We start from the raw sequence: 70,484 nt of genomic DNA on the forward strand, positions 1-70,484 counted from the left end.
AAAATAATCCAACAATCATAAATCAAATAAACAGGCAACTCCGTCCTCCATCCATCCGACCCCCGAAACTCCTCGGACTCAGTCCGGAATCAACAACCATCAACAGTAAATAATTGAATGAGCAATATATATTAAAATCTGAAAATAGAGTTTGGAAAATACTTACAGCGCTATATGGCAATTTTAGAAAACAAGCGGCGTTGCAAACGGCGGAGGAAAAGCAACGTAACAGTGTAATTTACACTGTTGCCGTGGGTAATAAATTACCCACTTTCGAACGAGGACAAACCAAAGCTCGGGATTGATAGGGAAGGGTCTTGAGATATTTATGAAGCTAAAGGAAACGAGTTTTGGCCGTGGGTGGTGGTGGAAACGGCGGTCGAAGGCCAAAAAGGGGCTGAACGGAGATGAGCTCGTGGGAGCTACTCCGGAAACGGATCGGGGCCGAAATTAGGTGAGTTAGGTCGGCAAGAGGTAGGGGAAGAAGCTGTGAAGAGATGGTGGCCGGAGGTGGTGCGACGGCGCCAGAATCGGTGAAAAACCGTGTGGCTTCAAAGGGCTTTTCCGGCCAAACGGCCGGCCGGATGGGGGAGATATTTGGTGGGAAGGTGCGCCGGAGGGAGGGGGTTCGAACGAGACTGGCGGCGAGCCAAACGGTGGCCGGACGGTGGTGGTCTGGGCTGAAGAAGATTCCGGCGACAGGGGCAAAAACAGAGCAGGTGCAGCGACTTCCGGCGGCTCTCGAAAGCTAACGGCTGGTCCAATGGCTCTGAAAATTGGTGAGGATGATCTATGGTGGAAGGGGAAGAGAATGGTGGTGACGGTGCATCAAACGGTGGCCGGACGGCGGAGAACCGGCCGGTCAAAGGGGCAGCGACGGGATGGATAAATGAGAGAAAAACGCACGGGGGGGGAGGGGTCGACGCACGGGAAGAAAAGTAGGAGAAGAAAAAGAAAAAAGAAAAAAAAAAGAAAGAAGAAGAAAAAGGAAAGAGAAAAAGGAAAAAGAAAAAAGATGTGAAAAGAAATGAGGTCCAATCCTCACTCCGGGAAAACAAAACAAACTGCCGAAAAGAGATTAAAAACCACAAAACAACTAAAAGAAATAAAACACAACATCAAGTAAATTAAAAACCAATTTTAAAACGCATGTAAATTAAAATAATAAACTAATATATTAATTAAAATAAAAACAACTATTTCAGCGAAAATACACTCAAAAGCGGGTCGTCACATCCTCCCCTCCTTAAAAACAAATTTCGTCTTCGAAATTTGCAAGATCAACCATCAGCGCCAAGCAGAATACAATATACAACTCAGATTATACTTTAAGAAAATGATACCATCAACCAATTCCACATAAGTATGAATAAAGCTCTCCCCAAATATACTCCTATAAGCAATTCCATCACATTTGCACTAATCTCCCAGAGACGCATCACGTCTAGAACTCTTAAAGTGGCCACATAAACAGAAATCACTACATCCACAAGAATTTCAAAACCGCACCCAAGTAAATTCCAACAATTAGTATCTTTCCACAATAAACTGTGTTAACCTCAATCAGCTCCTGTGTTATAACCTCCAAACCTTCATTATACACTCTCTTGGTAACCTAATAATCACTTCCAAAATAAACCATCAATCAACATAATTTGTACAACCAAATGATTAACTTCTTACTAAAACTTCAAGTCATCACTAATTTTTCAAAATCAGCACAAGATTTAAACACCTAATTATCTCCAAAATATCACGCTTCCGTGCGCACTCTGATAACTCGCCAAAATGTAAAAAGACTATATCCTCATAAATTAACACCCTTGAGTACAAGCTAACTCTAACACCTGGAAGCAAGAAAATCCTTTACCACACTTTGATAGAAAATAAAATCTCCCAAAATCATGAATCATCACTCCTATCCCTCAATTATCTCTAGCTACCTTAATCAAATCAAAATCATCCCCTAAATTCTGAATATCGTCTAAATTTAGAGATGACTAAACACACTACGAACCACGATTGAATTCACCATAACCTTAATGAACTCTTCTTGAAAACTCACTTACCTACTTCCATTCCCATAATCCTAGTAGTAGCACGACTATTTCCTTCAATTGCATACAAAATTAAATCTCAAGATAGGCCATGCTGTACATATCTCCAATCCATCAAAACTATTGCACTACCCTCCTAACTCCTACTGCTTATTACCTCACGTACCTGTTTAGGCTAATCACCGTTGATCCCCAAGCTTCCACTTTCAAGATTTTATTATCCACTACACATTGCGACCCAACAATCTCTCAAGTTAAATAAAAAAATCTATAATTCTCCCAACTGGACACTCAAAACTCCGAAGGAAAGTATAGCCTCAAATTTAAATTCCTGTGTGACCTCAAGTCACAATTAATTCTTGAAGATAGTCTCAACAATAAATGCCAACCATCACTCCAATTGGTAACCCACTTCAACTGTACACTCCGATCAACTCACCAAGAACTCGAAGTTAAAATCTATTGAATTTAATACTATCACATCTAACCCACTTCAGTACTCACCAAAGCCACTTCTCTCAAGCCAAAAAACTAGGATTTGTACTCTCCGAAATCCATAAACCCTCACCACCACTATAAATGGATCTCATGTACCCTTAGCTAAGATCAATAATCATTCTAACGTATAAGTGATCCATCACTTCCATTTCCAACATCCGTACCTTATCCTCCAAAATAAACAAAATTTCATTTCTCAAAACCTGCATCATCTATTATCCTCAACTCGGTATGAATCAATCTTAAAACTTGTCACTATAACCTCGAGCTATAACAATTATTGCCAACCCACATTCCATTGAGTAACACGCTTCGACTGAACGCTCCAATCGATTCACCACTATCACGTGTCAATCTCATACGTCCTTAGCCGAAACCAATATTCATTCCAACGTACAAGTAATCCATTACTACTATTTCCATCATCTGGACTTATATCCGCAAATCAACATGAATAATTCCTATATCTGCTTAACTTATACCCTTAACATCAGCAAATAGTTATCGCTCAAAGCTTTGTACTGAAAATGACCTTAAACCTGCTAATAATCCGTTCCCAAAAGTCTCAAGAACATAAGGTCTCAACTTCAATCGAATTCAATGCCAACAATTAAACTATTGCTTCCAAAACCTCAATGGATCTATATCTTCCGAACCGACAAAAATCATTTCCTAAAATCGATTACTACAACCTCGAGTTAACAATAGTCATTTTCTGAACTAAGTCAATATCTACAATCCTCAAAGAAGTATATGAGCTAAATCATTACCTTCCATTCTCAAAGAAATGTACCCCAGAAAAATTTCATATTATTAACTAAACTCTGATCAACCCCATTTTAATGGTTGCAAACTAATCACTCTCCAGAGTGGATCAAGCTAGCACCCCAAGTCTGTAAAATTAAGAACTCAACTCTTATTATAAATTGGTCCTTCAACTTTGCAATTCTAAAACCTTTAATCAAATAAGAATCATCTTCCGGAACTTCTAAGATCAAGGAACTTACATCCCATAATAGAACAATCGACTCCCAAATCTTTCAAATTCTAAAACATTAATAGATAATAAATCATTTTCTGAAATTCTCAAGATTGGTGGTTTTAATCCAAATCATTCACCTTAAAAGCTTGTAAAATCTAAAGCCCCAATTGCCACCAAATTGCTCATCCGAATCAGCGAAATTCAAAACTTGAAATTTAATTATTTCCCCCAAAGCTTGTCGAACCTAAAACCTTAATTACCAAAATCTTATTTCCTAAAATCTATAAGGCCTCAAACCTTAGATAAAATTATCTTAAACCAATCCTTAAAGTTCGTTGAACCTACACTCTCCTATTCTATAGCTTCATTAAATAAATTCTACAAAACCTAAGACCTCAACCATCTTAAGCGACTTAAAGCTAACTCCCCTCCTTAGTTGCAACTTACATTCCTACTCCCAAGAAATTGCCTGATCCATGTCGTTCCCTTCTAGCCACAATATTATGAAAGTAACCCACCTTTATAAAACTCAACCCTACTTCACTAATTTTTTTTTTTTTTTTTTTTTTTTTTTTTTATCAACGACATTCTCAATAGTACCGTCCTCCTGCCATAGCACAATCCTCAATCCCACTTTAACTCCGGACAAAACAAAACAAAACAACTTAAAACAAAATAAATAAAACAAATAAACAACATCCTTGCAATTCAAATAAAATCAAATCAAACCAAACCAAATCAAATGGAATTAAATAAAATAAATTCAAATCAGATAAAATCGAATCAAATAAAGAAAAACAATTCAACTTAAATAAATTAAAATAATTTTAACACCAGCTTTTAAAACTTTCTGGTACTCCACCTATGGGACGCATGGTTTTACCCAGAGCCGAACCGCTCTGATACCACCTGTGACGCCCCCAAATCTCCACGCCCGAACACGGGGAAATCGAGACGTCCGGATGGTGACAACCCGGGTCACCATCCCATCGACGGGTGCCAAGTGTGTGCAAAGGCAACAAATGTGCAAAAGGAAACGCAGCGGATAACGAAAGTCATATAACTAAGTACCAGAATTTTTTTCTTAATGTAATACAAGCTGTTTAAAACATACGTAAATAAAATATTACAAAAACCCAAATACAGTTTTAAACAAATATAAAACATATCATCAGCAACCCGGCGGAGCCGCATCCTCGGGCTCAGCCTCCTCCTCCTCATCCTCATCACCTGCACCAAAAGCTACGGAACCACAAATGGTTCCGCAGGTAAGTAAACCCAAACACTACCAGATAAAAACACATAGGACTCAAACAATATGCATGAAACATGCCCAATGCACAAAGCCCATAAAACATAATTTTTTTCCACACACGCCAAAAATCCCATTTGGCCCAAAAACATATCCTTTCCGAAAAACACGCCAAAAGTCACATTTGGCCGCCAAAAGTCCATTTGGCCCAATATCTCGCCAGAAGTCTATCTGGCCCACGCCAAAAGTCCCATTTGGCCTCACAAACCATTATCCAATTTTAACCGTATACACCATGACCTCCCCTAGGGGTCATCCGCACACTCTGGCTCCAGTGTCACACCGTAGAGTACCACCACGCATGTGACACCTGACGAGCGATGCCCAGTTCCGCGCCCCGCGCGTTCGTAGCCAAGCATCCTCTAACCCTCGCCAGCGAAGGGCTACGGAGTCGGTGAGTAGGGCGATGCCCGGTTCCGCGCCCGGCGCGTTCGTAGCCAAGCATCCCCTAGCCCCGCTCCCGTCATCGCTCTCGACAACTCAGGGGACATCACTCAGTTTATTCCGCTCCCGAGTGACCAGAGGAGCTCCACCGAGATAATAACCCATCCCGGCTTGGGCTCGTGATACACACGCACCCGCAATACACTTACGCCAATACACAGGCTTTTCACATAAATCCACAAACACACGTGCATGCACCATGTAATGCCATAACAATGCATAATAAAATAATCCAACAATCATAAATCAAATAAACAGGCAACTCCGTCCTCCATCCATCCGACCCCCGAAACTCCTCGGACTCAGTCCGGAATCAACAACCATCAACAGTAAATAATTGAATGAGCAATATATATTAAAATCTGAAAATAGAGTTTGGAAAATACTTACAGCGCTATATGGAAATTTTAGAAAACAAGCGGCGTTGCAAACGGCGGAGGAAAAGCAACGTAACAGTGTAATTTACACTGTTGCCGTGGGTAATAAATTACCCACTTTCTAATGAGGACAAACCAAAGCTCGGGATTGATAGGGAAGGGTCTTGAGATATTTATGAAGCTAAAGGAAACGAGTTTTGGCCGTGGGTGGTGGTGGAAACGGCGGTCGAAGGCCAAAAAGGGGCTGAACGGAGATGAGCTCGTGGGAGCTACTCCGGCAACGGATCGGGGCCGAAATTAGGTGGGTTAGGTCGGCAAGAGGTAGGGGAAGAAGCTGTGAAGAGATGGTGGCCGAAGGTGGTGCGACGACGCTGGAATCGGTGAAAAACCGTGTGGCTTCAAAGGGCTTTTCCGGCCAAACGGCCGGCCGGATGGGGGAGATATTTGGTGGGAAGGTGCGCCGGAGGGAGGGGGTTCGAACGAGACCGGCGGGGAGCCAAACGGTGGCCGGACGGCGGTGGTCTGGGCTGAAGAAGATTCCGGCGACAGGGGCAAAAACAGAGCAGGTGCAGCGACTTCCGGCGGCTCTTGAAAGCTAACGGCTGGTCCAATGGCTCTGAAAATTGGTGAGGATGATCTATGGTGGAAGGTGAAGAGAATGGTGGTGACGGTGTATCAAACGGTGGCCGGACGGCGGAGAACCGGCCGGTCAAAGGGGCAGCGACGGGATGGATAAATGAGAGAAAAACGCACGGGGGGGGGAGGGGTCGACGCACGGGAAGAAAAGCAGGAGAAGAAAAAGAAAAAAGAAAAAAAAAGAAAGAAGAAGAAAAAGGAAAGAGAAAAAGGAAAAAGGAAAAAGATGTGAAAAGAAATGAGGTCCAATCCTCACTCCGGGAAAACAAAACAAACCGCCGAAAAGAGATTAAAAACCACAAAACAACTAAAAGAAATAAAACACAACATCAAGTAAATTAAAAACCAATTTTAAAACGCATGTAAATTAAAATAATAAACTAATATATTAATTAAAATAAAAACAACCATTTCAGCGAAAATACACTCAAAAGCGGGTCGTCACATCCTCCCCTCCTTAAAAACAAATTTCGTCCTCGAAATTTGCAAGATCAACCATCAGTGCCAAGCAGAATACAATATACAACTCAGATTATACTTTGAGAAAATGATACCATCAACCAATTCCACATAAGTATGAATAAAGCTCTCCCCAAATATACTCCTATAAGCAATTCCATCACATTTGCACTAATCTCCCAGAGACGCATCACGTCTATTGTTGGAGAGCCCGGAAGGAAGCTTTACCGGTGGACAAATTGATTCAAAAAATTGGGATACCAATTGTGTCCAGATGTAATTGTTGCTCGTATCCTCAGATTGAGAATATTGACCATGTGTTGTGTGATGGAGAAGTGGTGCGCAAAGTTTGGGATTATTTTGCTATTATCTTTGGCATTAGACTTCCGTAATGGCGTCCTTGGTAGGGTGTGGTGAATGTTTGGTGGCTTCGTGCAACTCAATCGTCTCAAGCTAGGTTGTGTAGAGGTATACTTCCCATCCTAATCACTTGGGCTCTTTGGAGGTCAAGGTGTGCGGCACGAATGGAGGATGTGGCTTCAAATTGGGAGAATGTGGTACGGGTAGTGAAATCTTTCCTATTGAATATCTCCTTGCAGGTTCGGCAATTCTCAAGGTTGTCTAGTAAAGATGAAAGGAGAATGAAGGAGCTTAACTGTCATGTTATTCCTATTATTGCTAAACCTCCCAAAGTCAAAGCTTGGTCATGACCAAGGGATAGATGGTTAAAGTTGAATATTGACGACGGATCGAATGGCAACCTAGGCCATTCTGGTGGGGGTGGCATTATCCAGGATGCTTGTGGTCATGCTTTGGCGGGATTTGTGCATTTGTATTGAGTCTCAACTAATTCGGTTGCAGATGAACTTGCTCTATTGGAGGAGTTAAGAATGGCACAGTAGTGTGATCTTCAGAACTTGGTAGTTGAGTTAGATTCAAAAGTAGTTTTGGGATGGCTCAAATTGAGTACTTGCAACCTTTAGTATATGTGGGACTTTTGGGAAGAAATTTAATATATTTTCCGGATTCTAAACTTCAGCATTTACCATATATATAGAGAAGCTAATATGGTAGCTGATTTTCGAGCAAATGAAGGTGCAAAAACTAGGACCATGGATTTTGATGGGAATGATGTTGGAATTGGAAGATTACGGGATCTTTTGCGAACAAACTATTTGGAATTGCCTTATTTACGTAGATAAGTCCAAGCATCTTGCTTACTTGTATATGGTTATTCATCCGCCTTAGTGAGGGTTTTTTTAATAAAGGTTATATTTTTTTAAAAAAAAATTCCATATCTGAACTTTTATCGTGATAAATAACACCATTTACTAGGAAACACTATTGTGGCTTAATGTTTTACCCATGAACTTGTTTCCTGGCAAAATGTTTTACCCACGAACATTATTAGTGGCAAAAAGGGTTGTTTACGTGACAATTGTCGTGGGAAATACCGTTCTTGCATTGTGTAAACAACCTATTTTTCCACCACATCAACTCTTCTTAAAAAGTCTTTTCTCACAAAACCTGCTTATAGAAACATCTATGTTCCCTACATTTTTCCTACGAAGAGTTACAATCAAAATACTCATATCCTTGTTCTCTGGAATTTAAAACCAACTAACCATCCACTTTATAAAACCGTTCACTTCGTACTCAAATTTCAGAATTACAACTATTCAACAAAAGGACATTCACTTGAGCAAAAACGAGCACTTGAAGATTAATCGACAAAAAATTCCCTTCATCAATATATATAACAGAATTTAAACCCAGTTTTACACTTCTTTCCATTGGGTTATAAGCAGTCAATCAAGGACATTAAAATACATCAATGTTTGCAAATAGGGGGAGTACTAGTCGTAATTCCCACTGAAGGGAAGCCTACATGGTCAGTAATGTTCATAACAAATCCTGTGCCTAACTACAAGTATACATATTTTGCATTCTAGACACGTTACTTAATTCTGTACACATCAACGCTAGCTGCTCTTGCTTGCTCCAATTCATCAACATTCATATCTGGTTGCAAAGTCTCTTAATCCTCAAATATTACAAGATCATAATTACCTGAAATAACCATGTAGTTAACTGTATTAGCCAATAGAAAACATTTCTTACCTAGCTACTAGGACATTACTATAGCAAATCAATCAAAGGCTGATACAAACAATGAATCTAGGACATTACACATACTCATCCATCTAGCACTTGAGTTCAACACAAACCCATTACACAACAATATAACCATAAAACTTCCTATCACATTCAATATGCATGAAAATCTGTCCAACGAACATTTACAAATACTCCACTCAATTTATAAGCCTCTTGATAATACATATATGTTTCCAAATTACCATCCAACACAAACACACATACTCCATAACAAGTTCCTAATCAGTATATCACTTCTTCATAGTTAATCATAACTAACATATTCAATACAACAAATCTGTCCAATTCTTCCAAGAGTATCCTTCTACAATTTTCAGCTACTTAATAGCATTTATACATCTCCAAATATCCAAGAAATTTGATAAAGAAAATACGTTACATCAATCACCATTACAGTTTAACTGTAAGACATTCAAACTAAATGACAAACATGCACAACTTATCGCATCTCACTTTTGCTACTTGCAGTAATTGCATAACAAGAAACTACATACACAACATAGCATCCCTTTTGTTTCGGCTTCCTCAATATGGGATACTTAGAACTATTTAAACATTATTTTGAATCACATTTGTTTTCCCCAATGCATTACCAAGCAATAATCAACTTCCCAGCTATATACCAGTCTCTTAAAAGATAAATCATGCTCAATTTAACTACATTACCCTTTTCTGCTTATGTCTAAAGTAAACTTGCAATACCTCTGTATCACGCACTTCGTCTGAGTCCATGATGTCCCTCTCTTTTCTTGAATTTAGAGGAAATGGGTCCTTAAGAATTTCGATTTTTTCAATAATATATGCTTATTATAATATGTTCAATTTGTTCACACTACTTATAAGACTGAATCTTTATAATAAGAGTGACAATTGAGTCGTTACGAAATGGACAGCTGACTACTACTATGAACTCACATTTAGGGAGAAAATCTGCTCCAACTCCATAAGCGTGGCGCTACAGATATTTTTGTGGCCCAAATTGGGAACCTTTGGACATTTGGATATCCCCTTTCCAAGCTACTCCACTACCAAGTGCACTACTTCTGGAGACAAATTCTCCCCACCACCCCATGATGTATTATCACTTGGGACTCTAGTCTAGGAGGTAGCTAGCTAGCATAAGCAAACTAAAAGAATCCGAGGCTTCAAACTAGAGAATACTAGGAGTGTAACCAGTCCGGTCCAATCTGGTTTTAGATAAAATTTAGGATCGAATCAATATGCATCGTTTTTGTATTTTTCAAAATTGGTTATGTACCGGTTATCCTCCTAAACTAGTACCTCGGTTTTACCCGTTTCCAGTCCGGTCTGGTTCGGTTCAGTTTGGTTTGGTCCAATTTTCTAGTTTTAATGTACTATATTATATATTATATAATATAGTATATTATAGTATATAATATTATGGTGATAATATATTGTAATATATTATAATTGTATTATAGACTATAGTGATATATTATTAGTATAACTATTAATATGTACTATATAATATTAGTATAAATATTAATATAATAAACAAAATGATATAAGATTTTAAAATTTAATATTATATTAATTAGTAATTTATTATATAATACAAAATTATTTTATAGATAATTATATATTATATATAAAAATTCTATACAATAGAAAAAATTAAAAATATATATATATAAATTGGTCCAATTCGATTTTAGAAAAAAAAATCAGAATCAGATTGATTTTGACCAGTTTTAAAAAAAATAAAACCGGTACTGGGTTGAATCAAACTCGGGACCAGATCGATTTCACCAGTTTGGTCCGGTCTCGTCTAATTTACTATTTTATCAATTTTTTTGGCACCCCTATAGAGTACTAGGGTTGAGAAATATATGCTCTGATTATTAGGAAGTTTTTTTGTAATATTTTGCAGTCTCCCTTTTTTGATGTCATATATCAAGCCTAGAGTCTCGCTTTTATGTGCATTATAATCTCAACCGTTATACTCTCTCTTTATAAATATTTCGTATATTAAACAAATTTAGAAGTATATAGCTTATTATTTCGTATATTAGACTTATTTCCAGTTTCAACTCATTGGATGACAATATTAAACAAATTGAATTAAATTCACTATAACAAATACTAATATATAGTTATTTTAATTACTATAACTAATATACTAATACTGTTAAAACTAGATCAAATTGGACCGGAACTAATAAAACCGAAAGTACTAGTTTAGAAAGATAACCAGTACGTAATCGATTTTTAAAAATATAAAACCGGTACAGATCAATTTAGTCCTAAATTTTATCTAAAACTAAATCAAATCAGATTAGTTATACCCATATAATATATATATATAAACACTATTGTGTTTGATGGAATCTCTTTTATTTTATCTTATTCCTTCACCCAAAGTACCCTTCTGCTTGTTGCCCTCCGCCCATTTGTTCTTAGTTTGATTATTCAATTCTTACTAATTAAAACGAAATAACAAAAATGTGTCTTCAATCATGAATTTCTGTCCTTGTAGGACTCCAGACTAATTATTCGAAGGTTTAAAGCTTTCATTTTCGTCAGAAATCAAATTCATCCTTTTTTTCTAGATTACTTTTGACTCGCGAAAGTTCTTTATATAGAGACCTACATAATTTCTTTCTTTTTTTTAGTGTTAGAAAATAAATAATTGAGCACATAATTAAGATGAGATTGAGAATTGGCCATATTTTTCCTTTTTTGAATTTTAGAGTGTGCGCAATTAAGATAGAGACACATATATAGGGACTGTTTAGATTGAGAAATATTCTAAATCTATTTCATTTTATCTCATTATTATAATTTTTTTTAAATTTTTACACAAATTATAATAAATTATTCAATTTTTTTAAATTTTAATTCAACTTTTTAAAATCTCAAAATAATAATAATATTAAAAAAATAATATTATAATAATATTTTATTCAATTTTTAACTTTTATTTAAAATCATCTCATCTCATTTCATTATCCAAACAACAAAATACTCTGTCAATTATATATATGTGTGATTCTTCTGGACCACATTACATTTTGCATGAGAGGCATATATATAATACATAGTATATTTGTTTATATATCTCCAAATTTTATGGTGAAATTTGGACATGTTCAACTTTGAGAAATCAAATCTTAATTTGATCATTATTTAAATGAATTAATGTCGTAACCACATTTCCAAATCTATAGGCCCAACATCTGTTTTTTCATTAACCAATACAAAAATAAAGACCATAAAAGTAAATTTGAAAGAGTCTTGATCCAATAGGCTCCTCAAAGCCTAACGTACACAATCAGTCCCTTTCAATCAATTAAACACACCCGAGGAATCCGACTCAACATCCACGCTCATGACAGTGAGTTGCACACAGATCTAATAATTGACAGCAGTACAAGCGAATATCCAATTGGTTTAAGGCTTAAGCAACTTTGGATATAATGTTGGATATATAGTTGCACCCATTATTAGAAAGTAATTTTTTTTATATGTTCCAAATTTATTATTTCTTTTAAAAAAATATAAGTATACAACCAATTATAAAATAACTGAAGCGCATGCAAGTCTCAAGTCTCTAGCACTGTGCACTTACACGTCCCAACTATGCATGTACCGTGGCACGACTAGGGAAGGAGGCGTCCAGCCACTGGCGACCACCATATGGACCGTCGGCATATTTTGTCTTCATTAAGTTGGTCTCCAACCATCTTCCATGGGGCGATGCGCGACACATGTACTGGGTTGGACATGTTCCATGTTGGGCATGAATGTTTTCAAAATTATATTTCATATCAGATTAATTAAGTGTTTTATTAGTAATGTAATAAATCATGTAAATGTGGATCATGATCTCTATTGATTTAGAGAACATCTTGAATAAGCTACCTAGCTAGTACCTAGGTGATAACATGATGATCACTATTATTAATGGGTGTTACAAAATTCTCATTATTTTTCAGATTAATTAAAATGCACAAACTTACACACACACATATATATAGCTCTAGACCACAAATAATATTATAGTGGAGAAAGCATATATATATATATATACAAGGAAAAACTATTTTTTTTAAACCCCTCTAAAATTAAGGGAGAATTAGGAATGTGAATAAGTCTAATATTTGTTTCAACTCATTGGATGACAATTATAAGCTATATATATACTCTATTGTGTTTGATGGAATCTCTTTTGTTTTCTAATTCCTTCACCCAAAGTACCCTTCAGCTTGTTGCCCTCCGCCCATTTGTTCTTAGTTTGATTATTCAATTCTTACTATTAAAAAAAAAAAGAAAAAACAAAAACGTGTGTCTTCAATCATCAATTTCTGTCCTAGTAGGACTCCAGACTAATTATTCATGAAATGTTAACGAAGGTTAAAAGCTTTCCTTTTCCTCATAAATCAAATTCATCCTTTTTTCTATATTACTTTTGACTCGCCAAAGTTCTTTATATCTCTACTTACATAATTTCTTTCTTTTCCTTTTAGTGTTAGAAAATAAATAATTGAGCACATAATAAAGATCAGAACGAGACGTGGCCATAACTTTCCTTTTCTGAATTTTGGAGTGCACACAATTCGGAGAGAGGCACATGTATATGGATAGTTTGGAATAAAAAACACTTTCAATCCATCTTATCAACTTATTATTATATTTTTTTTAAATTTTCATATAAAATATAATAAAATATAATTTTTTTTAATTTTAAGATAATAATAATATTAAAAAATTAATATTTTAATAATATTTTATTTAAACTTTAACATTTATCTAAAATTATCTCACGTTATTTTATTATTTAAGTAAAAAGTAGTCTACGTCAATTATTCAAATTAAGGCCGCAACTTAATTTGTTCGTTATTTAAATGATCAATTAATGCCGTAACCAAATTTCCCAATCTATAGGCCCAACATCTCTTTTTTCGTTAACCAATACAAAAATAAAGATAATCAAAGTAAATTTCGAAGAGTCTAATCAAATAGTCTCAAAACGTACACAATCAGTCCCTTTCGAACAATTAAACACCCCCATGAAGTCCGCTCAACCGTTCATGACAATGAGTTGCATACAGAACAAATGAATGACAGTACGTAGTACTAGCGAATATCCAATTGGTTTAAAGTTTAGGTAACGTTAAATATAAACTTGGATATATGATTACATCCATTATTAAAAAGTAATTTTGTTTTTTCTATATGTTTCAAATTTATTATTCTTTTTTTAAAAATACGAGTATACAACCGATTAAAAAAATAATTGACACGCATCCAAGTCTCAAGTCTCTAGCATTGTGCACTTGCACGTCCTAACTATGCACCACAGTGCCATGCATAGAGATCTCACGGGTGCACACTGTGAACCCAGAAAAGCCACGACCCAACTGTGGCACAACTGAGGAAGGAGGTGCTCGATCATTGGCAACCACCATGTGGATCATTGGCGTCGTCTGTCTCCTCTACAGTGGTCCCCAACTACCTCCTATAGAGGCATTGCCCATGCAATATGTGCATGTGGCTGAGGTTATTTGGTCATGACCTAGTTTGTGGCATGATAGGGGCACCACTGTCGGCATCTTTTGTCTCATTTGGAATGGTATTCCAACTATCCTCCATAGAGGCACTAGCCATAAACGACGGATGTACTGGGTTGGACATGTTCCATGTGGACCGTTGGCTTCGTCTATCCCTAATGGAGTGTCCACGTGTGCGAAGACTAAACGACAGGCAATGAATGTGCACCGCCTTGCGCCCAACAAACATCCATATTGCCTTGCACAAGGGACCACCCACTCAACCACCACCAGCCATTGCGTGGGTCACCAACTATTTTTGCTGCTAGGAAAGTGGTCCTCGGCTAGTGAGGCACCTATGCCTCAAAACTATTCATAGCAACTAGGGATACAAGCCACTAGGGGGCTGCTTGGCTAACATTGTGCATCCAACGAGGCCTCCCCTATGACCACCATGATCTGGAGGGCAATGCCAGCCATCACTAGAACCATCGGCTAGAAGTCGTCTTGGCCACCATGAGTATTTCATCCACCTAGTGGCGAGCACCTCTCACTTGGCCAGCAACGCCATCACAGAAATGCAAGCAAGCAGCCAACGCCATGCACCAGCATAAACACCATCTTTGCCAACCCCTCACAAACACAACCTCCTCAGTCTCGGTGGTTCTCTGGCCACACAACTCCACAATGACAGTGTCCAAACATGAAGACCCTTAGCATCACTGTCAAAACTATCCACCCATGAAGTCACAGGACCAAGAGAGACGTAGCGATGGTCACACGTTGGATGTCACATGCAACGGTCAACCAAGGTGGTTAAAGCTACATAGCATACGTTGGACAAATTGTTTAGAAGAAGAAGAATAAGAGAGAATGAAACAACAACCGGCAATGGACAATTTTAGTCAAGCAAAGACTGGCTACACCAACTAAAACACCTCGATTTGTCTCCCCCAAAACTTATGTGGATTTCATTTTTACAACAATAATCGATTCTTATGGAGTGAAACAAAGGCTACACAACCCCACTCGGGTACCACTTAGATGTCTTAATATGTCTCAATCAAAATAAATTTCTTGGCATTAACATGCATGCGGGCACCCCGGACCTTCGTCATTGTCGAAACATGGCTGCCTACAGGCCTCGCTAGCACACCTTAGACCTTCACCACACTCCAACAAGACCTTCCAAGTTTGCAAATCTTACACTTGTGATTGATGATAACCTACGCTAATTGACTTGGATTTTATAACATGGCCAAGTATTGCCTAGATGACTAACACAAGATGAGGTAAATTGAGTTGTATTTCAAAATTAACAATTGTAAATCAAATACACAATATAAAATATAAATAAAATACGAAACAACAATAAATATAAAGAGTAAGGGTAAGAGAGAAGCAAACTCAGTATTTTAACAAGGATCGGCCCCATTGCCTAAGTCCTAGCATCACGCTACTCCTTGAGAATTCTCAAATTCACTATTAAACCTCTTTCAAGTGAAGATATAAACCTATTACACCTTTAAACAACACCGCCACAAATGATTCGTGTAGAACATCCTCTACATTTGCGATCACCTTACACGTGGTGATTCAACTATTCTTTGTGTAGAACATTTTCTATACGCACAAAGGTTATACACATCATTTTACTGATACAAGAGTGGATAGTGGGTAGGTTATCAGAAAACACTCCTCAATGAGTGAAATAAGAACAATACAGCACAATTTATATCTCTTTCAAAATGAACAAGGGTTAATGCTCAATGCTTAGAGAGTAGAGAATGAAAGTTTTGAATGAACGTTGTATGCTCTTGATGTTATGAATTTGAAACTCTCAAATAATCTATTTATAGGTATATGAGACTTTATATTCAAATTTAAAAAGATTCACATGTCAAATATAACATCATTCACTTTTTCAAAAAGTTCAAAGAAAAATTTCTTTTTTTTTTTTTCAATTGTCAAAGATAACACCATTCACTTTTCAAAAAATTCAAATAAAAATTTCTTATTTTTCATTTGTCAAAGACAACATCATTCACTTTTCAAAAATTTCAGACCTAATATTTTTACTTTTCGCATATGACAAAATGAGTACTATTTACTTTTTAAAATTTTCAAACAAAATCATCTACTTTTTGTATAAGTCAAAAAAAGTATCAATCACTTTTGAAAATATTTAAATAAAGCATGCACATGTGATAGATGATAATCAATCATTTTTAATATTTTCAAAATTCAAACATTTAATCATGTCATGCACATGTGAAAGATGACAATCAATCATCTTTCAAGATTTTCAAATTGAATTTTCAAAATATTCATGCACATTTAAAAAATGTATTTTAGTGCTTTATGATAAAATATTAATTTTGAGCCTTAATTCTAATTTTGAATTTTTCAAGAAATGTACAACATTACTCTATGATTTTTAATATAAATTTATTCCCTTTTTGCTCATGCTTGGTTCCTTGATGTGCTCAACTCTATTGTGTATACAACTGAAGTTCGAGACTTATTTATTCTTTGAATTAATTTGTTATTATCAAAATTAATGTATAAATATATAATTACATAGAGCTTGAAATATTGGATTTAACACCAAACATCTCCTACTTACCCTCTTCGTGAGAGCCAACAGGCGGGTCCAACCTTTCAACTGTTAGCCTCCCTCACAATGAGGCTCGGGTTCCTCCTCTTGACTGCCCAACTACTTACCCTCCTCGTGAGAGTCAACAAGTGGGTCCAATCTTTGACTACCTGACCTCCTTTACCAGAGAAGGTGCGAGTCCAGTCTTTCAACTACCTGACTACTTTTACCTTCCTGTTGGGTGTAATAGGCGGGTTTAGCCTCTCAATTGTCCGACCTCCCTTACTGCAAACCGCGAGTCCAGTCTTTCTGTTGCATGACTATATCACCTCCCTTATAACGAGTCAACATGCTGGAAAGTTTAGAAACCACCCGACCTCTCAAGACCTTGATAGACGGGCAAGTCACTCGACTACCCTACCTTTCTCACGCACATAAAAGTTGAGCTTCATGCTTGCCCTTAACTCAATCGAGCTTGCCTTCCGCTTATCTTGCCAAGACAGGCTTTGCACTCACACCAAACTTAGTTAAGTCCATCTCCAGCCAAAGTCGAGCTTCACGGTTGCACCTAATGCAGTCGAGCTTGGCTCTCTCTTATCTTATCTAGACAAGATCCACACTCTCACCAAACAAGGTTGAGCCCATCTCTTGCCAAAGTTGAGCTTTGCCATCGAACCTATTGTAGTCGAGCTTGCCTCACGCTTATCTCGCCAAGACGAGTTCTTGCTCTCACCTAATGAGGTCAGGCCCATCTCCCACCTAGTCTTGTGCTCGAAAATCTTCATCACTTATTGCGAGCAGAACTAAAAACTAGGGATCCACTTTTGGAAATTATTTCTCTACGTACTTTGGTAGGCTATCTCGGTCATATATTTTATCTTAAAGATTCTCAAGACCTTTTTTTGGAGCAAATTTTCCTTAAAAATTACAGGCAATTGGGAGGGATAAAATATTGACTTTCTAAGTCCAGCCCAAGGTTAGGGGTCTCATCAGGAGGGAAGAAAAAGAGAAGAAAGGAAGGGACGAAAGGTTGAGGAATGATAGTGTGTTAGGATGAAAAGAGAGGATGTGATACAAAGTAGGTGAGATGTGACATAAAAGAAGGATGGACAAAGGATAAAAGAAGGGGACCAAATGACTTTAAGGGGAGTTTTTCCAAACTTCAACTTCTCTTTTAGCTTCTTCAACCTCGCGATGAGAGCTTCGGAGAGAAGATCAGCAACATGTAGTTTTAGCTTGATATAATTTTGCTATTTAAGAAAAATTCAAATCATAATAGGACTAGGTAAGCACAGATTAGGAGTTTCTTAAGATACCAAGGCTATGTTTGGATGCTGAGTGGATATCAAATTATCTGTAAATATTAGTGAAAAAGTAGTTAATAAATTTTGAATAGTAGTGAATAATAGTGAAGTAGACCAAATACAACCTAAGGCCCATTTGGTTACACAAATCATCTCATCTCATCGCATCTTATCTAATTATTATAATTTTCACAAACTATCACACAAAACACAATAAATAATTCAAAATTTTTAAATACCAAAACAAAACTAATATTAAAAAATTATATTCTAATAATATTTTATTCAATTTTTTTTTTTTTTATAAAAAATTGACTTCATTCATTTATTAGAAAAAAGTTACATCCATGACCAGATACATATATGAAAATTTTCAGATTACAAGCCAAATACTGCGTTTGGAGTACTACCAGTACACAAATTCCTTTGTGACTAGTATAGTCTTAATTACTGTTGTAGCTCTTTTCAGACAAACAGTCTAGGAAATAACACTCTACCTAAAACAGAAACTCATACCTCTCCCTCCATAGGAGGAGAGGAATTAACCACTACGGATTAAACGTTTAAGAGACAATCTTTTTTTTTTTTTAACTAAACAAATGAAACAACAATGAAAGCATAAAGATAGATATAAAAATGATGAATTATTGTTTAGCGGTAGGCTTTGAAATCTGCCATAAAAGTAAGATTTGAACGAATTGATCCGATGATCCGCCACTATCTTCCCAATAATCAGTCTAGGAAGCATCTTGTACTGCTTGTACCTCACAAGAGGTGTCGGAAAACTATAGATTCGTCTTTTCAACCTTGAAAGAAACAAAATAAATTAAGAAAATGTGGGAAAGGAGGGAAGGAGAGGGAGAAGAGGAGGGAAGGAGGGATGAAGAGAGGAGGGAAGGGGAGGGAGAAAGGAAGAGAAAGGAGGGATGGAGAAAGAGGGAAGGAGAGAGGGAAGGAGAAAGGAGAAGGAGGAGGAGGAGCTTCTCCAGTGATTTGGAGGATTTTTAAGAGAGAGTAGTATTTATTTAATTTTTATCTCAACTCATCTGTGTAACCAAAATAGGTCTAATTTTCATATTATCCTAGTAAAATGCTATCAATATATATGACTTGACACTCAATGCACTTCTAGGGAATTAGCCAAATGTTAGGAATCACACATTGTTCAAAATCAATTTTGCGATTTCATGTGATCTAACAATTGTTTGACCAAATGTTCAATCAATCTTTAGACAAAAATCTTAAACTATGCGGCAAAGTTGTTCATACACAACAAGTGTCAAAACATTTGACGCACATAAAAATTTGTATCGTGTATTGACTCTGCATCATTCAAATAACTCGATTCGTTCACATGCAGTGCAGGTTAGAGATTCAAGAGAGAAAAGTTACAAGACGATCTTATTGAATAAATAAAATCAAGTTTCTAATAGGCCGAAACCACCATTTAAATACCTAATTCTATTGTTTTACTTCCTTAATTTCAATAACTTCTTCAGTTATGGTTTGCTGGAACCACTTTTGATCAGCTTTCTCCTTTTCTTTTCCCCATAGAGTGGCGTACAGACCAAGAACTATCAATGTAGCTCCAATAATACTGAAATGCAAGTAGAAAATACCACAATAAATCCATTTGGTAGACCATAAGCTAGCAATTATTAATCTATCAACTTACATACCTTCCCATATATAAAGCATTTCCTAAAATGAGTAGTCCCATAATGGCTACAATTATTGTGGCCAATGGTCTAAACGCTGTCATGAAGACTGGACCCTTTTTTCTTATTACCAACGTTTGAACATATACTGTAATTCCAAATATCACAATCCCCTGCCAAAAAAAAAAAAAACAAGTCAAAAAATTTAGATTCTCAAGAATCCTATATATAAAGATGAAGATATGGGGTGACATTTAGAAGCATACACTGTAGATGGGAGCAAGAAGGGTGATGTTCCATGACAACTTCCATGAGGAAGCTTTATGATCTAGAATTGCCGTCATGATTGTGGAAAGAATGGTACCCGATAAGCAAGTTAATGATGTGAGAGTTAGTGGTGCCGGATACATTTTGATTGTAATTGTCTGCAATAATCATGCCATCATGTCAATTATCACTTTGTTCCCTTCTACATATATAGGAGCTAACAATCTAAATATTTAGACAAAGAGATGCCTGAACTACTTCATTTGTGATCAAACTGAACATGAGTTTATGGAAAGCAAAAATAGTGAATGCCAAGGATCAGGCCAATCCTCTTCATTTGATCACCTGTCTAATGAGGCTGAGACGATTTGACCCAAATCTTTGAATTTTGCCTTGACTTTGAGTCAAACGTTATGATATAACTAAAAGGGATATATATAATTGCAGCTCATAAACTAATCAATGTTGGTCAGTCTTGGATCAACACTGCCAACACTGCCAAAACAATCCAACTTTTAAGAAATTAAACTACCCATTCCCTGGAAGTACTTATAATCTGACATCCACCTTGCTTCTAGTTAAATGACATACACAATTTGCTTAATTTTTACTTCAATTTTAAATTATGATAAGCACACACGATTCAATTAGAAAAGCATGACATGTGTTCGTGTAATTGGTACAGACGAGAGAGATTGAAGATATCTTTATACAAAAAATAGATCCATTTTTTAGATTTTAGAGCATCCACATTGGTTTAGCCAAATGGTATATTTCACCTGTAAGATGTAGAATGCTGACAATGAAATGTATGAAACCATAAGCATCAAGGAGCCCTTAATTAAATCCTTGTCTAAAAGTACTGATTTCGATCCGGTGGTATGTTGATGCGAGTGCTGAGAATGAAAAGAAATCACAGGGTGACCCTTGTATAAGGTCATCAGTGTTGCTCCTCCAAAGGCAATGATGGTTCCCAACATCTTGACCTGAGAACTACGCTTGTAAATGTCTAATTTCTCCATCCTGAATATGCCAAGCAAGATTTATTTACTTAAGAAGCATGGAATGAGAATATGAGGAGGGAATCCTAATCTAGGATTAAGTCATATTCATTATCCTTTTAATTAACTATCTTCTTCTCAGCATGCCTTAATGTTGCATTAAATGATCGGTGGACAAGCAAAACATAACAAATAATTTTTCAATAAGTTATTGTCACATTATGGGATGATGAGATAATAAGTAGCATTACTCAAATTGAATATAGAGAATTAAAGACCAAACTCAAAAATAATCTTAGTAAAACAAAATAAAAACCCTCCATGAATAGGTAGAGAGCACGACTGAGGTTCGGCGGGGCGGGGTCAGCTCTACTTGTGCAAGAAGATGGTTTTCTTTGATCTATTCTTTTTTGTTATATGTTGTTATTTACTATTTATATTTTTCTTGGTATTTATTATTGTTATTTCTTTATTATATGTTTTATTATTTTTTTTGTTTGTTAATTTTTGGATTTTATTTTATTTTTAGTTGTGTGCTGTAATTTTTCGTTATTAGTAATTTATTACCATCATTAATTAGTTTTTCTAATACTCATTATTTATTCTTATTTTTATTAGTTATATCTTTTACTTATGATTTATGTTTGATGTTTTTATTTATTAACGTTTTGTACTTTTTTTTTTGTTATTTATTATTTGTTACTAGCTATTTTCATTGAGGATATTTTGGACAATTCATGTCGAAAGTTAGGTTTAAAAATAAGATAGTTTGGAGTGGAAATTATTGATTTTGGTAATTGGAGTTGTAATTTGAAAAAATATAAGAGAAATACTTTATTCGATTACACAAAAGTAAATTCTTTAAGTGATGTGGTTAGATTGTAAAATTATTTTTATCATAAAATAAATTTTATAACGAGTCACATAAATTTAAGTCATTTCGCTATTACTTTTGTGTATGTTGCACTTCTTGAACCCAATTAAAAAGTTGGTAGATTGAATTAAATTGGAAAATCATTTAAGTTAATGATAAAGTGCAAACGAGGTGTATTATTTAAGGTAATTACAGTCGGATTTCAAAGGGAAATAAAATGCTCAAAATACAAAGAAGTCAAAATAGAAAGAGAATTTTTAGCATAAACTGACATAACTTTACGTGATAATGAACTACTTCTATATAATTTGTTTTCATCGTACCTGCACAAAACGGCCAAGATGAAGGTGATGGATGGAATTAAGTTCCCCAACGCAGATGCAAAAGCTGGTGAAGTGTATTCCAGTCCTGCGTAAAACAGCGTCCTCCCAAGAACAGCTCTAAATTATTTGAAAGTAAGAGAAAAACCAAGGAATTAGAAGAAACCTTAAATTGTTATGCCTAGTTGAAAAAACTAGAAAACAGGCTCCTGCAGATATGGAGCAGGGCAGACTATTCATCTCGCATACAACTTACCCCAGGAGACCCAAGAAGAAGACATTTCTTAAGATTGCTACGCTTAGTTTGCTCTTATTGTTCCTGCAAAAGAGTACTACTGTACAATGGTTAGTTAAACTTGATGAAACGAAAAAGATCTTCTCCTTTTTTTGTTCCCTTCTCCTTTGGTCAGCACGAAAGAAGTTGACAGAACAAATTGGAAGAACGCGGAAACAAGAGAAGACGAAAAAGAAAAATGGTATAACCTTTCGAAGAGATACGCCAAAAGAGCAGTAGCAAGAGTTCCAAAAGCATGTCCATAGGCAACAAGCACATAACGACTCATGCCTTTGTCGAGAGAGATCTTGGAGACTATGTTGTATCCTGCAAAGCAAAAATTAGAGAATATGCAATACATATATTGTCTAAACTCTTCACACGCCTTTCCCTTAGTATTGCTTCTAATTCTAATTCCATCTCTCACGCTACTCTCTTCATGATCCTGCTCTTGATCTTGCATTTTGACCCTTAATTTCCCACCAAAATATGACTGATGATCAGAAATCTCCAAAGCTATATATGCACACTTAAATAATTAATTTGGAGACTATCGTTTAGAAGTTACACTCCCACCAAAATTAAATGATTTACAATGTAATGTGCTAGCAGCTGGACTCCACTCATGAAAATTAAGGATCAGAGATCTCCTAATTAGCTATATATGCACACTTAAAACCAGCCCGCTAGTGCCTTCTGACGCTTCATCTTTGTCTTGGCCGATTACTGGATGAAAGCATCAGTTCCACTTGCCGTAAAGAGTAATTAAGCTTAAGTGCTGTACTTTTTTGATAAAGTAATTATTATAATATGTTTTCAAAATTTTATTTCATGTCTTATTAATTAAGTACTGTTTTAATAATATTAGTACGAGTACGCTTATAAGCTAGCTAGGATATTGATCATGACCTGATGATCATCATGGGGTGTTACATAATTCTCATTATTTCTCAGATTAATTGAAAAAGATCAACGAACTTATACATTATATAGGTCTGGACCACTTACAAAAAAATATTGCAGTTCTTATAGTGGAGGAAGCATACAAGCTCGAAAAACTATTGTTTTAACCCCTCAAGTTAAAACTAGTGGAGAAGGAATATGAATAAATGTAGCTAATTGTTTCAACTCATTGAATGACAATTATAAGCTATATGTCATGGCGTACACTAAGACACGGAACCAAAATATGTAGTGGCTATAGACTTGTGATTCTGCTCATATATATCTATGTATTCTATATTCCATCAATATTTTCCTTATTAACAATATAATACCTATTTTATGACTTGTTAAATCACCTAAGTAATGCCTTTGTGTTTGATGGAATCCCTTTTGTTTTATATATCTTACGAGCAATAGCCTACTATGTACGGCCAGATTTATACCACTGTTCACTTTGTCTCATTGGCGTGACACCAAATTGTCACACGACTTCTTAAAAAAATAAGATATATATATATATATATATTCAAAATAAAACGGAGCCCGAAAATATAAAAATAAAAATACTAAAATCCGAGATTCACTCTACCTTTTTACATCTGTTTTTAATAAACCATGTGGTACCATATTGTAGTGCAACGTTAAAGAGTATAAAATGAGTGGTATAAATTAGAGGATATAATAGCATTACTCATATCTTATTCCTTCCCCCAAACCCTTCTCGAAGGTTGCCTGGCCTCCACCCAATTGTTCTTAATTTCATTATTCAATCAGGTCCTTGCGTTGAATCAGCTCCTTGCGTTGAGTCCTCTAGCTAACTTCATCATCTTTCTAGCTGCAATTGAATTAATCATCCTAGTTGATAAAAGATAAAAATAAAATAAAAATGAGATGGAGAAGAGAGAAGGAAGAGAGAGGTTTTAGAGGCTACATCTTTATTATTTTCAAGTTCTTCTTTGAATATACGACATATGTTCCTATTAATAGACGAATGGGATTAGAGAAATAATGAAAATATAATAAATCAATTATACTACTTGACACTAATTGATTTATACAATAAATAAAAAATGATAACCAATAAGTCTTATTACAATACATGATAGAATATTATGAATATATTCTAAGTATGGAAATATTCTAACATCTCCTCAAACTTAGGATGCTGAAAAAGAAGATATCTTAAATTTGGAGATAAGATTATGTTGTCGACTAGGTGGATCAGACTTGGGGATTCGACTAACAACCCGGCAAAAGTGTCTCTTTGGCATGTGCTGCAAGTGGATGGTGGGTAAAAACAAACTAATGTATGAGATTGATGATGAATGTGAGAGTAATGATTTGTTAAGTGCATAGGAAGCCTCTGAATGACATGTAATGAATGGAAAATAACACGAAAGAACATATTAAATATGAAACTTATCACGAACGACAATCTGTTAAGTGTGTATGAAGCATTGGAGGATATGTGGTGAGTGAAAATGACACAAAAGAACTGGTGGAATGGTGGCTTGGTTTCTAGTTGAAAATGACATTCCAGAGACTTAGTTTGACCGTGGCTCGAGCAAATTTCAAATCGATTGTTTGCTCAACATTCACTCGACAATCTGCTTGAGTAAATAGTTAAAAAACCTAGTTCCTGCACCATTTTTTATATATAAACGCATTTTTGTATAGAGATTGGTGTGAGAGTTGTTACCAATATACAGAAAAATAGAAAATTTCTTTTGTGAGATTCTTGAGAGCTTATTGGATTTATTGAGATTTTGAGATTGAAAATTTTCGTGATTGTTTTATTATCTTCCATCTTTGTGATAGTGAATTCTGTGAGATTAATCCCGCTAGTGGACATAGTTTATTATTCAAGCCGAACCACTTAAATTCTTGATATTCTTTATGTGGTTGTTGGGTTTTTATTATTTACTTCCGCTAATTTATTTCAAAGTTGTTTTTACATATACAGTTAATCCTAACAAGAACACGTTTATGTGAGCAGGAAGGATTAATATTGTTCATCAGCCGTTCTTTCCACAAGATTAAAAAGATAAAATTGCTGCAATCGACTAATCAATATTCCACGGATTACTATGAAGCACAACCTCCAAAATGAACGCCCAATATAAAACTTCGAGTTAATTAAAACCACCACAAAAAAAAAAAAAAAAAAAAAAAAAATCCAAAATGCTTGTTTTCACAGTAAGTCCCACATTGCTCAAGCAAGACTCTTGTATGACCTTAGATTTCTATATATAAATGAGGCTTAGGGTGCCCATGGCATATGCAAGCTTGTGATGAACAAGTCTCACTCTCTTGTGATTCTTGTGAACAAGTTTAACAAATTTAAAAATTAGTAACATAATTTTTATGTTATTAGTTTTTAAATTATTATTATATATATAAATTTTAATTTAAGATTTAATTATATAATAATTTGGGTCTAAAAATAATATTTTTAGACACAAATTTTTTTTTTAAACCCATTGAAATATGAGATTTTTAAAGTGGGCGGGGGCGGGGCGGATGGGGTGTTTGTCCAGCCCCTGGCACCGGAGCAGGGGGCCCCACCCCCGCCTCACGGGGGCGGGGTGCGGGATGAAATTTCATCCCCCGCATCATGCGGGGGCGGGGTGCGGGGAAGGGGTGCACCCGCCCCGCATGATGCGGATAGCACCCCTAGTTTTCAGTCATCAATTTCTTTTCCTTCACGAATCAACTTAAATTGGTGATGTTAACGGAAGAGAAAATACATTTATAATAAATTAAAACAAATACATAATAATAAATTACAAGTTATTTTATTTTCAAATAATCAATGTTACTCCAATGTAAAATTTGATTTATAAAATTTAAAATTTATTTTTTAAATCAAATTATAAATGATGTGAATTTATCAATTACTCGACCTACTAAATTTTAAAAATAAAATAATATTATATATAATTATGAAATATCTAAGTGTCATGTAATTATTTTAAAAATTAATAAATTTATTATTAAATAATTAATTTTTTTATATAAATTTTATATTTATTCATTATTTTTAAAAGAATTTAACAACCCCCGCGGCGCCGGCGGCGAATATCAAAGAAACATACGTGACATGTCCGTCGTAAGATAGCGAAGAAATCAAAGAAAGTTAAAAAATGTCGGTTGTAGTTCGGCACCGCAGTAGAACCCTCAGCCGCCATTTCTACTCCTTCTCCTCTTCGTCTTCTTCCTCATCCACCAAAGTTCCCCTTTTGTACAAACCCCAAGACGATGCAAACGACGCCGTCACCCTCCAGCTCCTCTCCTGGGGCAGAGGCGCCTCGGGCCAACTCGGCGGCGGCATCGAAGAAAACCGACTCTACCCAACACCAGTCGCCAATCTCCTCGTCCCTCGATCCTCCTTCACGCTCTCCCCAACCCCTGGTCGCCGCTTTCTCGATAACAAAAAAGGACTTGTTCTGGAGGTCGGTGTTTCTTGTGGGCTCTTCCATTCTTCGTTGCTCGTCGATGGCAAGCTCTGGATTTGGGGTAAAGGCGATGGCGGCCGCCTTGGATTTGGCCACGAGAATCCGGTTTTTGTTCCCACTTTGAACCCTCATATGGATTCTTTTAAGTCTGTTGAGCTTGGAGGATTACATTCTGTCGCGCTCACCTCCCTCGGAGAGGTCTTCACTTGGTCTGTTCTAATTCTATTTTTTTTTCTTTTAATAAGTTGTTCTAGATTTACTTTATACTCTCGAAATAGAAGACCTCATTTGCTCATATTTATTTCTGATTTTACTAATCCCATATGCATTTTGGCTGTTGGAACTAACAATACTTCGTTGATAAATCAATAAAATATGGTGATCATTCACATGCCATGGTAGAATTTACAAATGTGGCCAATGTTGCTAGCTGCTGTAGGAATTGAATGGTCAGATAGTAATTACAGATTGAAAGTCAATTGTTTGGAATTGTAAATTATATCTATGCTTATGTGGTTAGCCCGTTTGATATTTCAAAATGAGCTTCAAACATGCCCAGAGTTTGTGGGGTCTACCTCACATATTGATTCAAATACAGAGCTGCTGCATCATAAAAATGTCCAAAATCCTATTAAAATTGTGATTGCCTAGGAGATGCGAAAGATGGTCGGCTAACATGAGGTTGTCGTCTAAAACATAAATCTTGATTTGTTGATTGCTTTGGTTTCAAGGTCAATTTCTAGTTATATCAAATGGGTATGACAAGAAAGAAAGTTGATGATCAGAATATGCACGCCTGTTTATCTGAGTCACCCAGAGGATGATACTATATAATATTTTGCCATGTGAAATTGCTCTTGAGGAGATGCATTCAGGGTGAAATTGATGAATTGCCAGTATGAATGACAGAGCGCATTCTGTGCCCGAATAGAGTGGGGTTTTACGTTGCAACTAGTGCTAATGTACCTTATAAATTAGGAAGATTGCATCAACTTATGATTAATATTTTGTAGTCTCTTGTTTTGGGAAAGAAAAGGAATGATTTCAATTTCATGCCTCTTGTGTACTTGGGCCTGGCCTTTTTACTTGATCAAATAGAATCTTATTTTGCCTATAAGAAAAAATAATGGCTGTGTTCAAGCCCAATATGAATGACAGAGTACATTCTGCGTCTGAATAGAGTGGGGTACTACGTTGCAACTAGTGATAATGTACTTTTTAAATTAAGTAAGATTGCATCGACTTGTGATTAATATTTTTTTAGGGGCTCTTAGTTTTGGGGAAGGAAAGGAATGATTTCAATTTCTTGCCTGCGTTCAAGCCCAAGGACATTTGGATGCTTTATTTTATTGTTGTCAGTGTGTATGTTTGTTGTAGGTCCGAGTCCAACAGCAGTGCAACCGATTGGCATGAGAATATTGTTCTTGTACTCACTACTATAAATATTATACTCTTTGGTCTAATTGACATTGCTAACTTGACTCAAACATGCTTTTAGTCTGCGTCACTTCTTGATTTTTCATTAAAAATGAAGTTCTCAGGGGTTATGGCGGTTTTGGTGCTCTTGGACATTCTGTTTACCATAGAGAACTATTCCCTCGATTGGTGGAAGGCTCTTGGAGTGGGAAAATATGTCATATTGCAACTAGTGGAACACATACTGCTGCTATCACAGAAACAGGTTTCATGAGAATTCTTTTCGTTGTCCAATATTAATTTTGATGGATGAGTAAGAATGAATTACAAATTTATGTTAATTCATTCTGATGCTTTCTAGAATTTCGTGGAACTTGTGTTTGCATTAGTTTAATTGTTTAAATGAAATTGCTTAAGTTTGATTTACTGCAAGCTTTAGTATGATGATAAGCAACCAATTACCCAATTTGGTTTCAGTTTAACGTACAAAAGCTCTTGTATGAATGACCATGCCTTCAAGAAAATCATTTTATGTCTCCTAAGCTCATGCGTATTAATATATATTTTTTTAATTTCACTTCAACTTATTTCATTTATTGTTTACTTGAAATGCACTTTCAATTAATTGAACACAACCATTTGTACGTTTGGTGTTGAAAGGTCTGAGTTTTATCTCCGTACTAAAAGTTTTATGGACACCCATAGCCTCATCTCCGGTGCTTCTCGCCAGAGTTGATTTCTCTAAGCTCCTAGGTGTTCTCATTTTGATGGTATTAGTTTTAGTTAGTTTTGTTTCATCTATGGAATTTGTTAGGTACTTCGAAGTGGAATAAAAACCCTTTGTTTTCACGTTCCATAGTATTCGTATTACTGAACGCAGTAAAAGGGTGGTCACATCCATTGTACTAAACCGAACTCTGGCTTCATGGGTGGTCCAGATGGTGGAGGAAGGGATAGCCTCTCGTCTTTGGGATACTTTCTTTAGGCAAAAGAGGGTGGGAAATGGAGTCCTTGCTATCCAGAGGCATGTTAATGCTAGGGGGTGTTTTTTGCACTTGGCAGAACTTGGGTTTGAAAAGAAGAGGGGATCGGTGATTATTCCTGAACGTTTGAAGGGTAGTGGCTGGGAGGACTTTGCTTACCATCTGAGCAAAGTTGCTGATCACCATTTGAGAAGAGAGCCACCACACACAGCGGCACTGGGAGAAAATTATTCATCCTCCAACAGGGCTTCATATGCAGCGGCACTAAACTTGCCAGGAGTGCTCCTGATATGGTGGCTGACGGGAAGCATGCTATGGGAGAAAGGTTGTGTAGCAGACCTATTTCTGACATGGGAGGTAGGGGAGCTCCTGTCGTAGGTCTTATGTTAGGAGACGTGGAAGGGGTGCTATGGGAGGTTAGAGGTCATTTGTAAGGATTAACAGAGGAGATTTCGACTCTTATGAGGAAGGTTGATTGGGGCTTGAGTGTGATATTGAATGTGGAAAGGCTGGGCCAAGGTAATAGGCTTAAGGCCATGTCTCCTGAAGAGGCCCAAGGATTAGGCCAGTGTAGGAAGGGGGCCAGACCCCCGCTCATCGGGTTGGGCCCATGACCCTGGAGCCCACTAAGCCCGCGACTCAAGGATGGCTATAGCACCAAAAATAGCCCGTGTCTCCTCCTTAGGCTCGAGTGCCCTAATCCTGCCGGCAGGATAGACATCGTCGCCGAACTCCGTCGACCCTACCAACATTGACAGTGCGCGGCTTAAGGGCATGACAACGAGTGTATTGGTATCGACAGCGCTTGTTGGAGAGCAAAATGACTCTGCCTCCATCTCCCAGGCCATCGGAGGCTCGAACCCACCACAACAAGGGCTGAGCTGCTGCCCTTGGGTTCCAACCTGGACCCTCTCTCGACGTGGGAAGGCTTCTCCATGCAACTAGGGGTCGATGCATACGCTGTATCTCTAGCCATCGAAGGCTCAAACCCACCATAGAAAGGGCCGAGCTGCCCAGTCAAGCCCATGGTTTCCAATCTGGACCCTTTCTCAGCATGGGAAGGGTTCTCCACGTTCCACGGGTCTTCTCTCGATGGAAGCCCCTCTTGAGTTTCCTTCTAGGGTCCTCTGCTCAATTGAGGAAGAGGATGAAACGGGTTCTAAAGAGGAGGAATAAGTGGTAGTCTCAGTTGAGTCCCCAACTGGATTTGGAGATATTGTGCCTTTCGTTGAATTGGGGGATTTTGGGGATGATCCTAGTCCTATTTGCTCTCTGCCCCAGTATCTTTTTGGTCTAATCCACAGTCAGATTGGGTATTGCAAAAAGTAGAAGAGGTTTGACACTGCGTAGGGATCTCCTGTGTTGATTTTGAGGACCGATTGTTAGCACTTTCACAGCCATTGCAGCAGGACAATCTCCCTCACATTGATCCGTCATCAAAAAAGAAAGGGAGCTCAAGAGGCTTTCATGTTCCGAAAATTATGAATCAAAGGAAGGAAGTGCTAGCCAAGGGAGGATTATGGATAGGGTGAACCTCGGTAATCCATGAAACCCAAGATTCTTTCATGGAATGTTTAGGGTTTTAATGACTTGAACAAACGCCTTAGAGTGAAGAACTTAATCTGGAATTGGAAGGTAGATATTACTTGTTTGCAGGAGACTAAATTGAAGTATGTGGACAGGAAAATTATAAGAAGTTTATGGAATTGTGCATATGCTGGATGGGCTAGCCTTGCTTCAAAGGGCGCATCAAGGGGCATTATTGTGATGTGGGACAAAATAGTTGTTGACTTCGCGGAGAAGTTTATCGGTGAGTTTGTGGTTGCATGTTCTTTCATTACTTTGGAGGATGGCTTTGGGTGAAGTTTTGCAGGTGTTTATAGACCTAACTATGACAACAGTAGGAAGCTTCTTTGGGATGAGATTGCTGGTTTGTGTAGTTGGTGGGATGGCCCATGGTGCATTGGAGGTGATTTCAACATCACTCGGTTCTCGAGTGAAAGGTCGGGGGTCTCTAATTCCGGGTCAGCCATGGCTGATTTTTCAGCCTTATTTTTCGAGTTGGATTTGATCGATCTCCCATTAGAGGGGGGTGATTACACTTGGTCCAACGGGAGGGCATGGTCTCGGTTGGACATATTTATTGTCTCTCCTTTCTGGGAGGCTCACTTCCCCACTCTATGCCATAAATGCCTTCTTAGGCTTTGCTCAGATCATTTTCCACTTTTCCTAGATTGTGGGGGTCTTCATGAGGGGCAGAGATATTTCAAATTCGAGAACATGTGGCTAAAGGTGGAGGGATTCTTGGATAAAATCAGATCATGGTGGTCCTCCTACCAGATCTCGGGCACTCCCTGCTTTTTTTTAGCCAGGAAACTCAAAGCCCTGAAAAATGACACGAGGACATGGAACTTGGAAGTCTTTGCGAATTTAAATAACCAAAGGTATACTCTTTTTCAGGAACTGCAGTGTTTTGAGGACAAAGAGGTGACATGGGTCCTCACGGCTGATGAAAAGGAAAGGAAAATGTTTGTGGTAGCTGAATTGGAGAAAATCACGCTCTTGGAGGAGATATCTTGAAGACAAAAATCTCGTGCCCTTTGGTTGAAGGAAGGGGATAAGAGCACTAAATTATTTCATCGTGTTGCTAATTCTCATCAAAAAACCAACGCCATCGAGGTTCTCCATTTCGAAAGGAGGGCCATATTAGACAGAGTAGCTATAAAGGAGCACATAGTCCACTATTATTACCAGCTCCTCAAAGAGCTACACCCTTGGCGGCCCAAGGTAGATGGGTTGATTTTTTATTCTATTGATGCACCGAGTGTAGCGTGGTTGGAAAGGCCGTTCGAAGAGGAAAGGGTGCTGAAGGTGACAAAAGGGATGGATAAAGACAAGGCCCAAGGCCCAGATGGCTTCACAATGGCTTTCTTTTAGGCTGGTTGGGACATTATCAAGGAGGATATTATGAAGGTATTTCTCGAATTTTACACTTTTTTGAAATTTGAGAGAAGCCTCAATGCTTCTTTTATTGTCCTTATTCCAAAAAAGGCAAGGTCGGTGGTGGTGCAAGATTTTCGCCCTATTGGCTTGGTGGGGTCTATAACATCATTTCCAAAGTGCTAGCCCAGCGGATGACCGTAGTAATGGGGAAGATCATATCAAAGTCCCAAAACGCCTTTGTAAAAGGGAGGCAAATCCTTGACTTAGTCCTCATTGCTAACGAATGTTTGGAAAGTCGTGTTAAAGTTGGCATTCCAGGTATTTTATGTAAGTTGGATATGGAGACAACCTTTGATCATGTAAATTGGGACTTCTTGGTGCACATACTTGGAAGGTACGGTTTCAGGGAAAGGTGGTGCCAATGGATGAAACATTGTATCACTACTGTTAGATTTTCTGTCTTGGTGAATGGCACGCCTGAAGGATTTTTTACTAGCTCTTGAGATTTGAGGCAAGGGGATCCTTTATCACCTCTTCTCTTCATCTTAGTCATGGAGATCTTAACTAAAATGTTGAAGGGAATGGTGGATGGAGGTTTCATCACGAGCTTCTCAGTAGGTGGCTCCACTCATGATAACCTCTTAATTTCTCACCTTCTCTTTGCTGATGACACACTGGTTTTCTGGGAGTGATACCCTGATTAGATTCTCTCCCTACGAGCTCTCTTGCTCTGTTTTGAATCTGTCTCTAGTCTCAAAGTCAATCTTGTAAAATCTGAAATGGTACAAGTCGGTGCGGTGGATAATCTAAGTGAATTGGCTTTTTTCTTGGGCTGCAAGGTGTCATCCTTGCCTATGAAGTATCTTGGTCTTCTTCTGTGGGCCCCTCATAAATTCAAGGCAATGTGGGATGGGATTGTTGAGAAAATCAAGCGCAAACTAGCAGGTTGGAAGCGACTCTACCTGTCCAAAGGTGGCAGAGTCACTCTTATTAAGAGCACTCTCTCTAATCTACTCACATATTTTCTCTCCTTATTCTCCTTGCTTGCAAGTGTGGCACATAGATTGGAGAAGACCTTCCGTGATTTCCTATGGGGTAGTTTGGAGGACGTGAAAAAATTCCATTTGATCAAGTGGGAAAAGGTATCTACACCTTTGTCTTACGGTGGATTGGGGCTTCGCAACTTGAGAACTTTCAACAAGGCTCTCCTAGGTAAATGGTTATGATGGTATCACAAGGAAAGAGACGCCCTTTGGAGGGAAATGATTGACGTTAAATATGGGAGTTTACGGGGTGGTTGGTGTTCCAATAAGTAAGAGGGACATATGGAGTGGGTGTGTGGAAGTTTATACCCCATGGCTGGACATTTGCTAACTGTAGTTTGTGGTGGGTAGGGGCACTCAAGTCAGTTTCTAGCACGACATTTGGTGTGGCAAGGTTGCTTTGAAGAACACCTTTCCTTCTCTCTTTAGGATTGCATTTGACAAGGATGCCACAGCTGCTGACAATTTGGACATCTCCTCCAACTTCACCAATTGGTCAGTGAGATTCATTCGAGCGGTGCAAGATTGGGAATTGGGGGATATTGCGGATTTTTATAGCATGTTGCATGGGCTGAATCTACATGCTGATGGAGTGGATCATTTGCCTTGGTCATCCTCAAGGAATAAGAGCTTCTCAGTTCGTTCCTTTTATAAGGTACTATTGACACATCCCCCCATTGCATTCCCTTGGAAGTGCATATGGAAGACCAAAGTCCCCTTAAAAGTGGCTTTCTTTGTTTAGTTAGCATCACACGGGAATATTATGACTATTGATAAGCTAAGAAGGCACGGTCTCTACCTAACAGATTGGTGCTTCATGTGCAAACACGACAGTGAGTCTGCGGATCATCTACTCCTTCATTGCGAAGTAGTAAAGGTTTAAACGGATGACATCTTCACAAGGCTTGGTATGGCTTGGGTAATGCCTAGAAGGGTGATAGAGCTTTTGGCATGTTGGAGAGGCATCTGGAATAAGGGGCAGATCGTGGCTATTTGGAAGATGGTGCCTCTTTGTCTAATGTGGTGTGCTTGGAATGAAAGGAATAGTCACTGTTTTGAGGAGAAGGAATGTTCAACGGAAGGGTTTAGGGATTTTTTTTTTTTTTATCATACTTTACTTCTTTGGGCTTCCTCTATTGTACTGAATGGCATTTCTTACAATGATCTCTATGCTGCTTTTTGCAGCTTTTAGCTTGTATCTAGGCACTTTTGTATAACCCCTGTGTACTTGGGCCTAGCCTATTTCTCATGATTAATATATCTTCTTACTTATCAAAAAGAAAAAAAAAATTAATTGAACAAATAAATTGGCACAATAGTATGATTAAACTGAGATTAAACTGGTGGTGATTGGTATAAGGAGCATTAAAGCCCTTTGTGCTGTCTTTTACTATTGGAATGATTCATACACAATATAAAAAAAGAACCAAGGTAGATGCCCACTATTCATGATTTTCTCAACAAAATGAATGTTTAGGGTATGGATGCATACTGGAAGAAGAAAAAGGGAGAACAGAACTAATTTAATTGGGTGACCGGTAAAATGGACAATAAGGTGCACATAAAATTTTAAAGATGATGATTGCGACGCTACATGGAAGAAAGTAACAAACTAGAAGATGCCAAGGAAAGAAGAAAAGATCAAGAAGCTAGGTGTTACAAGTTCATGAGTAATGACTAGAAAGTAGAAAGAAATATGAAGAATAATTCTCTTTCTCGGTGCTGGAAATTTCTCTGAACTGGCATGCTATTGATCAAGCATACTCTTTTCTGGCATCTATGTATAGTTTTAAATTAGATAAGGTTTTAATGGGGTTCTTCTGTTATATATGTAATTTTGCATATATCTATTTACTATTCATTGAATTTAGGGGAACTTTATACTTGGGGTAGAGATGAAGGGGATGGTAGATTGGGCCTTGGTCCGGGCAGGGGCCCAAATGAAGGAGGTGGACTCAGTATTCCTACCAAAGTAAAAGAATTACCTATGCCAGTGACTGCTGTTTCGTGTGGGGGTTTTTTCACAATGGCACTGACAGAGCAGGGGCAACTTTGGAATTGGGGAGGTAAGATTTTAATCATTCTTGAGCACATTTTCACTTTCTCTATTACTGTTCCATCATTTTTGTTGTAGAAGTGGCGAACTAGTAGATTGCAGAGTGACATCATATTCATGCCAGCCTTGGATTTTCTGGGCTCATTTATTTACGATTTGGTTATTTGTTTTCCTTTAAATCTTTTTGTATATGTAAAAAATGAAAGTAATTAAATGGAAGACTGAAAGAAGTTATCTGTTTCCTCTTTTGTAGAAATCGCTAGACAGGAAGTGCAAAAATTATACCAATGTTAATTAGTTGTGGCGAATAAAAAAAATATTGAAGTGGTGATGTTTTTCTGAAAGTTAATATGGCAAATGCAATTGGCAGAGAATGTTAATTTTAAGTTCTTCATAAGTGAGAGTATAATTTGAAGTTTCTGATTTAATAGTTGATGCAAACCCGGGGTAGATATGCATTTAAATTTCAGAAGCAAATAAATGTGTATTAATGCGTTTAAATTTCAGAAGCAAATAAATGTGTATTAAGGCATGGAAACTTATATAAAGAGCAGAATTGCAATTGCTTCATGTCCTTCAGACTTCTGATCTGCACTTAACAAAGCCTGAAAAATTCCAACTAATTGGTTTTATCATCTTATATCATTCTGTCACTATTTATTTCTATTAACACTCAAGTGCCACTTAGTTAAACCTTTATTTCTCTGAGTAAGATTTTTTGATAATTTGCTTCTTTTGGTGGTTCCGTCAGCAAACTCCAACTATGAGCTTGGAAGAGGTGATAAGGTTGGTGGTTGGAAGCCAAAGCCAATTCCTAATCTAGAAGGTGTTCGGATCATTCAGATAGCCAGTGGTGGATATCACTCTCTTGCATTAACTGGTAAAGATAGTTGTCCAATCCCACAGTTGTAATGGAAAATGTCTTTTATAGGTTGCACGATATTGTCACTGATTTATTGTTGATTTATGATTTCAGATGATGGTAAAGTACTTTCTTGGGGCCATGGTGGACATGGTCAGTTGGGTCATTCTTCTATCCAAAATCAGAAAGTACCTGAACCGATTAAGGCTTTATCTGATGAGCATGTTGTCTATATCGCTTGTGGAGGTTCATCCTCGGCAGCTGTAACCCGTAAGTTAGCCTTGACTGTTTTGGTAAGATAGTCTCTTTCTTTTGATCATTGCAGAATTCATTAGAAGACGCCAAAGGTGGTGTGGCTGACTATGGGGGGAATATATAAAAGTGGCACCTCCCAAACACAAAGAAGTCTTATTAAGCTTAATCCATAGACACACATAGTGATCAAGAGTGTAGGTTGATGTCTAGTGCTGAGAAAGGTTGAAAATGAAAAAAAATTAAACATGAAAGAATATCAAATGGGGAATGGTTATCTAAAAAATAATAAAATAAGAAATAAGAAACCTAAAGGAAAGAAAGAGAGCAGACCATGAGTTGAAATGGGAAGTGCAAAGCAGGTTAGGGTGCTTAACAGACTACCTTTATCTTTTGAATTAATGATATTACTCTTGACCTCGTAATGACTATCAATGGAAATGCATGATAAGAGAGGTAAGTGGAAATGCACATTGAAATTACCCAAATGTCCCTATAGAGTAACACAAAGATCTACCAATTCACTCAACAAATGGGTTAGTCGTCAGCCATGAAATTATTTAAGAATAAAGTAATAACATAAAGTAAATAAATTGCATAACACCAAGATTGGTAATGAAAGGAAACCATTTAAAAAACTCTTTAAAGTTAAAATCCTACAAGGTAGTCAAATCTAAAAAAGTCAATTTTATTATTTGAAAATCAATTACAAGCAAGTTTCAATTACAAAACCTTTATCAATTGACATTCTTACTTGACTAGACAAAGGACCCGTTTGCCTCTACCATAGTAGCACAGAACGTTTGACGATCTTCAAATATTGACTTCTTTACTGGAACTCTAGTGGCTGAATCACGGTCACGTTATCTCAATCTTGGATCAATGATCACACTTTTTTAGAGAAATAATATGAAAATTTTCACCAAAATATGCATTGGAAAGTGCTCTTAAAAGTATCTAGAATTGAATCTCTACATATTCTAACCAATAGAATTTCTTAAATAAACAATCTGAAAGTAGTTTGAATTGCAGTAGGATTCTGCTGACGGAGTGACTTTGTTGCAACGGACTCTTCTGACGGGATGCTGACACTTGGCACTTAATCTTCTCAGCAGTAGCAGTGGGGAAATGCTATTGCTGTGTTAGCATCCTTGGAACTTTATTTTCACACTCTTGACTTATCTAAAACACTTCCTAATAACTTCTAGATAAACTCAAAATAGTTATAGATAAAAGTGTTTTACATTCATCCAAATTACAAAACCAAAAATACGATGAAGTCTATCATCTTACTCACTTAGTCCTATCCAAACTTATGAACTTAGTTACCTAGTCCTAGCTAAACTCTTGCATCTACACACATCTTTAACTTTTTTCCGATGGAATTAAGTGGGGTGCAATTGTTTGTTTGAACAGATGAAGGGAAGCTTTACATGTGGGGAAATGCTAAGGATTCTCAATTAGGAGTTCCTGGGCTGCCAGAAGTACAACCATGTCCTGTTGAAGTTAAGTTCCTAATGGAGGATGATGGGTTGGGACCCCACAATGTCCTATCAGTCGGAGTAGGCGCATCACATGCCATGTGTTTGGTTATGAGGTCAGGTTATTAAAATTGATCTCATGATTTGAAGGTTCTCTGAACATGTATCAACAGATATAGGGATCAACCTTCTGCAACAGAGCTCGAGCAAGCGTGGAAATAGACATGTAGATCTCTAACGTTAGGATACTTTAGAATCACTGCAACAACATTTTTGAGGTGGATGATTTCGTGATGCAGGAAGTTTTGGCCCCTACCTATTGTATGATGTACATCACTGGATCTGGAACTCATCTACGCCGAAGTATGCTTCTAAATGTCATATATAGAGACATGCATAGTTCCATTTCATTGCTCTTTATTCATTGCTCCAAGGTTAGAAGTATAATATTATGAGGTAGCTTCTTTTTAAATAAGAAATGTTTTTTGTTATTTAACAAATTGACTTGGATTTATATGATGCATCAGATTATAAAACATTTTTTTTACTATAAAGTAGATATGATGTACTACACTAAACCATGTCAATATGTAAGTTTATTTATTTTTGTATGTTTAGGCACTTCTCTTTCATACTTTCGTCGTCTTTTATAACCAAAATTTCTGTTTCAAGTCTTGGGCTTGCCATTCCATATGAATTGTAGTTACTAGTTATACTCCAGAACATTCCGTACTGCCATCGCTCATCTCTAAGAGTACTAGCAATAGTTTATTTATCTTCATTTTTATTCTCAAATTTGAATAAACTTGTCTTAAAATCACCTACATTAGCTTATCTATCTTTATAATTTTAAATAATTATGAACAGTGATTATTCATCTTTAAAGATGTCATTTTCCTTCTTCAAATATTATTTTATTATTTTTTCTCTTTCCTCTCAACTCTCTTTTCTATCTTTTTCTCTCTTTTTTTTTTTCTCTTCTCTCTCTTTATTATTTTATTATTATTTGATCAAAAAATACATAATTCAATGTAGGAATTTTTTTTCATATTTAAAATCAATCTTCAAAATATGTAATTTTATATATGAAGATAAAGAATCTATTGTCAATGCTCTAACAAGATATGGAATGGAAAATTAGCTCAATAATTGGAGATTGTCGTATTCTCCTAAAATGGTCTTCCGTCCAGAAGTGTCAACATGAAGACACATGACCTCCTTCGTAAGGTCTTTGCAATGTATGTGAAGGAATGTAAGCCCAGTGGTCCTTTAATTCATAACTCTCTGTTGGTCTCATACAGGCTTCGACCCACCATAACTCTTTTGTATTCATGTTCCTTCGCTTTCTATAATGGTTCTGTTTGCTAAAAAGAAAAAATAAATCTACTAGCTAATTCATGGTTCCCAGAGAATGAGTAACAAAAAGGATATCAGGGATACCTTGAAATTTACAATCAAAATTGCAGGCCATTAAGGCAGGGTGTGTGAGAGGGGTGTGCGGGTCCCACCTCTCCAGTTGGTAGGTGAACCCATACACGTACCCAAACAAGAAAGACCCGTCTCCCTCTCACAAACCTCTGCAATTCCAAAAACAAAGAAGGAAATCTTTGTCCCAATATTAGTTGGGGGTTGAAAGGCTTCAATTCCCTCCTCCGGCCGGTAGACCAAACTTTTCATGCATAAAATTGGAAGCTTCCTCCATTTGTTGCAGTGCTCTTGGGACTGCGTGCATGTTATATATTCTCTGTTTCTCTGTGTATGTGGGTGCAGTACTCTTTGGACTGCATGCATTTAATATGTTCTCTTTTTCTCTGGTGTTTGTGGGGAACCCGGAAGATTAGCCTTTTCTTTCCAACTTGCTCCTCGTCCATGTTCTCCGCGACGAAATAAAGATATCTTCACCGCCAACTTTTTCCACGAATTTGGTGGGAATGTGATGTAAAGTAGGGAGAATATGAGAAACAAATTTTATTTATGCATGCTGTTATTTCGTTCCTTTCTTTCTTAATCATCAAAGTAAGTTCTCATCATTATACAGGTCCCACTGGAGAACCCACGTGCATGCAACTGAGTACTTGAGAATTCATTTCCTTTCCCGTCAGAGTCCTAAATCTCGGAAGCCGATCGAAGTCTTCACCAAGTAAAAAACTTCGAAGGGAAAAAACTATATATAGCACATCTATCATAATTAATGGATGTAATCTTATGACAACAGCAATATAATTTTATGGAACAAACTATATTGCTGTGTATGAGGAATGTAGCTTATTTTTCTGCATCATTTAACGTTAATTAGCATAAGGTGCCATTTCTTCTGATCAAAAGAAGGTTGATCAGAAGTAATGTGCGGTGGAGGGCTACAGCTTTAGCAAACTGTAAAATGATGCCTGTGGAGATCTTCTTTCGATGGAAAACCGACCAATGATTGTCATCATAACTTTGCAGCTTTAGAGCCCAATCACACACATACTTTGCCGCTTTAGAGAAGTGAGGCTAGCTCAACAGTGAGTTTGTATCTAACCAACCACTGAAAGATAACTCTAAAAGAAAATATGAGTCGTCGCTTCTCTCTATGCTACGGTCAGTAATATAGATTCAACGAAAGTCTAGGGATCCTCCCCCGCACCTCTTTAGCTCCCCCTTCCGTGGTAAACGCCACTCTCGGGGCCACTTCAAGGTCTCTTAATTAGATGCGGGCCGTGGAAGCCGCATTCTCAGTACTTTTTTGGCTAACTCCTCTCGTTGAATCTCTTTCCCTAACCCTCTGTTCCAGGAGGGTCCTCAAGCTAACTACCAATCCTTGAAAGTCAATTGCTTCATAGATTGGGGCTTAGCTACAATATATAAAAGCAAGAAACTCAAAGCCTGTTTGTTAACTTATTAATTTTCAAAGCTTTTCTCATAGCTTTGGGGTAGTGAATCAGAGAGGCAGGTAGCACTCGTAATTAAGGAGAGGGAGATAATAAGAATGCTAATCCCCCACCCCCGGTCCGGAAAGGCATTCCAAAATATGATTTAATTAGTGGCTATAAAATTCCCAAAATGTGATCTAGTCAGAGAGATTTGCCGGCTATAGTATATGTATATGTCATTGATCATGTCTTTCCTTTTTCCACACGACTCTCTGATTAATACGAAATGAAGCTATCATATCATAAAAGGAAGATGGCACATACGTCCAATTAACATCTTAGAGTATTATCGCCACTAATTTATATAGTTGAAAGAACCCCGAATACTTCTAAATTATGGTACAGAAGTAGTTATCGATGGAACATTTTAATCAATGATTGAAGGTCGACCTCCGATCCGTCGGTGAAATTTTCTTAAATTAATTACATATGAAGCTACGTACCAAGCGACAGGATTGGTAGTTAATATATCTATATCATATATATCATATGCGTACAAATCTACCAATTAATTTGGTCTAGTAAAAGCTACAGTGTCTACAAGAGGCTTAATTTAAAGCTTTTGAGAATTACTGTCCCGTAGTACTTTCTTTTCTGTCATAAATTGAGTTGATAACTGTAAATAGATATAACATTAATTTTCGACCATCAACTTCTGGGCATGAAATTCGTAGCTGAGTTGCCATCAGCAGTAGTCAAAGGAGCCATTTGAAGCTGGCACGCATCCTCTTCCAACTGATCAAAATGTGCTGCAGCAATTCCCATTTCTTGTAGCTGATGAAATCCACCAGTACGACAGTTGTGATCTTCATTTACATGCAAATCTTCTAGAGATGGCATGTTCACCATGGAACCAAAATCTCTCGTGTTGCTCATCATGTCGCCATATCCTTGACCAACAACGAGCTTGTAACCACCTTGAGAGTTCACATTTTCATCGGAGAGTGTTCGACATGCTTTCTCCAGTATTGTCCGCATATATTTTCCTTGTGCGTCGATCCTCATCTGGAGGTGTTTCTGTACCTGTTGCCACATCAACACAGATATAATATAATGGCCAAAAAGTTCAAAACCAATTCCCTATCTGATCTTCAGCTCCTGTTGAATTTTACTATCAATGGGACGTACGGTTTAGGTATTTTCTTACTTTCCTTATTGTATTACCTCTAACTGCTCATTCAGTCTCCTTCGCACTTCCATTTGTGTCTTAAGAGCTTCAGTCTGGTTTATGTTCCTGTGATCAGGTTCTTAAAAATGAATTAAAATGTGAATGGAAACAAAGAAAATGAATATAGTTTTAGTATAAACTACAGATCATGAATGCATTTATATAGAGCCATGTGTGCCAATAGTATAAGATGCCTTCTCGTCTTGAAATTCATGTCTAGTGTGCCTATACTCGCTTGCGACAAAAGACGAAGAGATCTAGTGAGTCACATACTTATTCAATCGTAGACCCATTATTGTCCTGGAAGTTGCAGCAGCATCCCTCTGAAATTCTAATGCCGAAGCTGTCGATGAGATTTTATAAGGAAATGGGAACATTTTCAGTAGTCTCTTCCGAAGAATGGTAGCAAAAATTAATAAAAGGAAAAAAAAAAAAAAAAAAAAAAAAAACTTTAATCTCACCATCCCCAACAGCCTGATCATTCAAATCTTTATGCGGTTGCTTCCCGAGCCTGAATTTCTATTTTATTGAAGATGAGAAAACGAGCAAGATTCATTAAAAAATAAAAACCTAACAGTGGAAAAGTACAAGCTGAGAGAAAAAAGGAGAACCAGAAGATGTATTCCAGTACTGTATCGTTACCTGAAGGTGGCTCTTAAGATGGTAAAGAGTGAGACCCTTAACACCCATAACTTTCATGATCGTCTTTGGCGTAGCCTCTGCAGAGATAGACAGAGGAAAAAGGAAAAATAGAAAAAAAGAAAAAAAAAACATAGAACATACTGTTAAAATGAAACTCAACAATGGCAAAAATGCTACAAGCTAGTTCTAATTAAGCATGGTATATTAATGATTGCTGATGTGAACAAAGTGGTAAAAAGGTTCGGTACTATCTGGTCCTCCAAGCTGGGTGACAGCATCGACAAATCGCTCATGAAGCTCGACAGTCCATCGGAGACGAGGCTTTGGGTCAGTGGTGAGGACGAGTCCGGCGTCCCCTTGAACAGTACACATTTGCCTATGATCATGTGAATTCATTGATCTTGGCTTATTGGGATTATAAGAACGTCAGCTTCTATATATATCCGGAGAGATACAGACAAAGGAGTGAAGAACCAAGGGTGGCATACATATAGGTGAAAATGGTGCGTATTATTCAAGCAATGGCGTTTGGTTTTTCTACTGGAAAAAAGTGTAGATGTTGATATAAATAAAAAAGCCAAAATGAGAAAACAAAAGGCACCGACTATGCAAGCCTGCCTAGCTCCTTTGCCAAAAGACTCTCCCCTCCCTAGGGGCTTTCAATTCGATTTTTCTTTTAATATGGGATATGCTGCTGCAACATCAAATGGACACCTCTTCTTGCCTTTTATTCGGCGATCAAAGTTACCATCAATGAATTGAAGTTCGTTCGTTCAATGAGTACTACTTTCAATACTTCATATATATCAGCTAGAAATTAAAGTAAGAGGAGCTATAGCACATATAGATCATATTTATATCATCATGCGCAAATAATTGCATGAAAAAAGTACGTCAGACTGCTTCAGTTCTCAAGTTTACTTCACGATTTTCCAGTGATCTTTTTATGCGCAATAACTGACTTTCACCCTCCTCTCTTAAATTTCTCAACAGGGCAATGTCGCTTAGGCCAAAAAAAGAAAAACATAGCAACGTCAAAACCATTTATTCTTCGCCCAGCTCCCTGATCTCCGACTATTTCAAACGACGTGCCAGATGAAGATTTGCGATCTCAAAGTTGAGGTTAATTAAATCTTGATCAGAAACGATATGTACAATTAATTATCATGAAGTTCTCCGGTGGACGTTTATCATGTACATATATAGACAAGAATGTCAGACAAAGCAGGACTATATATTGCTACCCTTTATGTCTCTTAAAGTTTCATGCGTTACAAACATAGCGACGATTTTAAGAGTCAAACCCTGTCTCCTTACCGTATACTTATTTGTTCAATACATGGACTGTGTGTCCCGTGACAAGATATATATTGCTTTCAATATTAACAATATTAGATACGTTTCGATGGAATTTTTTTTAGATGAGACTTTTGATGTGACATCACTCTAAATAAATTATTGATGGTGATTTTGGTTCAAAGAATCTAAATTAATATATAAATGTATGTCATTGCTGTTAAAATGTTTAAATTAATATAGGTTTAATTTGTTGGTTTGCTTGATATTTATAAATAGAACTGACCCACATGCATGGACATTTTATAGAGGGCAACGAAAGAATTCATATTTACAAGCTCGAGACAATTTCAAAGATTATTATACCTTACACAAATATTCGGGCCAAGATACTTCTCAATTCCGGGTTGTCTCCCATCAACTAATATAAATTTCCTTTCATTTTAATAACATAATTAATTGTTATGATTGGTGCTCTCATGATGATCTTATGCTATATACATATTCTATCCATTGCTAATAAATTAATGCCCCTAGCTCCCAAGTTACAACTGTTGAGTTTGTGAAGTTTGGTTTAATTTATTGGTGTGTCAGTCTGATTTGATGATTGACCCAATCCAACAATAATGTGTTACGATATTTTGGCGGATTTTTAAGGAGGCTTCGGCCAATAAATAAAATTTTTGGTACTATTTGTTGTTTGAAAAAGTGTCGTCAAGTAGAAAGTTCGCTTAATGTTCACATAACAGGTGGCTTGAGAGAAACTTAGGAGGAGAGTTCACATAAGTCTCACTCGACATGTAGCTCAAGCGAAAATCGGATAGAGATCTCAATAGCGAGAAATTATAAAATAGGGTTTTTGTTGTGTGACATTCTACATATGTACTTAATAAACAGTTTAGTATCTCTTGAGTACTCTTAATAGTGAGATTTTATCATAAAATATATTTTGTAATTCCTCAACATAATAAAATCATATGCAGCTCTGTGGACGTAGGCACATGCATTGCCGAAACACGTTAATTTTACATTGTGTGATTGATTTTTTTTGTGTTTGTTTTCACTTGTTTATCATGTTGATGTGTTTTTTCACAAGAAAAGGTACACTATTCATTAAAATTTGATTGTTAGGATTATTGTATTATATCACTTGTTTTTTCTTCTATTTTAATGATCAAATTGGATAAAAATGTTATTTGACGTCGTTTTTAGTAATTGCAATCATGTGAATAAGCATATATTTAATTTAGTTGATCAAAGATGAGAGTATATTTTCTCGACAACGGTACTAATTTTTTCTTAAAGTAGGATTTAAAGTCAAACTCTAATACCATGCTGAGAAAAACTGCACATTATCTCAAAACGTTAAATTCATAAAAAAAATTTGCTGACATTGAGAAAATAAACTTTTCTATACCTCTTACACTGCCATGCTACATTTGGCATTTGTTGCGTGCCCGTACTGTTCATTGCAATCATTCGATTAATGTTTCCCAACCTAACATGATTGCATCTATATATTGGTTAACTGACATAATGATTCTGCGCAGAATCTTATGACTTTGTTGTATCGTGACAAACATTAATGTCTAAGATTAAATAATTAAATACGTCTTAGCTTATAGTTCCTTGTATTTCTTATTTGAGATTGGGGCTATGTCGCGTCAAAAGCTGCATTTACACTGTTACAGAATACTTGAACCAAACTCGATCGAGCTTAAGATCAAAATCAATTTTTATGTTCACGAGCTTATAACTAACTAAGCAAATCAACTTACTCTAATTTTTTGCCTGAGAAACCTATTTTTTAAACCTTTGTTAATGAGTATTATACATCATGACAAACTTATATATATATATATACATACATCTAGCTAAAACATGAAATATTGATGTGAGTTGCGGGTTTGGAACCTGGAAGACACTCAACTCATCTTTATTGTGTTTAAATTTAAGTCTAGCCTAACATTCAAATACAACTCCCAATTAACCATTGAATATAATTTATCATTTTAGTCTTATCACTGTTACACGAGAGACCCATAATTGACAAAAGTTAGCAATTAAATGGATGGTCGCTCTGCATTGCGTTTACAACAAACTTCCCAATCATAAGTAGGACTTATATATTTTTTAATTTTTTATAAATACATATAAATTAATCTTAACATTTAAGTATATCTAAATTCATATTAGGTAAATATTATGAAATTCACAAAATTTACTCTGCCATCTCAACTCACTAGTACTAATCATAAAAAATTTAATTCATATTAATTCATCTAAATTCTAAACCTCCAAACGTAATCTTAGTCTCCACGGCGACAAGTGATCAATTAATATTCGTGATTGTGTCTGTTCAAGTTACCTTGATTTACTACTAAATTAAATGCTTTTGAAACCTGAGGTAATTGAGTTTGATTGGCTAATTAATTATCAAATTAACCAGTTTATAGGTATTGCAACTTAATCAGCGTCGAGTCAAATTCAGACAAATCACAAACACCTTTATATATTCGTCTAATAAATTTATAGACCCTACTTACGGAGGAGCCAAATCTGCAAGGAGATCCACAAAATTAATTAAAGTGGACCCGCATGGATCGAGCTGTCATTCGAGGGTGAAGGATAGGGGACCAATCTTTTCTTAAAGCAACTTAACCGTGAAGTGTGATGGACAAGGACTTCTTTCTTTAGGCCACTTTTGTGGAACAGAAGGTTGTCTCTCGGAAATGCCTTTGTTCTCATCCATATCAAATCAAGAAAACTAAGAAAAAAAAAAAAAAAAAAAAAAAAAAAAAAAAAAAAAAGAAAAGAACGTATTGTTAAAAGGGTACTCGAACACATCTTCATCACTTTGTGGCTGGTTCTGAAACAGTACTTGAGACTAGATCTGTACAAAAGGTTATTCATAATGGGGTGAGATCACCATAACAAAGTGCATGTGTTGCCCTTCGTTTGACAACATTTTATAAAGAAGTGTTTATGAGGTGTTTCAAGAAGTAGTGTTTTAATAATATAGTATGTCAAAGATTGTTTTGGGGTGGAGGGGTTGTGGACGGACCACCCTCACGAATGGATAGCTGATCTTGCTCTCCACCCTCGGGGGGGATTCGGCCACCCGGCAATAAGCGTGATGACACCATCATGCAATGGCCAAATAAATCCACCTTGCAAAGGGGTTTCTTTGATTTGTAGCCCTCATGGGGTGGATTTGGTCATCCTACAATATAGCTAGCTGGCAAGTTTCAAGAACCTTTATTTCTAATTGTATCCAACAATGGACCCAAAATAAAGTCTTCCTGTCCAAAACCAAAACATACAATTCCTTAATTCCCCTATTAGAAGTAGCACACGAGTTCTTCTTTTTCATTTTTTATTAATAATACTAGCTAATTTATGTTAAAAAGGTGATTATGAGCCTTTATATATCTGGCAAACATTAATTAATTCAGGACATCATATATTTATTTTAAGTTCATGTCATGATCTCTCACGTGTATACCGACACTTACTGCTTACGTTACCATGCACGATCATGGCCATCAAGAAGGAAAGCAAATTAGCTGCGGATCAGTGCTTGAATCAATCAAATCCAACATATCATTCAATGATATTTATATAATTGAATAAGTTCCCCACATGTACGTACGCCATGCACCCGCGGCTTGGTACGTACGGATCAGCCCCTTATAATAAATCTCAATGCACTTTCTATGATAAAATATTTACCCATTGGGTTAAATACTAGTCCCTGATGCGAGTGACTTTAATTTGGGAAATTATGTTATTTTTCACTCAAAATCTTTGTAACGAACCAATCTGTTGTAGTGTCGAATTAGTTGCCGTACGTAGTGTATTAAGGAAGAACCCAACGAGATGTATTAAAATGCTTTAGTAATGAAATAAGAGCAAGCAGGAAAAGTGTTTGATAAAAGTTCTCATTGACTCATATGTATTGATAAGGAAGGCTTCAATGGTGCGTTCCTTGTAGGTTGGATGATGACAGTCTTCAAATTTTTGATATACATATGAAGTGTATTTTGATTTTTGAACCAAAACAGGCCGAATGTTTTATTTTTATTTTTTTTAGAACCAAATTTCGGTTTCGTTGTGTTAACAGAATATCACATTCAATTGCTCTTATTAATAGCATATTTTCTCATACTTTTTGGTCTAAGTGGATATTGTCAACGCAGCTACAAGAATAAGATCCAGTATAAGAACTGCATATAAATCTTAATTAAGTAGGTCGTGTTCATGTTCAACCTGTCGATCTCATGCATTTGTATTATTTCTTCAACATCATTAGAGTAGAAAGTAATGAAGGATTCAATTTTTTTCCTCTCTCTTTTTCTATTTAATATCCGGGAAAAAGGAATTTTCCTTTTCCAAAAGGAGCCCAGTAGGGAGGGGGAAAAAAACAGAAAACAACGAAAATTTCCTAGCCTTCTGATAAAAAAATGCCTATATTGTGCACTGCTTGAAGTCTGCTGCCCAGTGGGCTTTCTAAGAAGTGGCCACACTGAGGCCCTTGCGAATCTTGTTTTATAAGCTATTATTGTACCAAGACTCTCGTATGGGCTTCATTTTCATTTTCTTAGTTGATTCGAAAAAGAAAACTATGGGCTTTGTTAATCTAGCCCAATTTTCCTTTAGACCTGGTCCCTTCGAGGAATCCGACGTAGAGACTCAGGCAAAGCTCTGAGGAGTTTATCTTTGATTAGACTCAAATGGGAGTGACAAGGGGAATAAGTAAAATGATTTCTTTTAGCTGGGAAATCTCCACCTTTTGTGGGGAGAAAAGTGAAAAGTCTCTCGACAAACAAACAGGAAGGTAACGCATGAGTGATTGAATTGTGGGGATATAGCATAGGAGATAAAAAGAACTTGTGAGGAGAGAGAGAGAGAGAGAGAGAGAGAGAGAGAGAGAGAGAGAGAGAGAGAGAGAGAGAGAGAGAGAGCACTTTACAATGTTTAAATTGGAACATCCAGCCCCAGCCATCCATCATTATCGGAATAAGTAATGACTTAAACATGAGAAGGATGAAAAGCAGTTCGGAAGAAAATTTTGTCCCTCTAAAAATGCTTCCAACGCCTTGATTAGTTGTTTGCTACCTTACCAGGATAAAAAATTGGTGACTAGTCATTGATGTACTCTGAGACAAATATCAAACAGAGAAAGTAACCGGAGCTTTGAATAGTCGCAAGAACAGGTACGCACTTCTGATCTAGCATGCATATAGCAATAATAAAAGGTCCAAGAGGTCAGCCAACACGGGCTATGTATTTAGCGTGCACGCTCAAGATAAAGGACGCATTTGTGATGGACCACCTGCGGACTTAGCGTGACAAACATCTCATTATTCTATTCATGCATTCGGCACTTCTCATTACACTCCACACTCCTCACGACCACCTCATTTACTCATCCCCCCACTATACCAAGAAAACAACATTAAAAAAACAAAAACAAAAACACAAATCATAGAGAACGTACATTGCTTTTACTCAATTACTATGTATACCTCTCGATCCCTCTCTCACGAGTCACCCCCCACCCCTTGAAAATATTGACACTAACAAACGTAAACTGTATCATCATTAGATTACACTTGCCATTAGAGAGGAAAGAAAGAATTCACTCTTGTGCATTAATGCATTCTAATCAATGTATCAATCCTTAAGACCTCCCCTTATAGAACATTGAACACTGCCACTCTGGCCTTGAGATCTGCGAACCGGCACTTGCCGGGCAAGCCTTGACTCCCGCCGATGGTGGGACCATACAGTTATACGACAGGCACAACGACGCCGTATCCGGCAATGCCGCCCCCGGTTCCAGCCTGAACCCGTTTAGATAATTGTGCTGCAAGTACAACGTCTTGGTGCCACCTCGGTACACGCTCTTTACGTACTCCTCCGGCACCCTCCCGATCAGACGGTTGTTATTCAGGAACAAGCTCTCCACCCCAATCAACACCGCTGATAACTCCCCCGTCAAGAAGTTGTGGCTCAGGTCCACGATGGAACCCTCACCGTATGATAGGGGTGTCGTGGGACCGGCGAGGAGGACCCCACCGGACAGATTGTTCCGTTGCAGTAGTAAAGACGAGAGGGTGGGTCTGAAGAGTGGGGCCGGGATGGGACCATCGAATTGATTCATGCTCAGGTCCAGATACACTAACTCGGAGAGCGATCCCAAGCCGTTGAGTGGGCCCCACATCGTATTACGCGATAGAGACAGGTAACGGAGGGACGAAGGAAGTGACGGCAGCTGCCCGTTGAGTCTGTTCCACTTCAAATCTAGATGCAGCAGCTGCGTCGACACGTCCGGTAACTCGCCTGATAGAGAGTTGGACGCCAATATGAGGACCTTGAGTCTGGGCAACCGGGTGAGACCTGGCGGGATGGATCCGGTGAGCTGGTTGTAACTCAGGTCGAGGGTGTGCAAATTCGAGAAAGCCGAGAAACAAGAGGGGACGGGACCGGTCAGGCGGTTTTCGGTTAAGGAGATGACTCGGAGGTTAGAGAGGCGGCAGAGTTGGAGTGGGATGGGGCCGGTGACGAGGCCGGGAAAGAGGAGGAGTTGGGTCAGTTCGGTGAGTTGGAAGAGGGAGCTGGAGAGAGATCCGGCGAGTCCATGCGAGCCAGAGAGGCCGGTACCGAGTGAGAGAACGGTGACGCGGAGAGAAGAAGAAATGAGAGAGCAGGTGAGGCCGGAAAAAGAAGAGCATGGATCGGTGGAAGCGAAGTCCCAGGTGGAAAAGAATGCCGATCCTGGGATGTCGGTGAGGGAAGCTTTGATGGCTTTTAGTGCATTGAGATCTACGGTGCTAAGCTTTAGACGTTGATCTTCCCGTTGAAGAGACAGAGAAGGGAGGAGCAAGAACAGGAGGAGGAAGCGAAGAGAGCGTATGGGTTCGTCCATGAGCAAGTGAAAAATGTGTTCTTTGGACAGTGATGTGGGAGTGTGATAAGTGGACAAGTTTCCCTTTGACACCGAGAGAGAGAGAGAGAGAGAGAGAGAGAGAACCTAGGAACATACGTGGGATTCAGTTTGATTGATGTAAGGTCTATAACTTTTTATACGTTGCTTTGAGAGGAAGAGGTGGATAAGGCAGAAATAAAGGTAATCATGCGTTTCTGTTCCAAAGTTAATGGTTAAAGTGGCTAAAAGGGTACCTGACAGACTAGTAGTGTAAGCAAGCAGGAGGATGATACATTGATACTTGGGTGAGAGGCAGAAAAGGACATGACAGCGGTAGTACTGAACCCAGATTTTGGTGCGAGACATGCATTTGTACGTACGAATTAAGCTAATTTTGGCGATGACTTTTCGTCTCCTCTGGGAAAAAAAAATGTGTAACTCTTTGCTGAAGTCACTGTAATGATCCATTCTGAACCCAGATTTTATGTTTTTGAGATAATAATTTTGTTTTAAAAAGAACGATGACAACCCACTTGAAGTTCATTTCAGATTAATGAACTTTTTTATAATGGCTTGATTAGTAAAGGCGGTTCTTTTGTTTCGTTGCCTGCCCTTGTGAGCTTTGAGAAATTAAAGTTTTTTTTTGTCCTGATGTTGTTCAACATGCATGTTTCAATAACAACCTTCCTCTTCATCATTATGTTTTCAATAGCTTTGAATTAGTTAAAATTGCAAAATTGGCATCCTAACTTGTTTGATATGTTTATCAATTTTTTAGTTTTAAATTCTATAATTTGAACATATATTTTAAAAGATATGGATGGTCATAAATATGATACAGACTGAAATTATACTACCAACCAACTGGTCGGTTCCATTACTAAGAATGGTATTCTAAAATTTTAATAATCATACTGTTTTAAAACTTCAAAGGGTTCACCTAAGTGGTGAAGGACTTAGCTTTGGGGTATGACTCTCTTCAGGGTTCAAGATTCAACACTTCATAGGTGCAAACAATCTTTTAAAGCTACACTCCTTAATAAAAAATCAGCGATTTAATTATTTTTGTGTAGGAAAATTTTAAAAAATGCGGTGCACGAAATTGAGATTTAGTCGACAGAGGTGGATCCGAAGGATCTGCCTTAGAGAGGCATATGTCAATAAAATAAAATATCCATTCTGTTTTTATAGATTAAAGATACAACTTGCTCCAAAATGCATTGCCAGAAGTAAAGGTGCAGATAACTCCAAATAATCATCTTCTTTAAACGAGGCTTCATATTTAAATAATAGCTAACTACTTATATATAGACAGTGTCGGTGTCACCAACTCACAGCGGTCTAAGCTTTATTTTTTTGTTCAACAAAAATTAAAGACAATGGTCTAAAAACTCGTTGCTGCCCACATTTATAGGATGTTCTTGATTCGATACTGAGGCACATGGGATCCTCAAGAGAGGGATTAAAAACAAGCACATGGTATGAGTGTGGGCACAAATATACAAATCAGTCACTGAACATGCAGCAAAATTTGAGTATATTTGATGTGTCCTATAAATATTAAAAAAATGAATTATAAAATAATGTTAGATATATAAGCCAAGGATTGCATTTGGATCCACAAATCAAGTAGATGGAAAATTGGAGAGGTTTAGGCCGAGAAGATGCTGCTCTCTCTCGGTTGATTGATTTTGAAGTAGCACACTAACACACAAACCCATCAATTCGCACGAGGCCCGGCATGCAACAAAGGGCGTATTCTGAGTCTCTGACGCGTCTGGGTCATATCCACCCACTCTTTCCCGTACCTGTTTTATGTGGTTCACGCTCGTCTCTCCCTCGCTGGCTATACTGTCTGTGTATCAGTGAATGATGTGGGTTGATGCGTGCAGGACCGAAGGCAGCTGCTCATGCCCATAATAATTGACATGAATTGGTCCCATTCAAATTACTTTTGTTGGGACGGACAACTACATAGTATAAAGCTATGCCACAACCTTAGAACACAAAAAGTTCTCTGTAATGTAGTTATTATTTTTAAACAAAAGCTTAGATCTTAATCGTGATACTCGCCTTAATATATATAAAAACCACCTTACAACCTAATTGTGAAACTCACCTTAAATTTTAATATAATGATTATTATTTTGAGAAACAAACAGAAGATTAAAAAAATCAATAAAGTTGCATGTTCGGACAAAACAAACAGAAATATATCAACTGCAGAGAATGTGATCATTTTTATCTGAAAAAAACAGGCCCCAGTGACACACTGGTTCCAATCCACTACCAAAGACATTAAGAAAAGAAACTGAAACTCGATCAGATAACATCTTTTTCTTATGAAACAGTACATAATAACATGACTTTAGGAATCCTCAGTGGCAGGTTGGTTCACTCCAAACTTCACCAGCAACTTTGTCAAAGATTCGGGCGAGGAAACTTGATACTTCACAGTGCCAGAAGGTGAGAGGAAAACCTCAGCTAATTCAAGCTTATCGGAACTAAGACTCGTGCTGTCCATGGTTTTACTGAGCACCTTCAATGCAAGCTCGACTGCCCCTTCCCTTGTGATATCATCCTTGTAATCCTGTTTAAGCATTGATTGTGCTGCCTGGTTGTTTGCACCAATTGCTGCAGCTTTCCAACCTCCATAGTTCCCACTAGGGTCGCTCATATACAACTGAAAACCAAGATTCTTGTCCCATCCTGCAAAAAGAAATGAAACACCAAAAGGCCGGAGACCTCCAAATTGTGTGTACCCTTGCTTAGTATCACAAAGGGATTGAACTAGTTGCTCGACCGGCATGGGCTCTTGGTAAGCAAACGTGTAGCGTTGGGCTTGGACCCTAGCTGTGTTAGTTAGGATGTTGGCATCAGACATTATTCCAGCCACAGCACATGCAACATGATCATCAATCTTGTACATCTTCTCAGTGGAACCTGAGGTTTGCAGAAGTTTGGAAGTAACCTTTTTTTCACCAACCAAGACAACCCCATCTTTTGATAATATTCCAATTGCAGCACCTGCATTTCCAATGGCCTCCATTGCATATTCAACTTGGAAAAGACGACCTTCAGGGGAGAAGATTGTTGTTCGACTATCATATCTCCTAGACATTTTGAGTTATGGCTGGACTACAAAGAAAATGACAAAAGGGGAAAATTATCATTACTCGAATGAGAAAATAACCAAAAGATTAAGAAGATTAGCAACAGTAACCCATAAATATTTTACAGAGCGGAGAAATTAGGACAAAACTAAGAAGCCAACAGGCTTGCATGCACACACACAAAACGAAGGACAAGAAGTTAAGCACTTCTGAGTACATATATGCAGATAGAATTTGAAGCATATAGATTTGCAATTTTGAAGAGATTTCAAAACTACTTCAAGAAGTACAGTCAGTTTACACATATGTAGATATTACTGTGTAAAAGACTATAGCAGGGTACAAGATGAGGGAAGCCTGTCCACATCCAAATCCTTTGGATCCCATGGATTGAAGCCATGACCTCTCTCTGAGAGAGGCATTGCTTGAGTATGAAAACCAGTGACCTGCTTCTAAGAGTGACCAAAAATTTAAAACACTAGAGAAATTGCTAGCTGAGAAAAAGGGGGGGAGGGGAAGAAGCAGAGGGATATAATTTCCAGAGAACCAATGCCTCAATATTTGGAGACTACTATTTTTTTTTTTTTTGATCGGTGCTGAAGAAATTTTATTCGTAAGAATAGGAAAAGCCCAAGTACACAGGGAGTATACATGAGAAGTACCTAACTAGTGTTTACAACTAATAATAGGAAGTCATGGACATTTAGATTACAGACTACATTAAGCTCCCCCCATCAAGGATCTATGGTTCATACCATTTTTTATGGATTCTAAATTTTAAAATTTTCTTATATTCAATTTTTAAATTTAAACAAATCTCATCACCAAGCTCAATACCATGAGATGAGATTACACAAGAGCAGACAAGATGATATTTAAAAGATATCCCCTACTCACAGTCTGTAGGTGGCAACTACTTGAAACTGACGTAGAACTCAAGATAGTTCATGGGGCATCAAAACGCCATATCTCTGGAAGTAAAATTTAAAATCGTCAAATTTTTTCTGATTTATCATCAAATTATAATTCTAAATGCTATACCAATCAGGTAGAAACAATATTGGAGATAAATGTGGCGAAAGTTCCTGAACATAGACTGCTCATAGAGAACATAAATATTCCAAAACTATGCTCAGTTCCATTTACTCTACTTCTGCATGTTGGACTCTCTCCCCATAATTGTTGAACTTGTAAATTTATGAGCATTTATTTTCTTCTTTCTCACTCTCCCATTGTCTCCTTTTCAAAATGACATGCTTGCATATACCATTTGGGTTGCACTTTTACAAGTTCTCTCTAGGTCACACCCTTGCAGTAGCAAGGGACAGGTATACATGAACAATCAGAGGTGGAACTTTTAACTTATGATTGAAGGACAAATACCAATGGAAGAACATGGAGTTGATGGTGCAAGTATGAAAAAAAAATAGTAATTTGAATGAGGTACATGACGTGAAAATTTTGCTTGACATTAACCAAAAGTGCAATAAAAATATTGCAACTTCTATAAACTTAGGACCCAAAAAAGAATCCATAAACTTTAGGAGCAACACATAAGTTTTTCATAAACTAATCAAATTTGCAAGATGACATAACCCAGGAAACAATGTAATCCCTTGAAAACCAAAACCAATGGGAAAAACGGAAAGAGGGGATTTTTAAACATCAAAGCAGCTGATTTTCAGCATATATCGTAATTATGTGGGTAATGGCTAAACAAGTGTATAATAGTATTTAGAACAAACAAATCATCAGTGGAAATGGCACATGGAAAAAGAAGAAAAGGGGGACCAAAAAATCTGTTTGTCCAGAAAAGGTTCGTAATTTAAAATGTTTGTCCGGAAATTTCTTGTTCCTCAACCGAAAGCTTTGATGTCTACATGCACCCCTGCTGGGAGAGTTTTGACAACAACCTAAATAACACAAATATCGCTAATAAAAACTTTTTTTTGATAGGTAAAAGAAGTTTTATTGATCCACGTAAATAGGCAAAGCCCGAGTACACAAGGAGTATACAAGAAAAAGACTAATTACAAAACTACGTGCTACGGATAGAATATCGCTAATAAAAACTTGGGTAGTCAAAGAGAACACCTTCGTACCGAGTCTTGTATTCTGCCCTCTAGATATATCGAAGCCAACCAATCAGGATTCGTCCAAGAAGCCTATGTAAAGGTTGTTGGATGAGGTAAGAAATATTAAACTATTGGTTGATACCCCAGCAACATCAATACTTCTAACAACTAGATGCTCGCTTTTCGATTGCTTTCATAGAGAATTACTTTTCTAAAACAGATCAGTTTACATATGATTGATGATAATTTAAAAGAGGTCTTGACTTCCCTTCGGCGATACATATAAAAATTGATGTTTCCAGAATTTGTATCCGCGAATTATCAAGAGCATTAACGATTTGATACAATTCATCTAATCGGGAAATCCCAGAACAGGAAAGAAAAATACAAATACACCTAATAGATGACTCAATCAGAGCGCCCTCTTCGTACGGTCAGCAACCGTGTGTATTCAATTCAAGGGTTCGTGGGCTTCAAGAAAAGCTTATCTAGCTTAAAGCTCTTGCAACAAATTGGCATATTCATGTAATGATAATAATAATAAAATAAAATAAAATAAAACCCGGTTAAACCCATGAATAGAAAGATTTCAAGACAGAACTTAAAAGATTAAAGAGCACTTCCACCCAAGAGATCTCCTAAACCCATAAGAAACATAAATATACGCAATGGAGGGGAAAAAAAAAACACACACACACACACCTCTTAATCATTGATTTGGGTGATTGAAACTCCCAACTGAATCGTTGAAAAGCAAATATAAAAGAGAGAGTCACAGATGATCTTACCTGTGGATATCTCTCTCTTGTCCGTGTCTATCTGCTGAACAAATCTGTAAATTACTAAATGCTTTTGAAGAAAACCTATGTACTGGGCTTCCTCACTTCTACATAAGGACGAAAAGCTACTTCTTCCGCAAGAAATTCGAGTACAAGGATTTTTTCATTCATTCTTTTTTTTTTTTTTTTGTCGTATTGGAAAAAGACGCAGTCACTCTCTCGGGAAAAATGGGCCGTTACTTAAAACTTTGATGGGCCAAGATCTACTCATATACCTGCAGCCCAAGTAGCAGCCCACACTTGATCGAAGCAATTATGCAGGGTATGGACTGGAATTGGTTACTAAAGTAGTAGGCAACAACATTCATATATAGTACCCTATGGAAATGGCAATCAATATAGAGTTGGGGATAATTTCTATTTAATTATTTATAATTTTGGGCATAAATCCTTCATTACATTAGTTCATCTTCTGTATCAGCCTCTACTTGAACGATATCTCGGAGGATTTAGAGGTTTTAATTTATTCAATTACTTGTTTGGTTTTTAAGGGAAAATCAATAAATAAATAAAAAGGGACGAAATGATTTCACAATTTCGATCTTCTCCAGAAAAGTAGTGACACGAGGCAGTCCAACTATTTGTAAAGCTTAGCTGATACCTGATGGAACTGTAAAGTTGTAAAGATACGCAATACAAGTAACTGAGCTTGGCCCTACAAAAACTAGCAATATCTTCAATGCTTGAACCATAAAGTTCAGGTGGCAATTTATAGGCACACCTGAGAGCTTGAGGCAGGCGACAGCGTACAAATATTCAGTACTTTTTGTTGATGAGATATATGTAACGACAGAAACGATAGTGTTCGTACGTTCATGATCAGCGCAGACTACCTTTTAGGAACCTGCTACACCCATATAAAAGGTCTTTTTTTTTTTTTTTTTTTTTTTTTTTTTTTTTTTTTTTTTTTGCCATATGTTTCTTTTGTATCTTTAAATATTTTCGCAACATCATTCAAAAAATTTTCCTTAAATCATTAATTAAAAAAAAAAAAAAAACGGTGGCTTTTATACGTAGATAAAGCATTATCCCTACTTTTTTATCTGTGCCATATATCTTCTGAAAATTGTGTTCTATACTTCTATGAGTTCCTCATTTTGACTTTATGTATTTACTTTTTTTTCTTTATTTAATGATTAAAGAGTAATTTTAATATATTAACGTATTTTTTATTTTTAAAAATATATATATATACATACATATAAATTATATTCATAGGCACACGGCACACTAGCACCACCCTTATGCTGTTGTGCCATCTAAATATTTTGAATTTATATATTTAAATATTTTTAAATAATAAAAAAATATGTCAATATATTTAAAGTTATTTTTTTAATTACTATATAAAAAATTAAAAATATATAAATATTTAACCAATAATCAAGTAGGACGGTCAAGCCCAGGTCGGGGGCGACAACAATACCTGTTGCCTATGTGCATATTCTGGGCCCGTGGGCCAGGTTCTTGATTAAATGGGAAGGAAATCAAGTGACATACCTAATAAGAAAAATGCTTGTAATTTTTATTTGATAATTAAGAAAAAAATTATTAGTGAATTGGTGTTTTTTTATTTTTTAAAAATTAGTTGAGAGAAAATTAAAAGAAAAAATATTTACATTTAGGCAACTGTAGAGTAATTAATGGGATAGAAGCATTATCTTAAAGATAACTTAATTCCTGGTGGGGCCTTTGTTAATGTCACGAGTCATCAAGTCTTTTCCTTTCTGATCTTGAGATTCTTGTCTTAATGTAGAAGCAAACCAAATTAGAAAGATCATAGCATCAAACTATATATCTTTGTTCCATCCCCTTACCGCAACATGTGCATTGCATGTAATATTTAAAGAAATTATTTATTTTGACTACTTTAAATAATTATGTAACATATATATTCCCCTTACATTTATCATGCACACCAAAACAAGTCCAAAACACTGAAGTGAAAACTAGATTTTGAAAACAAAGAGCTACAAAAGCCACCATACAACATTCAACTTGCGAAGCCCCACAATGAATTAATTAAAGCCGCCAAACAAAATTCTTGCATGGAAAATCGATCATGTAAAAGGTTGTACCAAGAATACAAGAGATGGGGTTGGGGTGCTAGCTCCGTACAAATATTCCATTACAATAACCACAATGTTAAAGAGGGAGAGGGGGTAAAAAGAGAGTAATGAACCATAGTTCGGATCCATGTTCGTTGGCCGAGTCAAGGAGTGGATAGCGAAAAGTGGTTTGGGTTGATCCACCAATTAGTGGATATTGGTTATGGTATTAAATCATAATAGATAGAAAGTAAATACAATTGACTGTTAGGGTGCAATTTGAAGGAGATCAATTCTACTTATATTATTTCTATCTTCTCGTTCAAAGAAAGCAGAAACATAGTGAGATAGAGACCGAAAACAACAATCTTAAGAAAAACCATACGAGGGCCAATCATTGTATCAGCATGTGGAGCCTTCGCACTAGCGAGAGTAGGGTGGCCTTTGATTCATTTTGAAGATTTGAGTTGAATGAATCCGCAAGTATCTCGTGTATGATCATCGGGCCTCGAAGCAGCGGCAACGCATGGGTTGGACAAAATGTGAGCCTCAATCATTGATTGGATGGTGGCATTTAAGAATTTGAGTAACTAATAGAATGAAAACGAACGAATCGAATACATATTGCATCATTTAATTATAATCAGCCATAATTTTTTGTTTTTGAAAAAATAATATTATCATAATAATAAATTGAGTTGAGCTTAAATTAGAAATTGATTCATGTGGTTGTGGGAGTAGTACACGCCATATAATTTATAAACTATACCTAGCGATATATCATTGCTGATCGTTTGAATTTAACCCATGCCAGCCGATTCTAATCGAGTTTTATTTACCCTCTTTACCTTAGGAAGCTCGTCCATAGTTGTCCTTGTATTCTCTAATCCGTCGCGGCTGCTTCACGAAGCAATTCAAGTGACCCACAACTTGCAATAAAAATCATGTCCGCACCAAGTTCGCCGTATATATAATCTTTTTCACCAGGGAAAGTGTGGCCACGAACCCCATATGTTTTTTTGTTTCTCAAACAAGCATATATATAATAAACAGTTATAAGATAAAAGATTCAATAGGTCAAGTGGAAACTCCCCAACAAACATCAATATCCCAAACTAGTAAATACAATACAAGAAAAATAAAACAAAGAGGGATAAATTTGGAGCCAATGACTCACTTGCCACTTATTTTCAATAAGGATAAGTCGCTTGAAATGGTTTTAAAGTAGTATGATAAATTGGCTGTAAAACTACTACTGGAAGCTATAGTGGATTATTGTGTATTACATTTTGCTAATTTGGATTGGCTGAAAGCCAAGATTTTCACTACCTCTTTAACTTTATCTTTGGTCAGGAGAAATAGAAATATAGAAAAATAACAATCGAAAAACGGATCGAATCGCCGGCGGACAGCAACCATTGTTTGTGGCGGGTGTAGTCCATGAACTCCATATGTTTGAAAAGCATTACGCCTAATACTTATTATCCAAGATAATTAGCTAGGATTCGTTATTAATAAGACCATATATATATATATTAAAGTAATTAAGTAAGTTAAATTTGATTTACGACTCGATTCTTAAGTTTCAATATTGTTAGTTGATAATAGCTAGTTTATGTGACTTTCCGAACTTCGATCTCCATCAAAAAATTGTTTATTTGCGTTTTGCAGTGTAATAGATCATCATTACTCTCATTTCGGCCTTTTGGAAGATTCTAAAACAATCAATTCCAAAATCAAATTCAAGTTCAGGTCCGCTGTGATCGATTCATGAGCGTGTCGGTCAAATTTTTCTTCTCTAAATAATTAATTAATTTGGGCATGCAGTGCTACGAGATCATTTAGTACCAAATTAAAGACATAGATTAAAGTGCAGGTAATTAGTCCAAAACTGATTAATTAGTGTAATGACGTTTGTTCATTAATATTGCTGTAGTTTCCAAATTTCAACAAGCATTAATTCAGAAAAAAATTAATTATATATCAAGAAATGATATTTACAGTTGAGTGCACAAGTATTATATAATCATTTTAAAAAAAGTGAATAAATACAATATTTAAATAAAAATAATAATTTTTTAAGAATAGACTTTATACATTTTCAAGTCAACTACACAATATTTACACACTTTACGACTATACGTAATATTATTCTTTATTCTTTTATACATATATTATATTATATGCCTGCAAAATTCATAATCATAATTTAAGATTCGTATGCAGCCAAAAGACATCCATATGGACCAGATAATCACGTGGAGTCACCGATACATGTTCATGAACTACGTACCTATCATAATTGTCTTTCCTATGCAGCGAAAGCACTAGGAAACACACATTCACGTGATGAGCAGATACAGAAACCGATCAAGCCGCGAGGAGTGTGTGTGAGGCTCCGAAATATATATATATATATAAATAAATATAGGGAGAGAGAGAGAGAGAGAGAGAGAGAGAGAGAGAGAGAGAGAGAGAGAGAGAGAGATCAGGTTCTCACTAACTATACGAAATTAAACAAGTTTATTCATAATACGTACGTAAATGCAGCTACTGCGCATGCGTATAACACAACGCAATATTGTCCCACTAAAACATTTATTCCCACAGTATGTATATCATTTTGATACACAGTGAGCTAGATATATGGACGGAACATGATTAACATACAAGTTCTGTAAAAAGTAGATCGATCTTCCGTTTTATTTTCCTTCCACACATATTATATATTCCTGAAAGCACCAAACAAAACAGTACTATTAGTCATTACATTTATTAACATTTTCATTTATAGACCAAATTATAATCTAGTTAGAATGCAGAAGAATTAACATCAAACCAGGTAAAACAAAAAACTTCAAAGAAAGAAAAAAGTAAAATTGGAGTACCGGCCTAATATTTATGCGGAACATTTAAACCCTGGCGGTGGAGTTTTGCCACAACCAACGAGGAGCTCAAGAGCGATGGGAATTATGATATTGAGATTCAGAAGCTTAGCCTTAATGGTGGTGCAGAGGCATACAGCGGCATCCAAGTCCAACAGTCCTTGCAGCACTGGACAGCATGTGTCCTTAGCACTACTGCCAATCCCTACGTGCACAAGGCCGCCTAATACGTCCACGCATGCACCTAACTTCAGAGTGTCGATGGGGCATGTTTGCGGTCCTTGTGGAGTCGGCGATGGTAGAGCATGAGGTGGGGGAGGAGGGCATGGCGTTTCTGTTGGGGGAGGCTTCGGCACAACTGGTGGTGGCTGGTAAACAACGGGAGGTTTGGGCACATAAGGCGGTGGGAATACAATGGGAGGTTTGGGGACATGGGGAGGGTAAACAGGAGGCTTGGGTGTTACTGGAGGTTTAGGTATGTGGGGAGGCTTTACCACAGGAGGAGACTTCGGTGGGCGAGGATGAAAGGGTGGCTTTATGTGGGGAGGGTGTTTAGGTGGGAGTTTCGGGGGATATTTTGGAGGAGGACAGTAGGGTACAGCAAGAGAATTGAGCAAATTAGCAGCCAAGTTTAGTAGTAGAAAGAGAGAAGCCAGGGCATATTTCCCCATATTTTTCAACAAACTCTACCACTCGGGGATGTGTTGGGGTATTCAGTGAATGAAGATACCGTCTGATGCTTCTGCCTTCTTATAGACACAGCGATCAGTCATACAGTCAAGTGCTTTTTTCCTTGAAAATATCGGATTTTCATTTCTTCTGTAAGGGGGGGTTTCTTTGTTGATCTCCAGAGGGCCACCACGTTGTATTCTTTCCTGGATAGTCAATGATCAAGTTGAAAGCGTTTGGCACAAGCTTTTTTGTGCAGACAGAATTTGAGACTTTCAGGACTAGGCCGGGAATCATGAAAACGCGGTTTTGTAATAGAGGACATGCATTTCCTAAAGCCACATGATTTTGACACTCTTTTCGCCGATTTTTTTGGACGTAAATAGATGACTTTGACACTCATACTCACTCAGAAAAACAGATCTTTTTATTTTTTTCATACTATAAAATAAAACGATGAGACACTCCGAGTCCCAGATTTTACAAAACGATGAGACACTCCCAGATTTTACAAATCGATTAGATAAGGAGAGCTCTTTTTTATTTGAATCGACTAGTCGACTCCTCCCACTGGTGAAGATGTCGGCCACTGCAAACCAATAATTTAGAATTAGCAACTAAGGATTTTCGACCTTATTATACATTTGTTTAGATCTACATGATATTTAGATTTCGAAGCCAGCCACTGTGTGTTCATGTGTGTATTATATATCCTAATTGCATGTACATTTCTTTCTTTTAAAAGAACAAAAATGTACGGTTAAAATTTTACGGTTTGTGAAAGAATAATGATACGTATAAATTCAAAATTTACAAACTTCTGCATATTTTTATATAAAAAAGAAAAAATTAAATCTTAATGTGAAAAGTATGAAAAATATTTCACATTTTTTTGGCTTGGCTCACTCTTACAAAAGTTTCGTGCATTTGGGACTTATCGTTACTCTTTGTGAAATTGCTTGTCGGCTATAAATTAACATGATCAAAATATCTTTTCCTTTTTTTAGGTTCACTTTTATGCCTAGTATGTAGAGTAAAAAACAAGCATAATCATCAGGTGCATGCAGAAGGCTAGGAATTATCCGTTTTAGAGGTCTGTCCAAAATGATCAATGGGAAAGACCCAAAATCATCTTAGGTGAGGTTTAGATGGTGGGTTATTAAGGTGGAAGTTAAAATGAAAGTAAAAGAAATTGAATTATTAGAATATTATTTTTAATATTATTATTATTTTAAAATTTTAAAAAAATTAAATTATTTATTATATTTTATATAAAATTTTAAAAAATTATAATAATTAAATAAGATTAAATTGAAATTAATTCTCAACCCAAACGGAACCTAATAAGCAAGTCAGAACGTTCTGCAGAGGAGACAGACGCGGCCGCCACACAAAAAATCCAACGAATTAACAAATATATAAACATAGCGATAAATACATCTGGCACACAAGGCAGATGATAGTTCTGCGCGCAATTCATAGAAACCATAGAAACAACTGGCTGGTCCCCAAAATGCTGGTAAACAAAGGCGAAAAATAGTCTAGCATATAAGCCACCGAGTCTTTCGAGATATAGTGTTAAAGAATATAATAAATTTATATTTTTTTTATCAATTTAATTTTTTTAGATAAATAATAATTTTACGTAGTATCAAAATAAAGGTTTTGAATTCGAATCATGACTCTATACTCTATTTTATTTAATTAAATATTTTATATATTAGACTCACTGATTAAAGGGGATCCGGCCCGCACGTGAGAGTATCAACTTAAATTTTTAAGATAAGTGATAATTTCACAATAAAAATAAGAGTTTAAAGCTATTTAAATTTATAAAATACTTAATTGTGGTTATTTTGGGATATACGTACATGATACAACAAAGTACTTGGTATTAATTCTCAGGTTTTTTCCCCTTTCACGAGCTCGTCTCTATAAATAGATGATCTTATATCATGCGATGATTTAGGCATCTCTCTCTTGGATGTCCATTTTATGGAGACAATTGAAGTTTAATTTTTTTCATGTCTTGGAAATTTAGTTGTATATTAATTACTAATAATTAGATGATTCATATATATTTTATAATAGCACTTTCAAATTAATTTGGTAAATCGTGGAATTATTTCTTATGTTTATTGTTTAATATAGTTTTTATTTTTTTTTATAATGCACCTTTCTCTGCATTATAGGTTTCTTTATATTCATTTAACAGCAATATTCATGTTATTGTCAATTAATTCTAAGTATAATTTGTTAAATGTACGCGTTTTGATATGCTGGTGATGATCATGAGGGCCAATTTTTTAGGTAAGATCGATTGAGCATATGTATTTATTTCCTGTATTATTTAATAATATTATTATCCTAATTAATTATTAAAATCTCGACTCTTATACCATTGTAAAATGATTATTGCCTAGTTCTTGTGCGTTAAGAATATTACACCGACAACAAGGTAAGCTTAATAAGACATATATACCCGATCAAATTTATTCAAGCCCGACGTCGTATTCATGAGTACGGTTAAAAAAAAAAATGGTAAATCGACCATGAATCAGACCTAACTGGTTCAATTTGGATCAATACCAGTTTGGTCGAAATTGAAATCGATTAAAAATCGATTCAGTCCTAATTTTTATGAAAATCGAATTGGACGGATCAAATTGAAATGTATGTATATTAATTTTTTTATGCTATATATTATACATATTATAAAATTAATATAATATAAAATTTTAATCTTCATCAATAAACTTGCTTTATCGGGTTAAATCATGTATGATTGATTTATATTTATTTGACAATACCTAATTGTAATTTTTAAGCCAAGTAGTTAATTGGTAAACAGTTATATTGTAATTGTTTTATACATTTTGGAGTTTGACCTCTTACTTTTGTGGTTGTATTTGTAATTGTTTGATTTTCTTTTCTTTTCTTTTACAGATTTTGTTTACGTTGACTAAATTGATTTTACCCTTTCTTTGGACATTTTTTTAATAGTTTTTTTTTTTTTTCTCGTAAGTAATAATTTCGTTTGACTAAAAAAGACATATAGTTGATTTGCATTATTTGAAAAACATTTTATCAAATAGAATAAGCGTGACATAAATATCGTCGCCGAAAATACATATAATTATCTAGATGGTGATCAGTCCTCTAAGAAGTTTCTAAATTATAAACGCACAAAGTCTTTCAGAACATAATAGCGAACGTGTCAAATGGTTACAGAAAGGAAAACCTTCGAATTAAGCACTCTCCTTAATTATTCACCTACTTGGATGAAATGCTAATATTAATGCCTATGTACGTAATAATATGGATGATTACTAATGAGTCAATGACCTTTCTACAGTAGTCGTACATATGTGCTTATTTTCTCTCAAAAAAATAATATATATATAAATTAAATAAAATAATGTTTTATTTAAATAAATAAATAAATAAAATTCATATAATAAGAAAGATATTATTTTAAAAATAAATTATAATTTATTTTAATTATAATTTTTTTAAAAATAAATTATAATTTTTTTTTTTTAAACGATTGTACCACTTAGACTAAGTCAACTAAATTGCTCGAATTAAGTACACTTGGAAGTATTCAAGCCATGTACAGCCACACATGCATCGGACGCCAGTTTTCCTCGTTAAGTACAAAACTACACGACATGGCCGACCTGTACTCCGCTGGCCAAAAAAATAGACTGATGCCATTGATGTGTCCAAATCTGGAACTTGCCCCCTATATCATGCCGTGGGAAATGGGTTGGATGACTTGCCTTTTATTGCATATAAATAACTTCTTCTTCGATTTATATATGCTTGTCTGGCCTCTGTGTGTATATATATATACACGTATATACATATATATATATGAATAATATTAAATATAATTATTTTTATATATTTTTTATACATTTTATTAATATGATTGACTGCATAAATAGAATTTATATATTAATATATATATATATAAGGCTACTAGGCCGCCCAATGTGTATTGTTGTGTATGCTCTCAGTGTAAATTGTATTTTTTTTAATTATTTTTTAAATATTTTTAAATCTTTAAAAAAATTCATAAATATTTTATTAATAATCAATTACATAACCATGAAGGCATATTATATATTCAAGGTAGAATTTTTAGTACGTGTTTGCTTTGGTGTGCAAAGATCTCAAAGAGATATGGAAAGGGTGTAGTCTACTTAATAAGGGGGAGAATAAGGAGACAGTAAATACTGCAACAACTCAATTACCAAAATCCTAATCTTAAACATGGAACGCATCTAATCAATTGAAATAGCCTAGTTGCACAGTATGTATCTTTCCAAAGATAGGAAGAAAGATACTTCTATTAGTCTCCAAAATCAAGTCTTGTCCCCACTCGTCTGCTATCAATTGTAGATGAATTGGCAGTCCTCAAAACCTGCCACAATGTACCATACAATGAATCGTTAGTTTGAAAATTACAAGAAACAACACCTTCAGAAAAGACATCTATAATCAAAATCATCTGTAGGGTCAAGTGAATAACAACTTGTCTGTCACTTACTCTGCTGGACAAGAACAAGAAGACATTGGTAAATAATGCCTCCATTCCGATGGTATGGTACAATTCTAATTTTAATGCAGCTGAAAAACCAAAAAGGATTTCCATAAGAGAGCAAGTACTCTCTCCAAATAGAGCCATTTTCTTTCTAAGCATATCTAGTAACATTGTGATACTCCATATGATAATGATAAATGTAGGTGATATATAGAATCTCAAATTGTTTGGAAAGGAGAAGTTCTTGCTCTTTATAATGTTTCAATGGGATTTCAATTATATCATTGACTATTTCTTTTAGAGTATAGGTAATGCGGTTTGAGTCTTCTATTATAGCGTTACAAGCATATTCCATGTGGTGTCAACTTATTGTGTAGATAGCACTCTCCACGATAAAGAAAGGGGACGTGGCGAGAATTTCAGAAGTATGATAGACCATGTCACAGCCTCAATTAAGTTGCTTAGACAGCAATATTGGGTTAGATTTGAAAATAAGAAGTTGCCAAGTTAGACTTGTGTATCCATCCCAGCCTAGATGCCAGAACAAAACAAACTTTAACCACACAGGTAATCCATCCAAAATTGCATGTCGGTGTGGTGTATGTTCCCTACAACTTCGTTTCCTTGTTTCTGTGGGCGGTAATCTAAATAAAAAGAAAACCATACAGTTTCGATTCTTTATTCAATAATATAATCGTTTGGACTTACTTGGATCCACTCTGACAAGCATGGCAGTCCCTCCAAAATCACAAGTGCCTCCACCAACCTTTGTGTTTTGCCAGTAGCTGTTGAAAGCATATGAAGCATGGGCCAACATAGTGTCAGGTTTGTAGCATGATCCCTTGGGTTGGATTGACTTGCAATCTGCACCAGACCCGCAGGCATAATCCATGGCTTCTTGGATTATGGGATCTGGCACTGATGGCTTAGCCACACACCAGACAGGAAGCTGTGACTTCTTATGGGGTGGGGGTGGTACCGATGGTGGTGGGAAAACTAGAGGTGGTAGGAATATTGGTGGGCTTGGAAGATGCTTTGGTGGGCTTGGCCCATTTTCTGGTGGATTAGGAGAGCTACCAGGTGGGCTAGGCTCATTTTCTGATGGATTAGGGACTGGGGAATACGTGGGTGGGCTAGGTGTGTTAGTGGGTGGGCTTGGAATGGGAATATTGGGTTTTAAGGGTGGTGGAGGGGGTGGTGGTGCGTATCTTATGGGAGATGGTATGGCTGAAGAAGGTTGTTGTGGGGTGAGGGGTGCATTTACACAGAATGGAGGAGTATTATCAGGCATGGGAACTGGTGCTAATGATTCAAGAGGTGGTAGAGAGAAAGGAGAGCCTATGGCATATAGTTCAGCATCTGAGAAATCCGATGGAGCATCAATGTCCATGTGGCTTTGTACTTGTAGCTTCCTCATCAAACCGGGGCTTAAGGTTTTAAGGAGTTTGGGATCTTGGAATATCATCGATTGTGCATTCCTTCTTGCCTCTGCAAAAGTAACAAATAAACTTAGAAAACATTTTCAAACTCAGTGGTTTGGCACTCTACTAGACGAAAGCGCTTACCACATAGAGTTATGAGGGTCGTGGCAGAAATGGAGATGCACAACACAAGAATGCTCAATCTCACACTAGTTATTCTTGAATCCATTGCATGACAAGCCATTCTGATCCAAGCCAGAACACCTGGAACTTCACCCTCTATTCAGCCACTCGGCAATTCATGATATAGGAAAGGCAATGCTAACAGAAATCGGCTGGCCAAAAAAGTGTACTCAGCAACATAGGAAAACGAGAGATGATTCTTTTTCACTGCTTTATACTGTCAGATTGCAGAATATTTGCAAGATTAAATATGCAGAGTGGATAAAGGTACGATAGGAAATGTCTCTCTGGAGAGGTGTATAAGTGAATGTCCTTTGTCCTTGAATCTTGTTTAGAACATATTCTTGCTTGGCAGAGGAGCAAAATGAAAGGGGAGAGAGATGGCTGCACTTTTGTTTACTTTATTGTTAAGAATTTTGCAAGCGTTTCACCCGATTTATGAGTTTTTTAATTTTTTATTTTATTTCCATCATCCCTTCCTCGTCATTCTTTATTTCAACCACTCCACTCAAATGGGAAGCCCTCAGATTTATAGAAAACTAATTTTACCTCTTTTGATCCTTGTACATTTGTTCATACGACAAGAAATTAACCTGAGCTGAACTAGTCAAAAGCTTTAGCACCCTGTCTAAAAATTCAGATCTTGTAAGACAGTATCCAGCAGCACTTTTACTAAAACGAGTCTTCACACAGTCTATGGTTATGAATCAAGGATCCACACCATCATTAATATGAGTGCATCTTCAAAGGATATGTACAGGTAATTCGCCCCAATGGTTACAGTAAAATTAGCACATATGGGTTGCTTCTAGTGGACTTCAAATACCAAAAGATGCAACAAGATAGTGGTGGCCATTGAATCTTCTTGTGATGATGATATGTTAATAGAGAAGTGAAATGCAATGGAGACCAAACATATGAGGGTGCAGGAAACCACTCAACTTGTTAATTATTTTGAATTCTTGTATTGTGTAGCAAGTAAATCGAGAATCAATAATGTTTCTGGTTTCTATGTTCCACAATGTACAGGTGTTAGGTCTTTCCTAGTGATGAGCCTCGTTTGTCCCGGTTAAAATATTAGTAGCCATCAATCTTCCATCTTCCTTTTGCATAAAAGTTTCCCAACACCGTACCAAAGGAATAAAATTTGATTACTCCTAAGGCACGAACCTAGAAGGCTATTATTTCATTTAGCAAATCTAGCTGTAACACAAGTCTTCAATAACTGACTATAAAAGCTACAATATTATTAAGGTATCATTTAATGCTTATATATTCTCTTTTCCTTCTAAAATTTTCACCATGTTGTGACATGACTTTCAAATCACATACAGAGCAACAAAACCTAGAAGGAAATTATTTACTTCAGAAACCAAAGATATAGAGCAGAATACTAACATATAGCCTTAAATGCCAGAAAAACCTTCCTTAGCTAATGAATCTAACATGACATCTGCCAAAGTAAGAAACCACAATTAAGGTTAATCAAATTTTAGTAGGTGATTAACTTTCATAGCTGTTAATTTGGCTTCTAATGCTTTGATTTAAATTTGTATTTGCCTGTTTTCTT

General features: G+C 36.6%; 7 protein-coding genes and 1 long non-coding RNA gene across 25 annotated transcripts; 2 read left to right on the forward strand and 6 right to left on the reverse strand.

The window, feature by feature from the left end:
- Positions 1-19,670: 19,670 nt before the first annotated feature.
- Positions 19,671-23,364, reverse strand: LOC122303859 (WAT1-related protein At5g07050-like). Its single transcript, XM_043115852.1, has 7 exons — positions 22,957-23,364; positions 22,730-22,792; positions 22,477-22,593; positions 21,058-21,301; positions 20,278-20,436; positions 20,033-20,184; positions 19,671-19,950 (listed from the first exon to the last, which is right to left on the reverse strand). Exons 1-7 carry the CDS (start codon positions 23,208-23,210, stop codon positions 19,815-19,817), a joined length of 1,125 nt encoding a protein of 374 aa, XP_042971786.1. The 5' UTR covers positions 23,211-23,364; the 3' UTR covers positions 19,671-19,814.
- A 3,397-nt stretch (positions 23,365-26,761) lies between these two features.
- Positions 26,762-38,815, forward strand: LOC122303255 (RCC1 domain-containing protein RUG3, mitochondrial). The gene is made up of 6 exons (XM_043114933.1): positions 26,762-27,356; positions 28,689-28,828; positions 35,404-35,598; positions 36,340-36,468; positions 36,565-36,720; positions 38,119-38,815. The coding sequence occupies exons 1-6, from the start codon at positions 26,836-26,838 to the stop codon at positions 38,310-38,312; spliced, it is 1,335 nt and encodes a 444-aa protein (XP_042970867.1). The 5' UTR covers positions 26,762-26,835; the 3' UTR covers positions 38,313-38,815.
- A 392-nt stretch (positions 38,816-39,207) lies between these two features.
- On the forward strand, positions 39,208-40,620 carry LOC122303257. Its single transcript, XR_006240639.1, has 2 exons — positions 39,208-40,126; positions 40,222-40,620. It is a non-coding gene; the product is annotated as an uncharacterized LOC122303257 (long non-coding RNA).
- Positions 40,621-41,550: 930 nt separating this feature from the next.
- Positions 41,551-43,606, reverse strand: LOC122303258 (myb family transcription factor IPN2-like). 2 transcript variants are annotated; one of them, XM_043114934.1, is made up of 6 exons: positions 43,154-43,606; positions 42,906-42,982; positions 42,725-42,782; positions 42,537-42,606; positions 42,260-42,329; positions 41,551-42,118 (listed from the first exon to the last, which is right to left on the reverse strand). In XM_043114934.1, exons 1-6 carry the CDS (start codon positions 43,299-43,301, stop codon positions 41,744-41,746), a joined length of 798 nt encoding a protein of 265 aa, XP_042970868.1. In that variant the 5' UTR covers positions 43,302-43,606; the 3' UTR covers positions 41,551-41,743. The 2 variants fall into 2 exon arrangements, with proteins under 2 accessions (XP_042970868.1, XP_042970869.1); XM_043114935.1 differs by having other exon boundaries at positions 43,158-43,292.
- A 5,938-nt stretch (positions 43,607-49,544) lies between these two features.
- Positions 49,545-51,513, reverse strand: LOC122303259 (probable inactive leucine-rich repeat receptor kinase XIAO). The gene has a single exon (XM_043114936.1). The coding sequence runs from the start codon at positions 51,130-51,132 to the stop codon at positions 49,885-49,887; it is 1,248 nt and encodes a 415-aa protein (XP_042970870.1). The 5' UTR covers positions 51,133-51,513; the 3' UTR covers positions 49,545-49,884.
- A 1,831-nt stretch (positions 51,514-53,344) lies between these two features.
- Positions 53,345-57,267, reverse strand: LOC122303260 (proteasome subunit alpha type-4-A-like). 15 transcript variants are annotated; one of them, XM_043114946.1, is made up of 4 exons: positions 57,109-57,253; positions 56,348-56,410; positions 55,143-55,216; positions 53,345-54,265 (listed from the first exon to the last, which is right to left on the reverse strand). In XM_043114946.1, exon 4 carries the CDS (start codon positions 54,251-54,253, stop codon positions 53,501-53,503), a length of 753 nt encoding a protein of 250 aa, XP_042970880.1. In that variant the 5' UTR covers positions 54,254-54,265; positions 55,143-55,216; positions 56,348-56,410; positions 57,109-57,253; the 3' UTR covers positions 53,345-53,500. The 15 variants fall into 15 exon arrangements, with proteins under 15 accessions (XP_042970880.1, XP_042970876.1, XP_042970879.1 ...); XM_043114942.1 differs by having other exon boundaries at positions 53,345-54,270; XM_043114945.1 differs by having other exon boundaries at positions 56,340-56,410.
- Positions 57,268-61,711: 4,444 nt separating this feature from the next.
- Positions 61,712-63,065, reverse strand: LOC122303262 (36.4 kDa proline-rich protein-like). 2 transcript variants are annotated; one of them, XM_043114955.1, is made up of 2 exons: positions 62,096-63,065; positions 61,712-61,939 (listed from the first exon to the last, which is right to left on the reverse strand). In XM_043114955.1, the coding sequence occupies exon 1, from the start codon at positions 62,761-62,763 to the stop codon at positions 62,107-62,109; it is 657 nt and encodes a 218-aa protein (XP_042970889.1). In that variant the 5' UTR covers positions 62,764-63,065; the 3' UTR covers positions 61,712-61,939; positions 62,096-62,106. The 2 variants fall into 2 exon arrangements, with proteins under 2 accessions (XP_042970889.1, XP_042970888.1); XM_043114954.1 differs by having other exon boundaries at positions 62,100-63,061.
- Positions 63,066-66,869: 3,804 nt separating this feature from the next.
- LOC122303264 (extensin-like) lies at positions 66,870-69,150 on the reverse strand. Of its 2 annotated transcripts, XM_043114957.1 has the most exons (4): positions 68,876-69,150; positions 68,019-68,798; positions 67,317-67,396; positions 66,870-67,190 (listed from the first exon to the last, which is right to left on the reverse strand). In XM_043114957.1, exons 1-4 carry the CDS (start codon positions 68,973-68,975, stop codon positions 67,119-67,121), a joined length of 1,032 nt encoding a protein of 343 aa, XP_042970891.1. In that variant the 5' UTR covers positions 68,976-69,150; the 3' UTR covers positions 66,870-67,118. The 2 variants fall into 2 exon arrangements, with proteins under 2 accessions (XP_042970891.1, XP_042970892.1); XM_043114958.1 differs by lacking the exon at positions 67,317-67,396 and having other exon boundaries at positions 68,876-69,138.
- Positions 69,151-70,484: the final 1,334 nt, after the last annotated feature.

This window comes from Carya illinoinensis, chromosome 3 (assembly GCF_018687715.1).
Source record: "Carya illinoinensis cultivar Pawnee chromosome 3, C.illinoinensisPawnee_v1, whole genome shotgun sequence".
Classification (NCBI taxonomy): Eukaryota; Viridiplantae; Streptophyta; class Magnoliopsida; order Fagales; family Juglandaceae; genus Carya; species Carya illinoinensis.

Excerpts from the sequence above, each read along its gene's own strand:
- LOC122303255 (XM_043114933.1), top strand. The coding sequence starts at position 26,836 with ATGTCGGTTGTAGTTCGGCACCGCAGTAGAACCCTCAGCCGCCATTTC. Across the intron at positions 28,829-35,403 it reads TGCTGCTATCACAGAAACAG|GGGAACTTTATACTTGGGGT; the intron begins GTTTCATGAGAA and ends CATTGAATTTAG. Across the intron at positions 36,469-36,564 it reads TCACTCTCTTGCATTAACTG|ATGATGGTAAAGTACTTTCT; the intron begins GTAAAGATAGTT and ends TTATGATTTCAG.
- LOC122303859 (XM_043115852.1), bottom strand. The coding sequence starts at position 23,210 with ATGCAAGATCAAGAGCAGGATCATGAAGAGAGTAGCGTGAGAGATGGA. Across the intron at positions 22,793-22,956 it reads TTGGCGTATCTCTTCGAAAG|GAACAATAAGAGCAAACTAA; the intron begins GTTATACCATTT and ends ACTCTTTTGCAG. Across the intron at positions 20,185-20,277 it reads TTCTTGCTCCCATCTACAGT|GGGATTGTGATATTTGGAAT; the intron begins GTATGCTTCTAA and ends TTTTTTTGGCAG.
- LOC122303259 (XM_043114936.1), bottom strand. The coding sequence starts at position 51,132 with ATGGACGAACCCATACGCTCTCTTCGCTTCCTCCTCCTGTTCTTGCTC.
- LOC122303264 (XM_043114957.1), bottom strand. The coding sequence starts at position 68,975 with ATGGCTTGTCATGCAATGGATTCAAGAATAACTAGTGTGAGATTGAGC. Across the intron at positions 68,799-68,875 it reads GACCCTCATAACTCTATGTG|AGGCAAGAAGGAATGCACAA; the intron begins GTAAGCGCTTTC and ends TTACTTTTGCAG. Across the intron at positions 67,397-68,018 it reads GCTTGTCAGAGTGGATCCAA|CTGCATTAAAATTAGAATTG; the intron begins GTAAGTCCAAAC and ends TTGGTTTTTCAG.
- LOC122303260 (XM_043114939.1), bottom strand. The coding sequence starts at position 54,253 with ATGTCTAGGAGATATGATAGTCGAACAACAATCTTCTCCCCTGAAGGT.
- LOC122303258 (XM_043114934.1), bottom strand. The coding sequence starts at position 43,301 with ATGAATTCACATGATCATAGGCAAATGTGTACTGTTCAAGGGGACGCC. Across the intron at positions 42,983-43,153 it reads CCAGCTTGGAGGACCAGATA|AGGCTACGCCAAAGACGATC; the intron begins GTACCGAACCTT and ends CTATCTCTGCAG. Across the intron at positions 42,119-42,259 it reads GACTGAATGAGCAGTTAGAG|GTACAGAAACACCTCCAGAT; the intron begins GTAATACAATAA and ends ATGTGGCAACAG.
- LOC122303262 (XM_043114955.1), bottom strand. The coding sequence starts at position 62,763 with ATGGGGAAATATGCCCTGGCTTCTCTCTTTCTACTACTAAACTTGGCT.